Consider the following 70,328-nt stretch of genomic DNA (forward strand, 5'->3'; position numbering starts at 1 on the left):
TGTCACAGTCTGCAGGCCTGCGCCCAGGCCCCAGCCTCTGCTTCAGCGGCATCAGCAACCATAACCTAGACAGAGGCTACAAATCTACTCCCGTGCACTGGGAGTGGGTGCAGCCCAGACCCCTGCTTTCACCGCGAGCAGAGGCCTCTGTGTTGGAGTCTGGGGTGGTTCCCCTACCAGCCAGCCTCCTAGAACGATCTTCAAGTACTAGGGTTTGGCATTGCTCTGGGGGAGTTTAATGGAGGGGCTTCTGGGTCTGACCAGAGACCACGGAGCCTGCATCTCCACTCCACCCTGGAACCCACCCCCTCTGGCAGCGAGAAATAAGGGGAAGAAACATGACTTACCTTCCCGGGGGAGTGGGAAGAGGGGTACACGGCCCACTCTGAACAATTAGAGGATAGAGGAGGAAAAAAAAAATAGGAGGAAGAAAAATATCAACACGACCTTGAAGGCGACAGGTCCTTATGGAAATAAGTAAGTAAGTAAATAAATAAATAAGGATCCACTCCTCCCCCCCCTCCCCACCCTGCAAGGGGTGTGTGGGGGTGGGGCAAAGGAGCAGCAAAAGGGCTTTTTAGTGTAACCGAGCATTGGAGAAATACGCATGGCTTCTATGTGAATTTAGGAGTTTGAAACTTTTGGAGGTTATTTATGTGAATGGCCTGAAGGCAAGCCCGTGAGTGGCTCTTGGGGGACCACGTGATGTCATTAAACCAAGTTTTATGGTGTAGGGAGAGCTGACAAACCCACAATATATTTACATCATATATAATCTTAACTGTCCAGCCACGCAGCTGCTGGTGAGGTTTAATGCTAGGACAGAGGGCCTGGCAGTTAGAGGGGATTACGGCGCTGGGGATGATGGTGAGAGAGGTTACATCTTCGCAAATGAATCCCAGGCGAACGCTGTAAGTTAATTTTCTCTCTCTCTGACCCTTTCTCCCATTTACTTAATGTCCCCCCAACCCCGCTCCAGATAGGAGGCAGTTCCCACTCATTAAGGGGAGGGGAAGAAGGCCTCCCCAGGCCATGGTGGGAGAGAAAGAGAAGCCGCTGGGAGGTAGAAGGATGGGGGAGTTTGTCTCCTCAGACCAGCCCTCCCCACTCCCAGCCCCTTAGTTCCTCCAAATGCAAGTTAACTGGGGTAAAGAGAGACTTGGATTCTTTAGAGCTTCACTAGGTCTCCCTGACCCCCTTTCCCTTCTCAATTGGGAAGAAAGACAGCGGCAGACACAGGGATGTTTGGTGTTTGTAGGACTGTGTAAACTCTAGGCGCAAGCGCAAAGGGCCTCTGGGGCCTTTGTCCTGGGGAGGGGCCAGTTCAGCCTTGGCCAGTGGCCCAGAGTCCAGGCAGGGCGGGCAGCTGGGGAGGGGGCCAGGGAAGGAGAGTTTGAGACTACTGAGCCTGCGACCTGAAACGGCAGAAGCATTTTAAAGATAGAGGATGGAGCCCAGGAGGTCCCCAAACATTCTTTCTTTCTTCACCACCAGACCTAAATCGGCAGCTGTCCCAGTCTCCGCAGTCTGGGGGTCTTAGCCGGTCTGGGGCTAGTATGGTTTCATGCCTTCCTCTCCCTCTAGCTGTTGAGATCTTTCCTGGTGTCCCCAGCACTGGCCTGAGGTAAAACTAGGCCCGGGAGGCCAGGAGGCTCCTGCTGTGAGTGGAGTATAAATGGGTGTGGGAGTGGAGGTAACATCTTTATTAAGCCTGGCCAGGGAAGTCCCTCAGCTCTGAGGAGAGAGTGGCCTCTGGGGGAAGGAGCATTCAGGACCCAATATGGGTTTGCACCCTGGGGCCAGTCTCAGGCTTGGGCTCCCTTCAAGTTTCTAGGAACGTTCCTTCCTAGAGGTGTCGTGGGACATGGAGGCACGTGTCCTCCACACCTTCAAGTGTGTACCCTACCTGACAACCTAGGAACTCAGGTACTCTGAAGGGGCCAGGGATTCCGAAGCCGGGCCAAAAGGCGGGCCCTTCGAGGGTGTAGCCTCTTAAGTCCTGGGAAAGGGAAGGGGAGCGGATGGGGAGAGGGAGTGAGCCGCCTGGAGGGACTGACTGCCCTGGGGGCTAGCAGCTCTGGGTGCCTGCGGTGTGGAGAGGTGCGGTTGGGTGACTGGAAGAGGACACTGCTACTGAGCCCCTGCCGCCCAAGAGACTGAGGCAGAAGCAGGCAATCAAGCAGAGGCAGGGAGTCCAGGCAGACTCTGGCAGGGTGAGGGGGGACAGAGACCCAAAGACACTGGGCACTGGGCGTCAGAGCTGGAGCCGCATCCCTCAGGGGACTGTTGCCTGTGTGAGGAGCACAGGCACCCTGGTGGAAAAGTCCAGAAGCCTCCCCTCTGGGTCCTCAGTCCCTCACAACCCACCTGCCCCACCAGCCTCCCACACCTTTATGTTCCGGGAAAGTGGCAGGATCCCAACGGACTCCTTCCAGTGGCCCAGAGGAGAATTAACTTTCCTGTTCTTTATGGGCCCTCCTCCCTTCTCCTCCTCCCCACTAGTCCAATTTGGAGAGTTTCTGGAAACTTTCCATTCAAGCAGCAGGGAGATGGGAGTTTCCCTTGGTCTATAACTTGACTCTTCCCCTCCCTCTGGCCTCCCTAGTACTTCAGGGAGCAAATCTAATGGTCTTCAATAAAGAATTTAAGCAGGGCCAAAGTTCCACACCCAGGCAAGACTCACCACCTTCCCCCACTCCTGGCGAGATCGCAGGCCTAGTTCTCTCAGCTCTGTGTAGCAGGGTGAGCGTGTTTCTGTTTTACAGACTTACATAGCATTTCTTGGAGGGTTTCTATAACTTCCTCGTCTTCTTTTCCTGTTTCTTAGGCTCAAAAGTTCCATGTAAATATCACCCCTTAATAGACCCTCCTTCCTCTCAAATAATTTGCCAGAGCGGTTTTTTTTTCTTCTTTTGTTTTGTAGGACTAATATAAAGGGAAGTAGTAGTAGTACAACAGGTCTTGAAATTTTTGGTTCTCCCACCCCTCCCCCACACTGGAATTAGGTTTCTCTAGAGTAGGGGGATGGGCAGTCCATCAGGTGCCCCAACTAACCTGGAAAGCTTTTAATTTTGTTTCTAGGTCTTTAACCCTAGAAGAGGTCAAGCAACCAATCAGAAATGTGCTAAGCAGGGTCACATGGCCTCCACTAACCAATCAGCCAAAAAGGTCTCACCCTTCCCTGCTTTCTTCTTCCTCCTCCCTCCCCACCACCCTCTTTAGTTTCTGGGTCCTCCCTCTCTATGATGTGAAGGGAATAAGTGATGCTGAGAATATTCTAGCCCCTTCCCTCTGTCCCTTACCCAGCTCTCAGGAGTCTGCGGCTTTTGTCCTCTAGTTCTATCAAAGTTGTATTTCGAGGTCAATCTCAATTGTACTGGGACTGGAAGTTGTATGGGCATCCTCTGCATTACTCCATGTTCTCCTGTGTGATCTTACCCAATTCCCTGCACTTTACAGATATGCCCTTTCAATTAGGCTGTACAGTGGGTGTGGATGCAAACTCCAGCCCTGAATTCAAATTCTGTGATTATTCCCTATATACTTACTTTGCACACCTTTTCGTTTTTATTCTCTTCCGATCCTCTTGAGCACAGGTGGAGTGACTAGAAGCGATCTCTTTCAATTTTCTTCCTGGAAATGCTCCAGAAGTCACTAGCTTTATCAAAGCGCCTCTGGCATGGTTGGGGAAGGCAGCAAAAGTGGAGACTTTTTGAAAGTTGTGTTTGGTACCTTTAGTTTGTTGAGTAACTTCAAGTCTGGAAAAGGGAATCAGCACAGAAAACCAGGACCCTTGCCTCACTGCTCTCATATGAAACAGTTGATGGATTTAAGTCCCCTTCCTTTCCATTCTTTTAACAAGATATGCCACTGCTGCTGCTTTATCCTGGCCAATGGCTATCAAAGGACACAGCCACTGAAGATGTGGGTTTTAGTGTTTATATTTACATGGGTCAGGTCAGAATAAGCAATGGGTGATAAACTATTTCTGAGCAAAACAGCTGATGGTGCAGACAGTGTGCGTGTATGGCAGGAGTGCGTGTGTCTCCTGAACACTTGGACTGGGCCCTGAGCCAACTGACTTGCTTTTCAGGTCCAGACCCAGGCATTTCATCCCCCATCCCTCAGTCTCCAGGGCTTTGTTGCAGGGTTAATTTTCTGATTGAGTTCCACCCCACCCCAGCCACCCCCCCCAGCCCCCCCGCCCCCCCAGCAACCTCCCCTTCTCCCTGCTGATCTCCGGCCCTCTTTGAGCTGACTGAGCAGCAGGAGTTCTGATGGGTGGTGTCCCCAGACATCCAAGCCCTCCTCTGGGGGTGTCAAGGGATAGCCCAGTTTGAGCTGGGCTTTGTCAGCATCTCCGTGGTGGTAGTTTGCTTTCTAGGTGGGGCTGATTTGGGGACAATGCCACAGGCCAGGTGGGAAGGATTAGAATGAAAAGCCAGAGGGAGGGCAGCTCTTCTCAGAAACCACTGGGCCCTCACTTCCCAAGTTACCTTCAATCCCACCATTCTACTGACTTCTTTCATGAACTAGAATTAGAGCACACAAACTTATTTTTCCCTGGTAGATGGTATGGTAATCTTGTCTAAGACCAATCCTCACCTCTAGTGTGGATATCTCATGCTGGAGTTTCCAGATTCCATGAAACTAAGGCAAGAAGAGGGGAGAGGTGTGGCTGGCTCCTTCTAAGCAGGCACTGGAAGAGAGCTTTTATTGCCTCAGCCCCTCCTAATATCCAGGTCAACTTTATCTGTCTCTTTGCCTCTCCCTCTCTTTGTGTAATTACTTTGGGTTGAGTTTCTCAGCGGAAACATCATTGTCCAGGGCTTCAGTTCTGTGCTTTCTTTTCCTGAAGAGACAAGCACTGTTCTGAGCCTCCTCCTCAGTGGGATTGTAGACCCTGGAGCCCTTAGCTGTGGAGAAGGGAGAGAATCTGGATTCAAGACCCCCCAAGCTAGGGCTCTTTGGCTTTCTGAGATTCAATTTAAAGAAGAGGCTAGCTGTTAGAGAGCCAGGAATATCTCATCCTTTTTACTAGGTCTTTGTAAACCTCAATGGTGTACCTGTTCTAGTACTTCCCTTCACTGCTTTGATAGGGCCCCAGGAGCCCAAGGAGTCTGGACTGAGGAGCTGAAGTAATAGAGATCTCTTTGTCCTTGAGTCCTACAGAAGAACTCTGGGATCCATTTTCTTCTTCCACTGCTAGGAAGATCCACTGTGTGGGGAGTGGGAGGGAAATGAAATTTAGGACTTGGGAAAGTTGGGCTGTCTAGAACCTTGTTCAGCTTCTGATGACCAGGCCTTAGAAGCTACAATGAAAGGTTGACCAGAAGGCTCTGGGTATGCTGAGGAGCAAGTACAGGAAGGAGGCCACTTCTCTACAGCTGACTCAAACACAGAGAAAGCTCTGCCATGATGTGCAGCCCCATATTGGGGGATGGGATGGTGGAATGTGTGGGCTTAATTCCCTGGGATCTCTTTAGTTCTGCATGTGTCACAGCTCTGACAGAGTTAGAGGAGGCTAGGTTCTGCCCTTGAAAGATTCCCACTTCTCCCAGCCCCCAGCCCAGAACATCACACACAAAAGTATATGTATGTGGCCAAGTATGGTATTAAAGAGGTCAGAAGCCCAGGCGGGACACAGTAAACCAGCCTTAAACTAACTTCCCAGTCCTTGTCCTGCTCTATTCTTCCCATCAGCCCAGCCTGAAGACCATTTGTCCTCCCCCTCCACACTCATGCCCTCAAGCCCCAAGCAACTGTTGAGTTTCTTCCTTTCTGCTTCCCTGGAAAACCAAACCCCTGGAGCAGCCCCCACAGAGGGTGGCAGCCAGGCTCTCGGTGATCTTTAGTGTCCTGTTGGCCTGTTGAGTTGTAGGAGGGTTGGAAGGCAGTGTGGGACCATGAGGCCAGATCCTTATCTGATCAAATCCACTCTTCAGGCTCAAACTCCAAATATCTCAGGGCTGCTTCTTTGCTCAGATAGTAGAGAAAATTCTTGTCTATAAAATGCTTCTTTAAAAAGTTAATTTTCTGGCTGGAAAACCCAGCATGTGTGTGTGTGTGTGTGAATGAAGAGAGTAAGGGTCAGGTCCCTCATTTTGGATTGTGTCTCTCCCCCTCCTCTGGGTGGAGGATGGGGATGTGGGCTGAGGCTTTATTGAGGGTGCTTTTCCTGTTGGGAGTAGTGGTGGGTCATAAAACCTAGAGGAGGTTGTTTTGATCTGGTGACTTCTCAGGAAGTAGCATTTGAGCTTTTGCTTTGTAAATCACTCTCCTCCAAACTGGCCAACTAGATTGGATTGCACTTCCCCAAGCCCACCTGGGGCCCTTCTTACTTCTCTTTCCCCAGTAAACCAAAGCAGAAAAATCAAAGCAAGTCCAGGGGCCCCAGATCCTCTGCCTCCAATATGAAAAGGGCTCACTGGTGATTTGACCCCTCTAAATTCGGCATGTTCTGGGTGGTATGGCCATAGTTCTCCTTAAAATTCCAGATTTAAAAATCATACCATCTTTCATTTTCTTTTGCTCATGCAGACTTTGGTTCCCCCAACCCCTCAGTTAAAAAACAAGTAACATGGAAGGTAATCAGCTTCTGAGTCTGGTGGTAGATACAATGACTCCTGGGGGCACTACTCTCTTGTGGGGCTGCCGTCTCCCTGTGATGCATTTCCTGAGCCCCAAACCCCTTCTTGACAAGGTGGGACTTTGGGTGTGTAAGAGAGAGCTCATGAAGAGAGGGGATGGGACTGAGGCATCATCTAGCATTATATGAATGGAGGAAATTCTCTGCAGTCAGTGACTGGGATTTATGTAATTAAGATGCATGCTGGGGTGTGAGTGAAAGCCCACAGCCTCCTTACTAACTGAACTGTAGCAAAAAAAAAAAAAAAAAAAAAAAAGCATTTTACCTAAATGGCTCCATTTTGTAATGTTAATGACCCTTTCCCTCCTAAAGACACCCCTGCTTCTCAAGGGTCCCTCTGCCAGCTTTGGGCTAGGGAGCTAAAGGGAAAAGAAGTAAAGAGGCTTCTATCTCTGTCTCAGTTCAGGCTACAAGTTAGGATGCTTTCAGGCCCAGACATCAGGGCTCCTATCCATAGCCAGAGAAATGCCCCATATGCTGGAAATGACGCCATAGATTATATGAATTCCTGGGCCCTCTTAGCACTTACTTGCACAGGCTCCAGTTTACTCTCCTTCATTTCCCAGAGAAGTCTGGGTTGGGGCATCCCAAACCCACAACCATCAGAGAATCTCCCTCATTCCTAAGGCTTGATGCAAATACACTGCCTTTATAGAAAGCTGAGCACTTCCATAGCTGTATACGGGAAAATATATTTATAGATCGCTCCGTGTATAATAGGATGTATGTTTTCCATCTCTCTCTACTCCATATTTAAATGCAGATTTATAGATCTTTAGATTTATAGATCCACAGTGAACATAACAGTCCTCTGTCAGATTTCTGTGTGCACATTACCAATCTCTCTATAGTGCTGGATGTATAGGCTGGGATGTATTGGTACAGCACTCCCTAAATATCTGGATGAATATTTGGTGAGCTTTTTCTTTCCCCTTGGTTGGAAAAAGACTCTGAGTGTGTTGCTCAATCTCTATTTTGAAAAATTTATCTAGATTTATGCAAAAGCCCCAACTCATAAAATAGCTACATATTGAAGCTACATATTTGGAGATCTTTATAGTCTTTGCAGTTTTGCTGCAAACTTAAATATTTGAAAGTATGTTTAGAGATGGTTCCATAATACATGTATCTATATGTAGGGGCATAGATCTCCCTCCAGAAGGATATAAACTTAATTCATCTCTCTGTCTATCTCTGTGTCAATAAAGACGTCAGGTGAGTGTCTTTATTGGGGATAGGGAACAAATATCTTTCTGGCTGTTTTGCTTATTAAAGAGAGTGATTCTGTTGCTGTCTTCAAGGTTCCCACTAAAGAGAGTCCAAAGGAGTTAGTTGCCTCCTAAAAACCTGCTCTAGGGACCACAGCCCTCTCCAGGCTTTCCCTGTGACTTGAAATCCCAGCCCAGTCTCCCCAACCTGCAGGACCTCCCAGAACAGCTGCTAAGAAGGGAGAGAAGAGGGAAGAGTCCTAGGACTATGCTACTCTTGGCTCCCAGGGTGGAGAGGTTGAGGGAGGGAAGCATGAGTCTCCCCAACACAACTGGGCCTTTGAAATTTGGGGAAAGATGTTCAAGTCTCCCCCTATTTTTGGAGGGTGCCCAAATAGTGCGAGGGTCACTGCCCTACCCATAAATGCCTCCTCCCCAATTGTTCTTGGTGCCCAGGGCCCAATTAAGCGGCTGCCTCACTCCCGGCAGCCGAGCTCTTATCGGCCGGGGATTGATGCCTCCGCGGCTCCTGTATATCATTTCCAAGATTTTTTCTGTCCAACTCCTCGGCTCCTTCGGCTTCCGCGGCTTTGACTAATGATTGCTACAGATGCCAACGTCTCCAGAATCCTAATAGCCAGGCAGGCGGACTCTTATTTACCCGGCAACATTGCCGCGGGGGAAGGGGGGCTGGGGGAGCAAGGATTGGGATGTTGCAGGTTGTGGGGGACAGGGGAGAAGGTTATGATCAACTCAAGTTTCCCTGAACTTCTTCCCCAGTGAGAAAGACATTCCCAACTCCCTCCTCTGCCTGAGGGAAAAACAGAATCATAAAATAGGGCTAATAGTAACTCATAGTTTGCCTCGTTGGAAAAGATCAAAGAATGAACAGGACATGGGAGAATAATCAGAGAAGTGTTTATTACTTGTAAATAGATGAGAGATTAAGCAGGAGACCAGCAGTTTAGGGAGGAAAAAGGAGGGTTTCTTTTCTTTTTTTGTTCGGAGGAGGAGAGACAGGGAAAGTCAGCCACGGTGGGAGAAGGGGCTCCTTTTTAAGTTTTCGCGTCTTCCCCGTCCTCTCCCCACCCCAAATCTAGTCTTCCCATCCGTGAAAATGCCTCCCCTTTTTCCCTTTCTTCGCCTCACCTTCGGTCACTCCGGTGTAGGGATGACCCGCGTGTTGCCGACCCGGGTGCCTCCTCCCAGAGGCCGCTCGGGTGCCCGCTGGGGCTGCCGGAGTGCTGGGGCCTCTGTCTGGGGGTGGGGAGAAAATCAGACCCAACAGCCCACTGCGGGCTGGGGGTCGCCGGCCCTGCGGTTCCACGCGGGCCGAGTGGCGGAAAGTTGCAGCCGAATCCGCTTCTCCGGCGCTTCTGGGCCGCCAGCGGGGCCAGGTCTTTGGGGGGAGCGGCTGGAGTTCCCCGCCGAGCCTGCAGCCTGGGCATCGCGCTTCCTCGGGTCTCCATCCTGACCTTCCCAGACACACATACTTCATGTCGGTGAAGAGACAAAAAAGCTGAGCGGCCCGGCTCCGAGCCCAGGCGTGGAGTGCTCACTCCAACCCGGAATATTTTTCTATCAGAGAATAATGGAGCACAAAATAATTCAGCAGAGCGGATGGGCAGGAGCGCAGTGTGGGAGCCCCGCGCGGTGGCCCGGCTGCACAGCGGGCTGCGCCGCCCAGCCCCGGAAGACCATTTCGTTGGAGTGTAGAGCGAGGCCGCAGCCCAGCCCCGACCCAGCAGCCCGAGGGCCAGTCTCTAAATGACGGCCCTTCAAGAGGACTCGGAAATGCAAAAAGGGAGCCGAAAAATTTAAACAGTCTGAAGGTAGAGGCGTCCCGGCGCGGCCAAAGCGAAAATCAATCACGTAATTAAAACGGGGAGAGGGCGAGGCCAGAGGTTGGGGGTCCCGGGTTCCGAGGAGGCGGCCAAGGTATGGGCCGAGGCGGGTGAGTGGCCCGGGGATGGGGCTCGCCCGCCACGGCCCGGAGCGCGAGGGGCTGCGGGAAGGTTTATCACAGATCGCTATTGATTCCTGCTCGTCTGGGGAGAGCAGGCTGTGTGTCCTCCTCCAGGCCGGATCCTGAAACCGACCGATGGGCCTTTCCGGGCTCCCTCATTTTTTATGGGGTTGCGGCACGCAGTGAAAGACGGCTCCCCAGATCCCAGGAGTGCCCGAATCTGTCCAGGCAGGTTTGTCTGAGAGTGCAGGTGGCACCAAGACATGGCCTCCGGGTTTAAGGGGATAGAGGAAGGTGGTACCCTAGTTTCAGGCACTTACATGTTCCCCTTGGTCTGGATTCCCCCCGCCTGGGAATCCAGGCTTGCCTTTGCAATGACTCTTATCTAAGGAGGGAGGCTTGGAAGGGATGTGGGTAGGCTTATCAAGGGGAAACTTGGGCCTGAGCTAACTGGATCCCTTAGGGGCCCCAGGGACCCCAGAGAAGGAAAGGGAACAGTTTCTGGAGGAAGGAAAGAAGGCACACAGGGAGCTCTGTTTGTGAAGAAATGATGTTCTTGTTATTATTGAGGTTAATGATGGTAATGATTGGGTATGGCTGGGTCAGCCTGAAAGAAGAGCTCTCCACAGCCCTTTCTCACAGAGGCTTCTCTGGAGAAGTCACTGGCTCTCCGACCTAGCTGTAATTGGGGAGAATAAAATGAAGACCTTTCCTCCCTTTCCCTGCCCTTTCCTCCCCCACTCCTTAAGAACTCCAGGAAAAAAGGGGACACCTTGTAAAATCTTCATCACCCACCCCAATAATTTCCCCTCTGCTCTCTCCAGTAAAACGCATCATTTGGGGGCACTGGGCTTTTGCCAGGCACCCTTCTTATGAAGTTCAGCAAGCAGTTCCTGGGCCAAGTCCCCACTAATGAATTCTGTTTCTGACTCTGGAGGAGACCCAGGATTCTCTTGCCTGCTCCATGGAATTCTCCCTCTATCCTTGTCTCTGCCTTCCCTGGTCCAGGGTGCCTCAACCCATGAGTCCCTGGAAGCTCAGAGGCCAAGAACAGATTAGAGTATTTTGAGATGCCCTCATCAACCCCAAAAGGAATCCCACCTTCCTATCGGCTTCTTAATTCTGGGAGCACCAGGTCAGCTCTCTGGAAGCTACCCTAAGCCAGCCTAATTCCTAAATCTTTCAAAACCACATTTAGAGTGCTTTAAAAGTAAAAGTCCTTTCACCCCCCTCTAACAGGAAAGTTCAAGTTAGAAATACTCAGCAGCGCAAGCTTCTTGCAGCACTGTCAGAATTTTTCAATAACAACAACAAAAATAAGAATTAAAGCTTTCATCAAGGGGAGAAAGGGACACCCCCACCCTAGTTTTAAAGAGGATATAATCCTGCAGCCTTGGACGAGAGTGGGGAGCAGGGGTCAGTGAGGCCAGGATGAGCAAAGAAGAGGATGGGGAACCCAACCTCTAACTAACAATTTCTCCAGCATAAAAATGAAACATCAAATTCGTTAGCCCAGGGCCTTCATTTTTCCCCTTCCACATTATAACTAGTTATTGAACTCACTGGAAGATCTAAAGGCCATTTGCGAAGAGACAAATTTCAATGGAGTTTCCCCATCAATAACCCCATGGCAGTGACCTATTGGAACAAGTCAAACACCCGAGGTGAAATGCAGGTCACTCTGTCTAACCAATATTAAAATGCGGCCACTTTTTAAAAAGCCACTTTAAATGAGATTTGAGGAAAATTGAATTCCAAGGAAGGCAAAGCAAGGAGGGGGAAATTCACGAGAGGACCCTGCTTATGGTCTCCGAACAAACAGGAGAAATTCATCTTTAATATTTTAAAGGGGGGCAAATTAACATTCCATGATTGCTTTTTTTTTTTGAGACTATAAGCGATTCCAGGAGAAAAAAAAGGTTGAGTATTTTCTGGTGACACGTCTGGGTTATTAAAATCATTTTAGACCAATTCATTACTTTTACTGACAAGAGATTTAAGAAAAAATCAATTAAGCATTTGCATATTCTTTTGCATACATTAGCCCTGCCTGCTGGCATTAGAAGGGGACAAAACACATACATATATACATATACACACACAGCGGGGAAAATGGGAGCCTTCCTTTATTTTGGGGTTTGCAAGTTGCTTGGAGAAAAAAAATAAAAAATGGAATGAATTACTTGATGGTATACCATCTAAAAGTCAAATTTATTTGAGGAAGAGGAAAGAGACATGTTGCAATGTTTAATCTCTAAAACAACAACAAAAACCATATACACACGCGCGCGCGCACAGTCACATCCTGTCCTTCTGAGAGTGGGGAAAGGAATGACACCTTATTTTCCCTCTCTTTGCCCGCCAAATCCTGAGTTGGCTCTCACTATTTTTCTCCCTAGGAAAATCCAGGGAGTCTGAGAGGTGAGATTTTAATGCAGCAGAGAATCAGTGGAGTCGCTGAGGTCTCTCAGCCGGCAGCTTGTTACTGGGGAGGGGAGGAATATGGGTTATCCAACGGTCAGTATGGTAATGCGGGCACAATAAGGCCTCGCACACAATGGACACATATTTTTCTTCAGCGGTGTCAGAAGGGAAGCGCTTTGTACTAAAACACGTTTCCGAAAGAGAAACCAGATCGAGATTTAGAAAGAATATGGGGTGGGGGGGGGGCGGATGCGGGTAGCATTCAGAGAGTGATTGTTTGGAGGCTGGCAAAAGGTGATCAGAAAAAATAAAAAAAAATAAAATTGGGGCTGAGAGAGGTAGAGGGCAGAGCAGGGGTTGGAGATCCCTGGGCTGATGAGGCAGGAGGGCAAAACACAAAAGGAGATACAAGGATTCATCACGGACAAGAGCCGCTTTAGTGCCCCCCCAACCCATTAAGCTAACGCTAAGTACAGGAGCCCTCAGAAGGGATCTTATTTCTATGCTCGCAATAATATCCAGGTGAAAATGTTTGTATGTGTGTGTCTGTGTAGCGGACTCTGGCTTGCTGTTTTCTTCATGTGATAGGCGACTTTCTTGCTACTGAGATATAGGAGCCCAAAGAGAGTTTTTTTGGTAAATGATGTAGATGCATGTGGACAAATTTGGGGAAATCTCCCAGATTTTACTTTCTGGGTCCGAATGTCAAATTAGCTGTGCAAACCTGGAAAGAAAACTCCATGTATTTATGGCTGCATAAGGAGGCACTTAATACATCAATAAATATTAATAGTATGAATGCACATGGACTTGGCATTCAGTTGAGGGCATCTGAACTCTCTTGGATCTGACTACACGCACTGGCCCAAAGTGGGTTTCGTGCTCCCCTTCCCTCGACCCACCTGCAGGAGCTCAGAATCCTGGGGAGTGGGGGTGTAAGATGGGCCGTGCCTTGGAAAGTACTTCTTAGCAAGCCCAAGAGGGTGAAAAGAAGGAAGAAAAGCAAGTTGAGGCGGGGGCAGGGCTGGTAGAAGGTGACAGTGAGGGCTGGGAGGAGGGGAGCCAGGTGGAGGTGAGACTATTCCTGGCCAGCATAGGGTGGGGCAGCCTGATCCAGGTGCAGGCCTAGAAGGGAGGATGGGGGTGGGGCTGGAAGGCTTTCTCCTTCAGCAACCTTTCCCCCACCCTACCTGAGCTCTTGGAGTTCTGCCTCTCCCCAGGTGGGGGGCTGGGGCTGGGTTCAGAATTTTTCTGTAGGACAGCAGTCAGCATTGGTTTCCCTTTGGCACTTCTAACAACTTGTAATTAACCCACCCCCCAGCACCAATAATAAACCAACTAAGCAGCAGCCTTCACCTTCTCACAGTCTCAAGCTCCTCTTCCAACCAAACCAGCCAATCTTCACACGCAGAGGGTCCCGGATAAGAGTGGGCAGGAGTTCTCAACCAACTTTGGAAATTTGAGAATCGCCTCTAAGAGGTGGTCAGCCTCCAGGGAATTCCGGTTCTCTCACCCATCTAGTGGCAGCAAGTGGGCACTGACCTCTGGGCAAGAGGTTTCCAGGGACTCCCAAGCACTGGCTCTTGGTGAGCCTAGGGTGACGGTAGGGGGCTTGAACATGGCAGGAAGAAAGGTGGTCACGGGCCCAGGCAGAGGGAATCAGTCCTTTGGGGCATCTGCTGTGGCCCAGCTCTCCAGCCTCAAAGTGAGCCCTAATTTGGAAGTGAGAACCCTCTCTGGCATCCCAAAGGTGGTGAGAGACAGGTTGGGAATCTCCTGCCTTCAGCCTCCCTCTCGCAACGGTTTTATTTTTTTCCCTTTCCCCTCCTCATTCCCTTAATTGCAGATGTTCTAATTAAACCCTCAAATAGTTGTTATGCCGTTTTAAAAGGTACTTATTCAAGTGTCAACCAGGCTGGGCTGGGAGGAGGCAGCGTAGGGCGGCGAATTAAAGGTAGATTGACTAATCACAGCGGCGATCATAATAATAAAATCAGAGGGGAAAAAAATCACATTACGACTTTTCGTGGAAAGGAGGGAGCAGGCAGCCAGCGGCCGCCAGCCCTGCACCGCCGCCGACACAAAGAGTGCGGGCGATTCCGCGAGACTGATTTATGACGTTTTACAGCCCTATAAAAGCTGTAGCGACGAGGCAAGCGCTCCTACCACCGCTGGCAGATTTAGTCTAATAAATAAAACATAAACAGTTAACTTTATGTGTCACTTTTATTGTTATCAAGTAAAATATAGCCGAGCCCCGGCAAGCTATGATTTTAAACTATAATTGTTATCAAGTGCAACAAGGGGACCCAGCTCCCTCCCTGGGCTCTCCCTTCTGCCACCCCCACCAACTCTGAGTTATGGGATCAGTTAATTAGAATTGGTGGCATGACGTGGCCACCCCTAGCTGGGGGGGGGGGGTGTCAGAAAGCAGCTCTTCTTGCCCCCTCCCTCCTCCATGGCCCTGCCACCCCATCAAGGCTATTCCTGTGGGTGGGTGGCAAGAGAGAGGGGAGGGCGCAGGAATGGACTGGAGACCCCCAAGTCCCGCCCAGCCTCCCCAGCTTCGTGAGCTCACCCCTCAGCTTTTGGAAGGCAGCCTGGAGCTGACCCTTGGGGATGCGTGTTTACATGTAAACACATGTGTTACATGGATACAGTCCCTGGCCGGAAGCAGGCTCTACTCACGCAGGCCTTCCTCCTAGCTAGGTCTGCCCTCTGTGGGGATGGAGAAGGAAGAGCTCCCAGGGCCTTGGCTGGGCACCATCCCAGGGGACTGGCCCCTGGCAGAGTGCTCTCCTCCTTGCCCCAAGTCCTCGGGAACCGGCCTTGGAGGTAGTTGTCAGAAAGCGGCAGGCCAGGCAGAATGGAGAGCAGAAACAACTGCCAGCGGAAGAGATCCTCTGCTCTGGGCTGGGCAGGGAGGGTCAGTGGGCACTTGGGGAGGGCAAGGCTTCTGAACTATGCTTTTGCCAACCACTTCCTGTCTCTCTTCAGCGGGGGCTCAACCCCCAGACCTCCAGAAATGACGTCAGAATCATTTGCATCCCGCTGCCTCTACCTGCCTGGTCCAGCTGGGACCCTGCCTCGCCGGCCCCCTGGCCAGAGGGTTGGGTGAGTGTGTATGGAGAAGAGGGCTGGACTCTGGTCTCCTTGGATGAGGGGGTACCACAGGCTCACCAGCCTCCTGGGCTCAGCCTGGGCCCCTCCCCATCCAACCGCCACTCCAGTCCTCATTCAACTTCCTCTTCCTGCGAAAGAGGGGCGCTGCCCCGTGACCTACACAGATTGAGACAGGATCGCCATGAATGGGGATCTCTGGAAAAGCTCGGGAGCCGAGGCCCGAAGGGTACACCGGAGGTCCAACGGGAGACTCTGGGAGGGGGCTGAATCACAGCCTCCCAACAGCCTCCCAATGCCCAGGCTTTGGAAAGGAGCTGGGGGCTTCCCATCTCCTTTGGCAGGGGAGCGTTGTCAGTCGGAGGGGTGTGTACTGGGGGCACCCCAGCCCCTGCCAGCTAACCCCACATCATCACCACCACCACCCCCCAGCACCACCACCACCACCACACACAAAAAAAATTGGATACATTTTGAATAAAGCGATTCGGTTCCTTATCCGGGGACTGGGTTGCTCCGTGTGATTGGCCGGCGGAGTCACATGGTGAAAGTAACTTTACAGGGTCGCTAGCTAGTAGGAGGGCTTTATGGAGCAGAAAAACGACAAAGCGAGAAAAATTATTTTCCACTCCAGAAATTAATGATCATGAGCTCGTATTTGATGGACTCTAACTACATCGATCCGAAATTTCCTCCATGCGAAGAATATTCGCAAAATAGCTACATCCCTGAACACAGTCCGGAATATTACGGCCGGACCAGGGAATCGGGATTCCAGCATCACCACCAGGAGCTGTACCCACCACCGCCTCCGCGCCCTAGCTACCCTGAGCGCCAGTATAGCTGCACCAGTCTCCAGGGGCCAGGCAATTCGCGAGGCCACGGGCCAGCCCAGGCGGGCCACCACCACCCCGAGAAATCACAGCCGCTCTGCGAGCCGGCGCCTCTCTCAGGCGCCTCCGCCTCCCCGTCCCCAGCCCCGCCAGCCTGCAGCCAGCCAGCCCCTGACCATCCCTCCAGCGCCGCCAGCAAGCAACCCATAGTCTACCCATGGATGAAAAAAATCCACGTTAGCACGGGTAGGCAACTTTGCTTTTTGCTCTCCCCCTCCCCTCTTCCCCGGCGCTCCCCACCCTCCTCGGCCCCCGCCGGCCCCGTCCTCCTTTCTCTCCTTCCCCCTCTCTCTCCAGGAGCGACTCTGGGTTAGCACAATTGAACTGGATTTACGAGCGAGAATGGGTAATTACATCCCCCATAAATTTTATGGCTTAGCTACTCTGGGCAGTCCGAGCCATGTGCTACGATCTGTTATGTATGTGTGAAAACTATGCTCGCTTTCTAAGGGCGCATAAATAATTCAGTGTCGTTACAATGAGGATTCCCCTCTTATTACACTACAAAGTCTCCAGCTCCCTTCAACTTCTTTATAACCCATTTAGCTTGATGACTTTATTTCCATCACCCCCTCCTCCTGTTTCAACAGAGCTGAGGATGGGGTGAGGGTGGGGGGCGGGGAGCCTGCTGCCTTTGAACCCCACTATTTGCTTTCCCCCCTCCCCTCAGTGAACCCCAATTATAACGGAGGGGAACCCAAGCGCTCGAGGACAGCCTACACCCGGCAGCAAGTCCTGGAATTAGAGAAAGAGTTTCATTACAATCGCTACCTGACCCGAAGGAGAAGGATCGAGATCGCCCACTCGCTGTGCCTCTCTGAGAGGCAGATCAAAATCTGGTTCCAAAACCGTCGCATGAAATGGAAGAAGGACCACCGACTTCCCAACACCAAAGTCAGGTCAGCGCCCCCGGCCGGCGCTGCGCCCAGCACCCTCTCCGCAGCCACCCCGGGCACTTCTGAAGACCACTCCCAGAGCGCCACGCCGCCGGAGCAGCAACGGGCAGAGGACATTACCAGGTTATAAAACATAACTCACACCCTGCCCCTATCCCAGGCCCCCCATCCTCCCCTCACACACAAATTGACTCTTATTTATAGAATTTAATATATATATATATTTTGGTTCTTTTCTCTCTTCCTCCCACCTTCCCCCTTGTCAGTTCCAAACAGACAAAACAGATAAACAAGCCCCCTGCCCTTCTCATCTTTCCACTGTTAAGGACCCTTTTAAGCATGTGATGTTGTCTTAGCATGGTACCTGCTGGTTTTTTGTTATTGTTTTTTTTAAGGCCATTTTGGGGGGTTATTTATTTTTTAAGGGAAAAAAAACTGCAAAAATTATATATTGCAAGGTGTGATGGTCTGGTTTGGGTGCATTTCAGGGGAAATGAGGAAAAGAAAAAAGGAAAAAGATTTTTAAGCCAGTACTCCTCCTCCTCCTCCTTCCCCCCTCTTTCCTTAGGCCCTTTGCATTGAAAATGCACCAGGGGAGGTTAGTGAGGGGGAAGTCATTTTAAGGAGAACAAAGCTATGAAGTTCTTTTGTATTATTGTTGGGGGGAGCTGGGAGGAGAAGGGGGAAGACAGCAGACAAAGCTAAATGCATCTGGAGAGCCTCTCAGAGCTGTTCAGTTTGAGGAGCCAAAAGAAAATAAAAATGAACTTTCAGTTCAGAGAGGCAGTCTATAGGTAGAACACCCCACCCCACCCCCCATCGTGGTTATTGTGTTTTTGGACTGAATTTACTTGATTATTGTAAAACTTGCAATAAAGAATTTTAGTGTCGATGTGAAATGCCCCGTGATCAATAATAAACCAGTGGATGTGAATTAGTTTTACGTCAGTGTCTGATGGTTTCTTTTTCTCCCCCTTCTCCTTCTGGCCTGGTAACATCCCACCTTCTCTCTAGAGTTGCTGAAGTTTACTCTAAGCAAATACACAAATCTTAACTCTCAACTCCAGTTTCCCAAGGTCCTTAGAAGATCCAGCAATAGGTTTGAGGCAGAGGATGTCAGAAGAGGGGATGTGGAAGAGTAGGGCACTCCCTCCCTGAGTCTGTAGGGGCCAGACTCTCCTGGGGGGTCTCACTTTTCTAGAGTTAAGCTGGTGCCTTCTTTGTCTCTTCCTCTCTCCTCTCTTCTGCCTTCCCTCTGGTGAGTAGGCCTGCCTAATTTGCAGATTAGAAGGCAAGTTTAGGGAGTGGGGACGAAGAAGAGTTTTCATCTTTGGGGAGTTCTTTGGGGCTGAAGGATTAGGAAGATGCCTCTCAACATGCCTGTTCTCATAAAAGAAGAAACATTTTGAGCTGGTGATTCTAAAGCAGCAAAGTGACCTGTCAGGGTGGCTTTTCTGTTTGTTTAGACTTGGAAAGAAGGGTGAAGTGGAGGCCAGAGGCCTGGGAGGCCCTCTTGCATGGGTAGGCCTCAAAGCCTGATGCCTGGAGATAATGAAGCACTCTTATTCCCCGCTCCCCGCCACCCTCCCCCCCCCCCACCCCCCGCCCCAACTTTTATCATGGACCTGCTAGATGTTGAGAAAAGACACAGGGAGAGGCAGGGGGATCACCTTTCTTCCTACAACCTCCCAGGTCTCCATAGGACTTGAAGATTGGAGGAACAAGACTTCCTGCTTGTAAGAAAAATTTTTTAAAATTGCTTCCTTGGGGGCTAAAACAAACAAAAAACTGATTTGGATTGCCTGAATGATTACTTTAAGCCAGAGACTCCAAAGAATTCTAGTCCTGAAGACCAGGCTCTGAGCAAGGCCTGCTCGAATTTTTGCTTGCTTGTTGGGAGAAGGTAAAGGGGTAGTTGGTGAGCTTCTCCGACAGTTTATCCAAATATCAGGATGGAGGGCTGTCAGAAGTAGAAAAGAGAGGAATAAGAGATCTGGGATAAGTAGGGAAGCCATGGGTACTGCTGTCCTCTCGCCTCAAATTCTGGAGTGAAAGGCAACAGAGGAACCAAGTTATGAAAAGCTGTTTGATATGCTTTGGATTTATTTCCTCTTGAACCACTTGCTGGGTGTGTGTGTGTGTGTGTGTGTGTGTGTGCTGGGGTCCTGTAGGTCTACTTTCCCCTCCCTCAATGGTGCCCTGGGGACAGCAAAACATGCTGCCCACAGTGTGAGGAAGCAGGGCCAACAATTATCTGGAGTGATTTTATGTAATCAAGTGAATTAGGGGCCAAATCTGACTGTAGCTCCCATCATCTTGATGCAATTGGCTTTGGGGCAGGAAAAGGGGGTCTAGTTGCTCTTAGGAAAAGGGAAGGTGTGAGAGGGGGACCTGGAAGTCTTTCCAATCCCTTAAGGAAGTTAAGATGGAAAGACAGGGCAATGGAAATTAAGATTCATAATCTTTTCCTAACTTTGCTCACTTGGTTTCAGGGGAATATATTCTTTCTCCTCCCTAAAGTGGAAGGGATGAACACAGGGGAGGGAAATTCACTATCTTCTATATGTTAAGATGAACTTGCTAAAGGTACACACTCTTGTTCGAGAAAAGCAGTATAAAAGGATTGGGACAGTTCTTTTATTTTTCCTTCTTTAGGAGCTTCTGTTTTAAATTCCTCTTCCTTTTAAATTCCTCTTCTCACACATCCACATGTAGTCACTCTCTGTGTATCTCAGTCTGAAAAGCAGAAACATCAGACATCCATAGTTTGACAAATAAAACTAAACCCTCTTGTATTTGAGTTTTGGAAAAATTTGGCCTCTGGCCTTCCCTCCAGTGGGTTCCATTCTTTGCTCTTTCCCCAAAACTCTCCTTTGCCTTGGACCTGACCACCTGGAATGGGATCAGGCTCTCGGAGATGAGTGGGATGTCCAGTGTAGGGGGCCAACCTGAGCCCCTAGCTCTAGCTGTCTTGACCCACTGGACGCTGCTACAGCCTCACTGGGAAGCTGAGGGTCAGGGCTTTTATTGAAGTTGGATTGAACAGTGGGGAAAGCCTGGGGGAGGGTGGGGAAGACAGCCCAGGTTCATGGGGAGGACACAGCATTTTCTCTCCCATCGCCTTTATATTCGGCAGCGCCTCTGACCTCTCCCCCACCTCCAGCTCCGACCCTCCCAAGCCAGCCCTAGCTCAGCCCCCTGTCTCCAGACAGGATGCCACAGCTTCTGTGGGGCTGGGGATTTCTTGCCCCGAGTAATGGGAGAGGCAAGGCGCATGAATGCCTGCTAGCGTATTGTGTGTGTCTCTCCAATGGCTAAGTAAAAAGAAGACGGGGTGAAACCGGCAACACCAATCTTCCAAGGTCCTTCTCTCCAAGCACCAGGAGATCCCCACAGGTCAAAAATCCCCTTGACATGTAAGTAGTTAGCACTCATATGCTCTGGGGGCAAGGAGCACAGCAATTTCAACTCTATCTCTATTTGCCATTCAATTTTTATTTCAACGCCCCGTCTTGGGGAGGGAAGGCGGGAAATCCAATCAGGAGCGGTGAACTTCTGCTTGGGGAAAAAACTAGAGTATCTGAGCCGAGGAGAGTACCTGGGGAACGAAGAAACTTGTCTCCCAAAGGAGACAAGAGACTCTTTCTCTAAGAGTGGAGAAAGTGAGCCTGGGGGCGGGGGCGGGGGTGGGGGAAGGACTGAGGAACTTTGCTTGTCTGAGGGCCTCTCACTGCCGCTTGTGTGAAGTTTCCTACAAAGTTTTCTCTGCAATCTGTGCATTAGCTTTTTTTGAGCATAGACTTGGCGGATTGCAAACCAGGGACGCCTTCCCGCTGTTAGATGTATGTATCTGTGTGTATTTGGGGGACCACTAAGGAAGACAAACAGTTAAGGGTTTCTCCGGAGCTTGGGGTCAGGGTACCCTCTGCTAGGCACGGTTTGTCTGCTTTTCTAAGACTAGAGAGACTGATTCTGAAGGGGTGCTATGGTGGGGAGGAGAAGCCTGCTGGGGCAATTTTACCATCTTTTTCTCAGCTTTCTGCCCAGTCCTGGGGAAGTGTGGTTCACAAAGCCACTTCTCATGGTTTTCCACAGCTTCTATCTGCACCCCACCTTTGGAGAGCTAATTTTTATGAAAATGTTCCCCTTTCAAGAAATTCTTTTTAGGCTTGGAAAAAGAGATGGAGGAACCCCCAACTTCAGCGGCCATCAGCGCAGCGGGAATATTTATTACCTCTCTGGATATCATTACCTAAGAATACAATTTTATGAACTTCCTAATCTGTTAGCTTGATTTATCTGGGTGGGTAGGGGCCCAAAATAAACATTTAGGGGATTTAGTAGGAAAAAAAGTCTTTGCCTGTGACCAGTCTTTCTGATGGAACTGACCACCCCCCTTGCATGCTTTTTCTGCATCCCATCTCACTAGCCCCAGTTTAATTTTTCTCCTGCAGCATGTGGCAGCTTTGAGTATCCAAGTTTTAGTTGCTTCTTGAGAATTAAAAAGGGTAATGTGCACTGTTTGAACCAGACACCTGGAGGGCTCTCTCAGCCGCCTTAAAATCTGTGCAGTTCCCAGAACTCGGATCCCCTTTGGACTTGGGGAGCAGAGAGAAACCGAGGTCTGCTCACTGCCTCCCAGGTCCAGGAGCCTCTTCTCTGGCTTGGCTCTCCTCTACGCCTCAGGATTTTCCTGCTCTTCTCTCTGGTGTCAGCTCTGTAGTTTCTTTGAACAACAGGGTCCTTCCAGAAGCCAAGCCCACAACCACAACCATGCCTGCAGGCCCAGCTAACTGATGAATTAGGAGGCAGGGGAGACAAGGATGGGTAGGAAGAGTCTCAGAGGATGTTTGAGGAAGAGTAGGGCCACATAGTCTAATAAACCTAAAGGGACTGTTTTAACTTCCCAGTCCCCATCAGCAATTGCCAGATTCCCTGAGATGTAGGGTCCTGTAGGATCCACTCTGCAACCGTGATGGGAATGGGTCCAGTCCAAAGAACTGCCCCTCTACTCACTCCTTTCTGACCCTGTCTTTGCAGCATCAGAGTTTGGGAGAGGGAAGTATATTTGAACTTGGGGCGGAGAAACCCTAAATCACAGCATGTGGGAGGCTCTGCCAAACAGCTCAATCCTAGGTTCCTGCTCCCGGGGGTGCCTCTGGCTTCCCAGGAAGCTGGGCCTAAGAGAACAGGGCACAAAGCAGCTGCCTGCATTCGGGGGTCCTCGCTCCCCTCCTGGCAGCGGCCAGGGTCTGGAAGAAGCCGAAATGGGGCCAGCCCGACAAAGACCGCGAGAGGCCGACCGGCGGCCCGGCTTCTGCTCTGGGTTCCACGCCGAGTCTGCTGCGGGTGCGGTGTCGCCTTCAGCTGGGTCACGACCCCCAGCTCTCACGGAGGACAATAGGGCGCGGGGCGGGGGCCGGGGGCTGCGTGGCCGGCCAAGCGGGTTCACTGAGCAGTGAACTCCGCTCCACCTCCCGGGGCTCGTCCTTCAGAGCCCAAGCTCACTTTGCTTCCCCCATTCTACCTTCCATTTTTTCGTGGAAAATGGAGCGGGCCTCTCGGTTGCTCTTTGACCGATCAACTCCCCACCACCAAATAAGGAGACTTTATTTCCTTTGGAAAGGAAAGGATAGTTTTCTCTGACTCACAAGAGCAGGAAATGGGACCCTCTCACAAGATTTTTGTGGGGACCGATGGAGAGGAGAGATCTCAGTCAGTAGTAGAAACATTTCCAAACCCCGAAGAATCCCGGGTCATCAAACCAACAGTCTCTTCTGTGTCAGAGGAATTTCAGGCCCAGAATGGGTCCACTCCGCACCTCAGCCCAAATCCTGTGAAGAATTGCCTCCCTCCTCCCCTGGCCTTTGTCTCTGAATGCCAGGTTAGGATTAGGACTCTTACAAAACGGGAGGCACCTTCTCCAGTCCCATGGACAGGGGACAGGGCTGGGTTATCCATGGGGGTGTGGAAATGAGTCACTTGGGAGATGGCCCCCAACCAGTTTGTTCTTGTTCTGAGGTGTCACCCCACTCCCATGACTGCCTGGCTCCTGTTTTGACTCTGTCCCTTTGGGCAGGAATGCAGTGTTTGTAACTTTCTACATGTGGAGTTTTTCCACTCAGCTGGAACAGACCTTGGTAATTAAGGTTACAGAACAGGGCTTGAGTTCCAGCAGGAGGAGAGAAGAGCTGGGGAGAGGAGAAAATGGAGGAGGTATGGACTATTCCCCATGGGCGTTTGTTCCTGCTTTTACCGGCCCTTCTCCACACCCCACCTCATCCCTCTTCTGCCTGACTCCACTCAGAGGGGAGACGGGGAGATTTGAGCTTCCCAGCTGGAAACCTCTCTTCTTGGACTTGGTCTTTCTGATAATTTTGAACCATTTTGGGATGTGACTGCCTCCGTGTCTGTCTCTGCTCAGCATTTTCAAGGAAGCCTAGTGTCCCTGCTGCTTTCTATGTTCCGTATTTCCTCCGGTTGGTTCTTGCTCCTCTGCCCTCTCATCCCCCAATAATCCTCTGGGACAGCCCCCAGCTCCAGTGCTCCTCCTGGAACTCCCCTCCCTTGAGAATGCAGAAGAGGAACCAAAAGGTAGGGGGTGGCAATCTGGGAGGGACATTTGAGGTTCAAAGGTTCCTGGCTGAGCTTCCAGTCCAGGTCACCTCAGGGACCGATCTGACTGCTCCAGAGTGGCCCCTGGGCCAGCAGCAAATAGAACAAGATTTTATAGCCCCAGGGCAGATGTTGGCTTAGCCGTCTCACCCGGATTCCACCAAAGAGGCTCCAATCCCCACCACACCTTTGTTCTCTTTCCTTTTTCCCCTCCTCCCCCTCCTCTTCCTCCGTTTGATCCTGCCTTTCCCCCTCAAATTATTCCTTTAGATCTGGAAGCATCTGTTCCTGCCTGCCCCTCCCCCTCCCCTCTTTCCCTCCTTCCCCCTCCCTCCCTCTCTAGCAAAGAAGCCCCCAAATGGAGGGCCTCTGGCCTCTAGCCTGTTCTGTTACCTCAGAGCCCAGAGACCTTTGAGGCCAAACCTTGAGACCCCTCCCAACCCCCGGTCCCTTTCATTTCATTCTCTCAGCTGGAGAGGGTCCTGGAATTGCACAGTTTGAGTCTTGGCCCCCAGGGACCAGTCTCTTCTCTTACTGGGTCAGTTATCCATTAAATTCAGGCATAAGCACTGTAGTCGAAGGGTTTGGTGCTGAATTATTTAGATTATTGCCCCAATTCTCTGCTGGGCTTTTTTTGGACTCTGGATTTTGAACATATCTTCATATTCTGACCATAGAGGGGAGATGGCCTTTTCTAATCCTCTCTACCTGGTCATTCTTTATTACCTTCCCGTGCCCCTTCCCTTGATTGCAAAGTCATTTTCTGAGCAATTAGCATTTCCCTCAATACCCCTCAGAATTCTGTAATCTAACAGAGGAGGCCAAGGCATTGTTCATACTATACACACGGAAGGGTCTCTTTTCTCTGTCTTCCAAAAAATAAAAAAGAAGCCAAGAAATGACTGCCTCACATCCTCCTTGCCTCCACTCATATCCAGGAATATGTGGTCTCCAAAGCTTGATGGAGAGGGTGGTAAACTTAATCAAGGTGAACAATAGCTTGTCTTATCCTCTTAGTCAATCCAGTTGGATTTTAGTCTGGATAATGCCAGCCCAAGACTCTTGAACTCTGTCTGCTAGACCTGTCTGTAGCAAGAACACACGTTATATTCCAGAGCACCAGACTGGAATAATCCCAAGGTCCTTGCCCTAGTACCCACAGTTGAAAACCAGTAGAAAAGATTAAATCCTTCTCCGTCCCTTCCTTCCAGCTCTGTCTTGAGATTCAGCCCTGCTTGGGATTCTGCCCCTCTTCTCTCTTTGTAGATCGGTGGTTGGCCAAAAGCCCCAGATTCATGCTCCCGTTGCTCTGCCACTCGGTTACCATGACAATAAGAGGCAACTGAACTCGCCACCCACTCCAGGTGGTTGGATAGACCCAGACCAGCCAGGATGGTCTCTGGGGGAACCTGATCTAAGAAAGACACTGGAGATGAGAGCCTGTATTTTGTTATAGCATCTTTGCTAATTAGTCAGGATGGAAGAGGGAAAACTGGGGAGAGAGTCTCTCTCTGCACTCTATAATTTCATACAGTCCTTTCTCTCTGCATACGTGTTTGCCTAGAGGTACACCGTCAAAACAAGCATGAGGCAAGGACCTCAACACATTCATTTTTTCTGTTTATAAATGCATGGGAGGTGATTTTGCTGAAGGTCTGCATGTGTGTATGTGTGCGTGTGTGCGGAGAGGCTCTGAGTGATAGAGAAGAATAACGTCCCAAGTATAGCACCTGTGAAGTAGGTTTTTTGACTTATCACTGATGTTGCTGGTGACAGAGGTTTTTGCTGTCCTCTCTTCCTCATACACTGCTTTAAAAGGCCTGCCCCTTGGCCTGAAGGCCATGTGGCCTGAGGACTCACTCTTGATCCTACAACTTGGCTCCAGAGGCCTGGGGTGGTTATATAAGAAGAAGGCAGGAGTCAGAGACATCTGGAAGATCAGATTCCTCACTTAATGCTCTCACTTACATGTCAAAGTTAAATCAAAACCACAAACATTTATCTAACCCTTCAATCTACACTATTCTGCTCATAGGCAGGGCCTGGGAAACCACCACCACCACCAGGACAATAGCAGCAGCAACTGCACGGTAGCTGTCTCCTAGGGTTCTTAATTGCCTTGGGATTAAGTGGATAAATGTATGAAAAGCACTTAGATGAGTGCTTGGCATATAGTAAGGTTTCAGTAAGTGCTGCTGCTGCTAAGTCGCTTCAGTAAGTGCTAGCTGTTATTATTATTAACAATAATAGGCATTTTCTTAAGGGCTTACTATGTACCAGGCGGTATGCTAAATTTATTTCATTTGAATCTTATAATAACACTGCAAGGAAGTTGTGTCCCTATTTTACACAAGGGGAAGCTGAGTGAGGCCCAAGAGGCTGATGATATGCCCCATTGGCAGAACCAGGACTCCAATCAGACTTGCCTGACCCCAGAGTGGGCACTCTGAACCATTTCTCTGCTTCTGATGAACTTGGACACTGCTTTAGGCTGGGACTGAGTTTGGCAGGGAGCACTGATGAGGATGTGGGTACAGCAGCAGCCTGAGGGTGAGCAGAACCTAACCTGGGCTTTGCTACTTGCCTTGGTCTTGCCTTAGGTTCTTGTCCCTAGCAGCTATAGGCTCTGACGGTTGTTCACAAATTTTTGGTCTTAGAACCCCTTTATACTCTTAAATATTATTAGAATCTCCAAGAGCTCTTTTTATATGGGTCATACCTATCAATATTTACCTTACTAGAAACGAAAACTGGAACTTTAAAAAAAAAAGTCTTTTAAAACAATGATAATCTGTTGCATGTTGTCATAACTTCTTAAAAAAATTTTAATTGGATGTCATAACTTTTTTTGAAAAAACTATTTTAAAAAACAATTTAGTGAGAAAAATGTCATTGTTTTACATTGAAGCATATCTTTTAAATGTCTAGCTTAATAGAAAGTGATTGGATCCTCATATCTGTTTCTCCTTTCAATTTGTTATGATACAGTTTATGTTTGAAGTATATGAAGTACATAGCCTCATGCAGATATATATTGGAAAAGAAAGGAGTTCACAGAACTCTTGAAAGGATATCCAGGACCCCCAGGGATCCTTGGGCCGCACTTTAAGAACCACGGATCTAACCAACTGAGACAACCAGCAGAACTCACTTCATAATAACTATATCGAACATCTTTTTTGCTCTTGATTGTTGCTTCTAACTCCAAGACTCCGTCATTTCACTAGTTCAGGCTGTATTCGAATTGCGTTATCTTAGGCAATTACTCATTTTTTTCTATCCCATATTTTAAATTAGATAGATAAATAGATTGGCATGCATGCATACAAATATTTATATGTTATACATGTTATTGGTGGATATTCATTATTTTATTTTGAATATGTAGAGTAAAATATAGATTTATGGATAAAATAGTTTTTATGTTTAGCATAGTTTGACCTGGGCAGCTTAGCTATTCCTATCAATCTTGTTTTTCCAAAGCGGAAACTGAGCCAAAGAGGGGTGATGTGACTTGCTGAAGATGACATGCTCAGTGTGCAGTGGATAGGAGATCAGAACTCCTGTCCTCTGACTCCAGCACCTGTGCTCACTGTGCAGGAACCTTCCCTCCGAAGACATGGCTGCATAACACATGCATGAAGGTAGCTGGGTGCCATACACTGTTTATGGAAGTATATGTGATGGTTTTAGTTATCTGAACATATTTATGTATGAAAGGGAAAAAAATCTTGTATCCCTGGGTGTGAAGTTGCAGTTTTATTGAGAGGCACAAGGCACCAGCTTGCCAATGGTTTTCCTTCCTTACAAAACTCACTGTGTGTCTGTGGTCTTGGGCTTGATCTAATTTTAGGGACACTTACTCCTTTCAAATCCTCTGTTGGTACATTCTCACAAGGGGTATGCAGATAGCCCGGTTCTTCATATGAACACACTGAACAGGCACACCTGGAGATAACAATCTGATCCCCTTTTTTTTTTTTTTACCCTGGACATCATGCACAACCTCCTGTATTTTCAAAATAAGTGATCTACAAGGGTATAACCGAAAGACGCATAGCTGTGTGAACGGAGGTGTGTATGTGTCTCTGCGGATGCAAATGTGGAACCCTTGGGTGTCCATATACTTGTCTAGGTAAGCACCATGCAAATGTACAAGCAACTGGAGCCTCAGTAATTTCATTAATCTGATAGGGATTTATTCACAAATTCTATATTTTATGACTGCATGAGGTTCATGTTTATGCACAGTCCAATGAGAAGAACCCTAGGTGGGAAGCAGGCTGTTGGAATTCTAGTCAGGGCTTTCTGCTCCCAGTTGCCTTAAACAAATCACTTACCTGGTGAGGGCCTTCCACCTCCTCATCCACATAATGGGGGAATAATGAGAGTTTCAGCTACATCTCCAGATGGAGAGTGCAGTGGGGAAAGAATAGGAGATGTCTGTGAGAATGTGATTCTTTCATACTATGGAAAAATCCAAACAAAATCAAGAGAGAATAATATAATCAAACATTCACATACCCATCACCTCACTTTAACAGGGATCAACCCATGGTCAATCTAATTTCACCTAGTTTGAGCCCAACACTTCCTCATCCACTTTTAAGCAAACCCCAGACATCACATTGTTTCTTATGTGAACAATTCAATAAATATCTCTAAAAGATAAAAATCATTTTTAACAACCTAACTACAATATGATTATCATACTGACCTGAAAAATGTCAGCCATTTTTTTTAGCTTTTAAAGTGTGAGAAAGGTCTAAAAATGCAGAGCAGCTGCCTTCCCTATGCCTCATGCTCAGGGTTGATTAATGTTAATAAGGGAAAATGAGGAAAATGGGAAGGAAAGGATGAAGTTTCCTTTTTTATTTCTTTCTTAAAATCCCAGTTCACCTCCAGAAACTCCCCTCTCCTCATTAGGGCCATTAAAAATGGACTGAGAGGGGACCGTGGAGGTCTAGATTGCTAGAGGCAGCCAGAAGGGGCCCTTGGAAGACTGCAGACTTCATCTTGGAAGAAAATAGTTGTTGAGCCAGAGGGAGTCTGAGCAGAGGGCCTGCCCAACCATTTCCAGCATCAGATTTCACCTTTGGCTTGCCAGGCATTTGAGAGATGTCTGAAGTCTCATTGGAGTTACTGATCTCTAAAGACATGCAGATACATGTAATAGCATCCTTATACAGAAACCCAAAGGAGATATGCGCAGAGGCACAGGCAAATCTACCTGTTCATACACAGGTCATGTACAAACACATGCAAGCATTCAGAGACAGATGTAAATGTACGAGTAGATGTACACCCAGGTGTGTGGGAAAACACAGAGACATAACCCAAACACTCAGACATATGTGAGTATGCAGGGATACAAAAACATGCAAGTCATGGAAAAAAATATACAAAAAGCCAAATACAAAAGCCCAGAGACATGCAAATGCATTTGGGGCCATTTTTACATATGAGCAGTTAATGTAGCCAAGCCCCATTCTAGCTGGCTCCTTCCCTCTCAGCCTATAAATTGACCAAATATTGGCCAAAGCTACACCCTGAGTCACATTCATGCAAATGTGCACCTAAGAGAAATTGTCCCAAGGGCTTCCCATTGCTCCTGCTAGCACAAGTTTTCTCTCTCTCAATCCTCTGTCTCCCAGAAAGACAAAGACTAAGGGTAGTATGGCATGGTATGTATGTGTGTATGTGTCCATATGAACATGTGTTTCTTTGTTCTAATGAGTCAGCTTGATGAGAACAGAAGGGCGCTAGCCACATACAGACTGCAAGTCACTGCAGGCTGATGAGAGAACGTTGCTTTGCCTACTCTGTGCTGCAGCTATAGGTTAGACTGATATTTTGGGGGAATTGATTGACCCAAGTGGGTATTTTGGCATCTTATAGACATGACTGAGAGTGCTTTCTTTGAGCCTGAGTGAGGCTGTCAGTTGTCTGGGTTTGATTTTTTTGAGTGAACTTACCAATCAATTCAAAGAATAATGGTGATGGAACTGAGTTGATCAGGTGGTTGACTAGGCCTCACATGGCCACAGAGTGATTCTGAGTCAAAAACGATGGGCAGAATCTGACAGTTTAAAAACAGGATCCATCAATTAAACAGAAAGAAACCAGTGGGGCTGTTTGGCACTCTGTTCACCCAAACCAGTCAACTGATTAAAATGTTCTCATTTCAACCAATTTGTGCAAGATGCACCCACAGCACCTGAGGGTCAGGGAACCCAAAAGGCTTTGCATCGAAAGCTGGATGTACACCAAGATCTAAAAGAGGAAAGGGCTGTATTCGTGGCTGTACACTTGGAAGAAAAAAGTTCTGATGCAAGGCTGTGTGTGATTGCATGAGTGCTTGTATCTGGACCTGTGTCTACTTATAACTAATAACACTGGCAAGACAGTAAAAGCTGTGTATCATAACTGGTGCTTTCTTTTCATGTGGAATCACAGAATGTTAGGTATTGAAGGAACCTTTAGAGTTCATGTAGAAACTGAGACTTGGAGAGCTTTAGGTTTTTGTTTTTTTGTTTCGTTATTTATTTTTTGGCCATACCCTACAGCAGGTGGGATCTTAGTGCCCTGACCAGGGATCAAACATGCGCCACCTGCATTGGAAGTTCGGAGTCTTAACTAGTGGACCACTAGGGAAGTCCTAAGGTGTGGAGAGTTTTAAATGACTTGTCCAAGGTCACACAGTGAATGAACAGCTGAGACACATCTAGACACCATATTTGTTAAGGCTGTCATAACAAACTACCCACAGAGTAGGTGGCTAAAACAATAGAAATTTATTTTTTTCACATTTCTGGAGGCTAGAAGTCCAAGACCAAAGTGTTGGTATGGTTGAATCCTTTAGAAGCCTCTCTCGTGATCTTTTTCACATGGTCTTGGGGTCCACCTGGTTTTTCTGTGTCCTAATCTCTTCCTTGGACATCAGCCAAGTTGAATTAAGTTCCGCCACTATGTCCTCATTTTGTCTTGATTATCTCTTTAAAGGCCCCATATCTAAATACAGTCACATTCTCCAGTACTGGGGGGTTAAGACTTCAACATAGGAATTTGGGGTGACACAAAGCCTAAAACAAACATCAAGTCCCGAGACCCCATGCTGCTAAGTCGCTTCAGTCATGTCCGACTCTGTGCGACCCAAAAGACAGAAGCCCACAGGCTCCCCAGTCCCTGGGATTCTCGAGGCAAGAACACTGGAGTGGGTTGCCATTTCCTTCTCCAATACATGAAAGTGAAAAGTGAAAGTGAAGTTGCTCAGTCGTATCCGACTCTTAGCGACCTCATGGACTGCAGCCCACCAGGCTCCTCTGTCCATGGGATTTTCCAGGCAAGAGTGCTGGAGTGGGGTGCCATTGCCTTCTCTCTAGACCCCCCCTAGTCCAGTGCTATTGTGCCCACATCAAACTGATAAGTGATCTGGTGAATTTTGTTCCTGAATTGATTTAATTTTGTTTGGTTCCTTAGAGATGGGAAAGTTGGTTGGGGCCAACACAAGATTTAAAAATGTATTCCGGAGCCAAAGCCCAGTGGTAAACTGAGTAAGCATTGTCTGAGGACTCTGGAATTAGACAGACCACCAAACACTGGGAAAAGGAAGTTTCCAACCAGAATCTGTGGACTAGAAGGAACCATGTGAGGTTAACTTGACCGTCTCAGGGGGGTGAGAATTACCTGATATGTTCAGAGAACACAGGTGTCTAACAATGTTCATGACTGGCAAATTCTTCTTATATATCATCAGCATTCTTTGTGCTAAGTTCAACCCTCTTCCCTTTCCTCCAGTCCCCAAAATTGGACAATAAGAGTTTTTCCTTGGGAGCTTGAGGAAGGCTTGATGATATATTAAGGAAAAACTTTCTATTCAAGATAGCCTTTTTTCTTTATCTTATTTTCCCGGAGGTAGGATGTCAGAGGCAAAAAAAAAAAAAAAAATGTGCACTCATCCCTTTGTTCTTTGCCCCGAGACCTTCAGCCCCTCTCCAGGTCTTGAGCAGCTCTAGAGAGTGGATTGAGGGGAACTGATACATAATGTGGCACAGAAACAAGGGTCTTCCCCTGTTTATTAGAGAATCCCTCTAATTTCACAGGGCTTCCCTGGTGGCTTAGATAGTAAAGAATCCACCTTTAATGCAGGAAACCCAGGTTCAATCCCTGGGTCAGGAAGATCCCCTGGAGAAGGCAATGGCTACCCACTCCAGTATTCTTGCCTGGAGAAGTCCATGGACAGAGGAGCCTGGCAGGCCATAGTCCGTGGGGTCACAAAGAGTCAGATATGACTGAGTGACTAACACTTTCTAATTTCACAGAAATCACAGATGGGCTCCAATGGGATTGTGGAGTGTGGTGTGGGTATGATAAGGCATGTGCCAAAAAAGTGGCCATAACCAAGCAAGAAAGTCCACATTATCATGATGGTTGGTATCTCTGTTCTCTGCCATGGGAATCAAGCTCAAATTCTGGGTTTTGGAGGAAGAACTTACAAAAGTATCTAGCTGAAACGCAAAGACAGCCAGGTGCAGTGTGGTATACTGGGAAGGATGGCTTGAGGATCAGAATGCTTGGGTTCTGGTCTCTGTCTGAGCCTCAGTTTCCCTTCCTTTACAATGAAGTGGTTCGATTAGGTTATCACTCAGATCCTTCCAGCTCTGAAACTAAGCAAAAACTAGAGGATGCTGGGGGGCAGGGAAGGAATACTCTTTGTAGCAAATCAAATGATGGACTATGTGTCTCTGTGAACCAAACCAGGCACAGAAAACTCTCCATCTTCATTCCAGAGTTGGTGGGGGTTGGAGGAGTGGGGGTGTTAGCTGTGGTGTCTCCTCATTTGACAACTCAACCTTCCGCACAGGGCCCCTGCAGACACACCATGGGGAGCTGTCTCCCTTGAGGATTCTGCCCCTGAGGGGAGGGAGGCAAAGACAAGATGGGGCAGGACAATGGGGAGGGTGTCTGGAGGATGCCAGCAGCCAGGTGAAAACAGGGATATCAGCCCACTCTCTGCTTAGCTTCAAAAATCAGAATAAAGGGATCCAATTTTATAGCTTTCATCTGAAGTTAATGGATAATGAGATGCAGGATCAGCCTTATGCAGTGATGCAGTATAAAGCCCCTGGGAAAGCTCTGTTTTCCCCCTCCCCAATTATCCCGCCACTGAAATGCCTTAAGTTCCACCGTTAGAGCACATGGTGTTAAGTGCAGTCCTCTGCACATCACATCCTTTAAAATACAAAAGCACCGCTGGGATACTTTATCAAACAAGGCTAGAACCAGAAAAGTAGTGTTTAGCGGGGATGCTCAGGGAGACGAGGGGCTCTGAAGATTAATCTCTAGATGCTTCTCAGTTTCACGTTGACTGAGCCTTACAAGAAAGCTAGACTCTGCCTGGGGAAGTGGGAACTCAAGAACTCCACTAGAGATGAGGTGCCTCAACTCTGGCTCTATCTCCAGTCTTGGGAAAGGGTTGGACTGTAAGTGGTAAGGCTAGTCATCATGCTGAAAGAAAAAATCACAGACTGCCAATAAAGTAGAACTCAGGGAGATGGAAATTTTGAGTTATGTGCATTTGGATCTACCACTGCAGAAGCCAGTATAGAAGTTCCTCACAGGGCCGCCTCTGCACGTCCAGAGGATGTCAAACTATTAAAAAAAATTTTTTTTTCCTTTACCTGGTTATATTCTTTTTTTTTTTTTTTTTTTAAACCCAGGAGGCATGACTTGGAACTATGAAAACCTAGCAGATGGGGAAACACACAGCCAGGGTTCAAACCTGGCTAAGCGACCTTGGGCAGATGACTTAACCTTTCTGAGACTACATTTCCTCATCAAATTCAGTATAAAGCACCTGACATATAGTAATCCTCTATAAATGGAAGCTATTATAGTTATGAGTATTGAGAGGGCTTCAGGACACTACCCATGAATTGGAACTGAGTCATGGAATGAAAAATTACCATATTCGGAACAAATCAGAAGCCCCGACCCTGATAATTCATGCATAATCTTCTCACTGCATGGAATCCAGTCTTTCCCCAACTTAATTTGACCTCTCAAAAATGGGCGATAAAAGAGGAAGAATGCATTCTGGACTCTTCTAAGCAGCCTGGAAACCTTAGGTTTAGGGCAAAGATGGTCTTCCCCAGAGACAGGATGGGTGGCTGTCTTCATGATATGGTTTTAAGAAAAATTGTACACCACCCTCACACAAATCTGTATTATGCCACCTGCCATGGATCTGAAATTCCATCATCATAGCTACTTCTTTCCACCTGGGCAATGGCTCCTGCAGACCCCTACCTAAAAGCACACAATTTCCTGGGAGGATGTACATGTGCACACATTGGTTAAGGTTTCCTAATCTGGCAATCCGGCTTTTACCCCATGGATACTGAGCTGGAACTCAGGATAAGTAAGCTTTGATAGGACTGGGGATATAGAAAGGCTAGAGGCGTACAGTGGAAAGTATGGGCAGCAGAAAGACATGAGGACCAGAAAAAGAAGAAAAGACACCCAAAGAGCTAGGGGACCTGCTAAGAAGGGCCACTATATCACCTAGGGTTTAAAGAGGCAAAAAGTAAATGCAATTCTAACTTTTCCAGTTTGCCTTGATACTGACTTTATCTGAGTCTTGCACCCTCCACCCTGGACTGGCTTCTTTCCAGGAGCAATTGTGTACTTGGGTGGAGGGAGAGGTGGAGGGCTGCCCTCAGCGTTCCGGCTGTCTAAGTAGCAACACCCAGGATCTCAATGACTGGCCAAGCAGCTTTGTCTCTGACCAAGGCTACCATGACAGCCACGTCAGTTCTCCACCCAGGGTTGGGGCTGAGCACTGAGTAACTAGGAGTGTGCTCTGCACATTACTGGGATTCCTGGGGGCCTTTTAGAATCTGTCATCCAAAAACATGTGTCTGGTTTGTGTTTTAATTATAATCTGTGAAAAGATGAAAAAAAAATTGTTAGTCACTCAGTCATATTTGACTCTTTGCAACCCTATGGATTGTAGTCTGTCAGTCTCCTCTGTCCATGGAATTCTCCAGGCAAGAATACTAGAATGGATTGCCATTCCTTTCTCCAGGGGATCTTCCCAACCCAGGGATCGAACCTAGGCCTCCTGCATTGACGGCAGATTCTTTACCATCTGAGCCACCAGGGAAGCCCCTGTGGCTTCTATTGCCAAAAAAGCCAATAGACATGTGGGGCCTGGCACCTCCGAGATCTGGTCTAAACAGGTCTGAAGGCCCCTGATGTTGCTATGTTTGCAGGACGGGCGATCCTCCTACACTTGATTCAGATGTTCTGGCATCATGGCAGCACAAGTTCTCTCTTTAACCTGATCTGCCTAGAAACTGTGCAGGCAGTTTCTGCCCCCAAAAAGGGCAATTAGAGAAGTAAGAATTGGATTCCTCCCACATTATCCTAAATATCACTGTGATGTCAGGGAGACAATATTAATACTTACAACTCTTCTCCTCCCAACTTCCCAACTCTCTCCTCCAACTTCCCAAACAGGAATGGAAAAGGCTGGGAACAGGAGAGAAGAATTGGGACTGGAGAGACTGTTAAGCAGGTGTAAAACACTGGGGGAGGGGTTCTGTAAACACTCCATCTCAGAGAGGGTGACTTTGTGGATGGGAGGAGGAGAGGGAGCTGAAGGGTGGTAATTAGCTTATTATTGTCTCCCCTGGGTGTTGTGAGAATTCCTTAGGAGACACTTGTAAAAAAGCAGAGGGAAGACAGTAAATACACATCTAATGATATGCTAAATAAATTATTATTGTTATTATTATGACTATTATTATAGCCATTGCAACTTGCTCCTTGCATCCAAGTTTCCACTAGAGATGGGAATTGGTCCCCTTATAGCCAGGCCTCCACTCTGCCAAGATGCCCCCAGACTCTCCCACCCTCAGGAATTACTGGAATAATTGGGCAGAGGAGACCAGGCTTCAGTTAACAGCCAGTTGCCTGGTTTCTGCAGGAGAGCAGATAAGGAGCTTGCAGAAACGTGCAAGGCCTCAGCCTGGTGCCTGTGATCCAGCAGGAAAGCAGGAAAAGGGATTTGCCTAGAAAGGCAGGGCTTGTACCTGGAGAGGAACTTTCTGACTCCCAAGCAAGGGGACTCAGAGAGGACAACAAGCAGACAACTGGGGATGGGTCACAGAAAGAAAGGGTAAATAAATATATCAATTAGGGATGCCCAACCCAGAGATCCTGGTCTTCCCAGCTCCCTATCATCCTGGCGACCGTCCACACTGTGTATGTGCCTTTGCTGGGGACAGAGCAGATTGTTTTTATCAGCTTTTCAAGGGGGTCTGGGACCCAGAAACAGCTAAGAGTCATTCCAGCCCAGGTAAAGGGACCCAACCTCTCCAGGCTCAACAATGTACAGTTGACTGCCTGGGTCTCTTCGTTTCCTGCCTTTTGGCCAAAGACGGTTGTTATTTGAACCCTGCAGGTTCTGAGGTTTATAGCAAACCGTCCCCACCTCCTGGCCTGAGCCTAGAGACACCTGCCCAGAGTCCAGCTTAGGCAAACATATGTAAATGTCAGCCCCTCAACTCTCTCTCTGCATTTCCGTAAAGAAAGTAGCCACAATCCATCGGTGGGCATTAGGTGTTGGAGGGTGGGGGTACAGATTGTCTGCAGAGGAAACTGTCAAAAACTGGGGGACTAGAAATGAGATTCCAGATTTAACTTAGCCCACTCTCCAGACTTCAGTCCCTTATCCAGACCCCAGGCAGATTGCCTCTAAGTGTTCTGAGAGGAAATAGAAACCAAAGCAGGGGCCTCCCTGCTTCAAGCCTTGATGGGATCCTGCAGACCTGAATCCTCACTAGATGGGGATCTCTGAACCTGACTATCTCACCCCATGCCAGTGACTGCCTGCCCCCAACTCCCAGAAGGAATTATTCTACAGGGACCGAAGCAGGGGGATTATGACAATTAAGAAATAACTATATGAAACAACCTAAATGTTACTGCAGCAGAAAATATGAACCTTTTTAAAGTTAAAAAAATTTTTTGGATAACTTTATTTATTTATATTCTTGGCTGTGCTGGGTCTTTGTCGTTGCATAGGCTTTTCTCTGGTTGTAGCAAGTGGGGGCTACTCTCTAGTGGTGATGTGCCGGCTTCTCATTGCTGTGGCTTCTCTTGTTGCAGAGCACAGGCTCTAGGGCGTGGGGGCTTCAGTAGTCGTGGCACTTGGGCTCAGTAATTGGGCTCCCGGGCTCTAGAGCACAGGCTTGATCATTTGTGGTGCATGGGCTTAGTTGCTCTGTGGCATGTGGAATCTTCCCAGACCAGGGATTGAACCCATGTCTCCCACATTTGCAGGTGGATTCTTTACCACTGAGCCACCTAGGAAGCCCCATCTCAAATTTTTTTAAACATTAATTCTGATCAGTTTGGTAGCATCCACAGAGCAGGCCTGAGGCATCTGGCATTTCCTCAGCCAGGCTAACTGCCTCCAGCTGATTTATGTTTATTTCATTTGTATATTTCTTAATGGATCAGGTGGTGTTTCCTCTTTGGACCTCTCAGGCCCACTAGCAGCTCTAGCCCAGCCCAGGTCTTGACTCTGGTTTAGTTTTAATATATTTGGGATTCTGGAAAATCAGGAGACTGAGGGCAGAGGGCAGAGCCTGACTTGCCCCCTCCCCTATTTCCTGGCTCCAGGTGCCTCGCTCCAGTCCCTAACCTCCCATCTTAGGGCTGGAGCTACTCTCTTGCCCTGGCACTAACCACTGGCCCCAGCAGAGCTCACTGTGGCCAGCGACCATGTGATCCCCCAGCCAGGCTCCAGTCCATGCACCCAGATGCCCTAGCCTGTGGTGGCCAGTGGCTGGGAAAGGTGAGACTCCCTCTGCCAAAAGCCTTTGAATTGGTTGCCATTCAGTTTACTACAAGTACCTATTGGGCAACTCCTCTGTGCCAGGCGTCAGAGAAAGTCCATGCTCTGGAGCTCCAATCTAGTGGGTAGGGGTGTGTGGAAGCTGGTGCTTGGCTTTTAACCCCAGCTGAGGGATCTCCACTCCCTTCCAGCATCCTAAAGATCTTGGAAGCCCTGCTGGCTGCTGAAACTAAGAGCCAGGAAACTCCTTCATGCAAACCATTCAGCAAACATGCCTGCAACTCCCAGGTTTTCAAAAAATAACGAAATGAGGTTGACGGTGTCTTTTTTCCCAGGGGATGGTTGGTGCAGAAGAACTGTGGAGCCTGGGCTCAGTGGCATCTGGAAGGGGCTGCTGGGAGAGCCGTGTGGATGAGTAGAAGTGAGGGACAGAGGTTCAGTTCCATGTTCCCTCCTCATTAAGGTCATATTCTCCCCATAAAGGCTCAAGGCAGGGCTATTAGGGGGCTAAAGAGGCCTCTAAGAATCCCAATTTGGGGACCAACAGATCAGAAGTGGCCCAAAGGAGGAGAATTTGGCCCAAAAGCCCAGGCCTCAGAGAAGGAGGGTGGGGAGGACCTCCCCAAACTCCTATCAGAATAGGCCCAATACTGAAAAATTCACCCCTCCATCCACCAGACTCCTCAGGAGCACAGGAGGCCCAGGCTAAAACAAGCTTTATGGGGTCACATTACCTTGGTTTCCTGGCTGTATTACCGGAGAGCAGCAGGGACAAAAGTGTACCCCACTTCCTGCTCCATCCCTCCTAAATGTCTTCATCTCTAAAGCCTACTCCTTAGAGACCCCAAAATTAGGGTTCAAGAGAAAGGCACCAGGCATATGAGAGGGGCTGAATGGTAGCCAATCTTTGGTTCATCAAAAGCCAAACCTAAGGCCCTTCAAGATCTGTTCCCTGCCTCCATTAGTGGTGATGGTAGGATATCCTACCTCCATCTGGGTGGTAGGACAGTTCACTGCCTCCCCTTCTGTGCCACCTATGCCAGCCCGTCACAAAACTGGTTCCACTTTCAGTGGGTGCCCGCTGTTTACCTCTTTCCTCCCTGACTATCCGTGCTGAGCCCCAATGTCCCTCCTTTTGCCTCCATTCCCGGAGACTTCCCCTGCTCTGTTTACCCTCCTGTAACTCCATCCCTCCATAAGTAAAGAACTCCGCTAGCTGGTTTCCTAGTTGGCCAGATACAGCTGCTCTGTTGGCCCTCTGAAAACATTTCCTGAACAAGTCTCTCCCAGCCCCTGCGTATAAATATGCCTGAACAGAGATAGACTGACCTAAGCCCAAATACACACACATCATGAGATAATTACACCCTTATATACATACAGATATCTCTATAGAGTTATATTCGCAAGTGTCTATAACTCTTGCGAGATAGCAGCATGTACATATAGGACTATAATTACTTATGTCTATTTTTATAACTATGTAGTTATAAATAGATATGCCTATATATAGTGATAATAATATAGAAATATCTCCAGAGCCATATATGGCTCTAAGTGAGTGCTCTAACTACTCTATATCACAATCAATAAGTATATATCTCCTGATACATAATTCCAACGATATACATTTATCTATATAGCTGCTCAGAGCTGTAAATCTGTCAGGATATCAAATGTCCATAAAGCTGGATGGCTAGAAGAGAGTCGTATATTTTCCTATATATAAATCTGCTCTTACAACTCCTGTATATGCACAAATACAATGGAAATAATTATATTTTCCTCAAGCATAAATCTGTAAACACAACCACAGCACATTTAGGTATGGTTCGAGATAGAGCAATATTTTCTAGACATCAGTCTGTCAATAGAGCCACCATGCCTCCAAACAGAGAGAGTTATAGTGGGAGGTATAAATAAACTCTCCAGCCGCCAAGGGATGTGTAGACCGAGATGTAAACAGGACTCTAAGCCGCCTTTCTTCTTCTTCGTAAGTTTCCTGCTGAGAATACAGTGCAGAGGTGTCTGGGTGGTGCTATTTCCCCCCTAAAGAGGACTGGAGATCGCTGGACTTTGGGAAATCAGGCAGGAGTTGGTGGGAGCAGCCCAGAAGCCCCTTCTAAGTCAGCCGACCGGTGGCTGAGAGCTCGGGCAAGTGGAGAGGCCTGGGGGAGAAAAAATGAAGCAGAGTCTGGCTTGAGTCACTGTCCCCAGTTTTAGGCCCCAAATCCTCGCATCAAGGAAGCCCCCCGACCGACCGGGCATCCAAGCCGAGAGAGCCAGGAGAGCCGCGGAGGCTTGGGAGAAGAGGGCTGCAGGCCGACCCGGGGAGGCTGAGACCCAGCGGGGTCGCCTGCTGGTGCCGGCCCGCGCCGCGCCCCGTCGCCCGGGGCAGCTGCCTCGGCGGGCGGCTGCCTGGAACCCAGACCTGGGCCCTCTCTGCGCGCTCCGCGCTCAGTGCTTCCACCGACCGCAGTTGTTTCCTCTTACTGTTATTTTGCCGGGTTGGTTATGGCAGTGTCCTCCACTCCGCATGGTTCTCAAATACTAGGACGCCCAAGGGTCTCTTTCGGATCTTTGTATGTCTACACTGGTTTTAAAGAAGTGACTCAGTGAAAAGTGTTTCTCCGTCTCTTTTCCGACCAGATGGGTCACCGGCTGTTAAAAAAGAATCCAAACCCCTTAAAAGGTTTGTGACTTAAAATTTTTTTAAGTTTTCACGCTCACTTGTTATGATCATTTTATCTTATTTCTCTTTTTAAAGTTGGCTAATTTGTTTTTGTATTCCTTTTTTGATTTTCTTTCTCTTTTTTTTTGCATACGATTATTTTTAAAGGGGATTTCGTTAGACCCGAAACTGTGGGACGGCTTCCTCCCCCGAGAGAGCGTAGGTCGCATCTCTACCCCTCTGATTTCATCCTCCCCTCAATACATAAATTCATAAGATGACCAGAAAATTGTACCTGCATAGAATGAGGCGGTCGTGGACGTATCCGGGACCCTGCGCTTCTCTTCCTTTATGGAAATCCTCTCCGCTCCAAGCCCGCGAAGGAAAATTCTGCGTGCCTCAAACCCTCCTTTCTTTCTCTCTCACTGTCCCCCCTCTCTCACTCTCTTTTTTTAAGACCCCAGGAAGGCAACTTCCCTGGTCTTGCCTCGAGCTCTCCCTTCTCTCCGACAAGGCCATAAATGTTTTTCAGCGTCGATCTCTGCCCGCGGCTGGTCCTCCCGGACAACTCCAACTCGGGCACCTCGGCAGCTCACTCGCTGGGCCTGGACCCTGGCTGTGATCATCCCCTCTTCCCTTTCTGCTCCTGTAGGCCCTGACCCTATATGCTTTAATTCCTCTTTAAAACAGGGTTTCCAAAGAATCCCCAGAGCTACTAACCCTCCTCTTACGTGGGGTTCCTCCCCGATCAGACAAAGCAAAAGCCGAGAAAGAGAAACAAGAGAGAGCGGCCTGCAGGCTCGCCTTCTCCTCCTCTGGAGGAGAACCTTATCTGGGGAGGGGGTTCCCAAACCCAGCCCCACAAGGGCATAGAAAGAAGCTCACTTCCTTCCTTCCTTTCTCCCTGGGTTGCTGTGATCATGACTCCTCCTGTCCCCTCCTCAAAATATCTCCTCTTGCATTTTATTGTTATCCTGCTAGGGAGGGACTGTTAACTACTGTTTTTATTGTTATTATTTATTGTTATTATGATTGTTGTTAGAGATTTGTTCACCGGGTTTGGGGGTGGGGGGAGCAGCAGCCTGGCCCAGAGGGAGGCCTGCTTGTCACACGTGCACATGTACACACACACACACACACACACACACCCCCCTAGCGTGGTGCACACACAGGTATATATCCACAAATGCCTGTTATAGTCAGGCCCTGGAACAGCAATTCACAGTAGGCTGGCATGCTCTTACCCTAGCGCACAAACAAAACATTGCCCATGCACACCAGCATTCAGTCGCAAACACCACCCCCACACCAGTTTCAAAACCCACACAGCAAGCTTGCAAGGAAAGGAAAATAGGTAAGAATCCACTTGCAGAGATCACTTCTCTCCCAGAATCTGGAGGGGTGAGTCAGGCCTCTGTCTCTTCACCCCCAGTCTCTCTCTCTTTCTCTTTTTTTCCTCCTTGTTTACAGCTTCAGAGAGCTCAAGGCCCATAAATCTTGAGGGGCCTACAGAGGCAGAGCACATTTGTATGCATCGTTAGGACTCGCTAATACCTAAGCCCATTAACGAGCGTGTTTGCTCGTGGTTTCCGGTGTGTATTAACTTATAGTTAAATTCTGGAGGAAAGGGCATTGTGAATTAACATATACCAAATCCATCACGGGGCTTTTGTCATATCAGATTAGTCAGCGACGGGTTTTGGGGAGCGGAATGCCAGAGTCGGGGTGTACCTACCCACCCTCTTAACTTTCTGGTGCAACATGAGGGTCTAGGGTAAGAGGATACTCCTGTCCCAGCCCTAGCATTCAGATCCCCCAAGCCTGCGGCTGCACACCTGCGGGACGGTGGATGGCCCAGGGACCGGGGTCTCGGAGATCGGCGCCGGTGAAGGGAGGCAGGCCAGGGGAGGCCCAGCAGGCTGGGCCGGTGGTTGTGCTGGGACCGCTCGGCCCGCGGCTGCTGGGCTGTCTGGTTTCGGCTTTCTGAGAGGAGAGGCAAGTGGAGTCGCTGAACTTTAATTAAACAGAGGAGAAGACAGTGGGGGAAGGACCAAACGAATGGAGGAGGAGGAGGAGGCAGCCGAAAGGCCGAGGAAAGGAAGCAAGTCTGACTTGGGGAGATCTGTCTGCAAAGGGCCGCAAGCTGGGCCCTGGTGATGGTCTTCCCTTTCCTCACCCCAGCTTCTCCGCCCTAGTCAAGGACGGTCATTCCAGCCCTCTTTTAAAAAGAAAGAAAGAAACGGTAAAGAAAAAATCCTTTCTAATTACAAGGCATGTTTCAGCCAGGTGTTCTCGGTTCCAATGACTCAGACCCTGTTGGAACTCCAAGGATCTGTATAATTGGCTTGGACAGACAGAGATGAAGGATGCCACTTCTGGAGGGAGAACGGGAGTGGAAGTTCTTTCTCTTGGGGTCCTGCAGAAAATGCCAAAGACAAAACCAGCTGAATTATCGTGTCCGTGTGGATCTAGTTGCCTGTTTAAATAAAGCAAGCAGGGAGGGACGAGGGTGGATTGAGTTGGGGGGGGGGGCAGGGTACGGAGATCCACGGCCGGCCGGCATGGAGCGGGCTGACGGGAGGGAAAACGCCTCTTCTCCCCTTGCGAGAGCAACTCAGGGGCCTCCCTGGCGGGGCTGGGGCGGCCGCGCGCGGGCCGGGCCGGGGCGGGCCGGGGCCGGCGGGAGGAGGGGAGGCGGGGGCGGGCCCTCCCCGGGCGCTGTGAACTTTAGCTGGGCCGCCGCCTGTCAGCCCCAGAAAGCGTTAAAGGTGCAGCAGCCCGCGCCAGCCTCCGCAGCCGCCTTTGTACGCGTGATTTATGACTTCAATCTTGGTTCACCGAGAGTTCACACGGCTTTCGCTGCTGTTGAAGGTTAAAAGATGGTCTTCGCTTGACAAGTGGGACTATTGAAAATTCCTTCTTCTTCTTTTTTTTTTTTAAAGAAGCGAAGAGAGAAAAAAAAAAATTGGGGAGGGGGAGGGGACAGGGTTGCAGGTGGGGAAAATGGTAAATCAGGAAAGTTTGTCCCTCTAGGATTTTTTTTTTCCGGAACTAGGATTTGGGGGTATAAGCTGGGGAGGTGCATGGAAAGTAGGAGGAGCTAGGGAACAGATTTTTTTTTGGCCTCTTTGGAGGCCAAAGGAGTGGCATTAAAACACACACACACACACAAACTCGTGCTTCCACAGTTAATTATCTGGATAACTTGAATCACACCTAACTAATCCTCCTCTTGAGACCAAAACTGGGACCAGGGAAGGAGAGAGCTTGAGGTGGGTGTGTGATGCCCACCCAGTGTGTTTGGCTGACCGTCCACCTTGCCTGTAGCAGTTTTTCAAGGGCACCCTTGTACCACAGATTTGGAAAAGGGTGGTTTTAGGTTCCAGTTGTCCCAACTCCCTTCAACCTGTAGATTTAGCCTGATGTGCACACTTGAGGTACATGGTGAACTGATGGGAACACTCTAGAACTGGGATTGGAAACCCTTTCTAATACCAGATCTCCTTGTGCACCTCCACCATCTTCTCATTCCTTCTTCCAGTACTTTGAAGGTGGTTCCCCATCAGAGATGGTGGTCAAGGATCACCTAAGGACCAAAAGATAAGGCCCCTTTGTGGTCTAAGGCGGTGAATGCTTAAAAGAACCAATCTCTCCTTTTCAGATTCCCTGAGAGAGAGAAGATTCCCTGGAGCTGAGAGTTTCTGAGCAGCTCTTTGAGGTTCCTTTAAGGTTTTTTTTTAATCCCACAAAGTGGGAATTTGGGGTTGTAGGTGTTGGGAAGAGGAGCAGCAGAGAGCTGGGTCTGGGTGCTGGGTATGCCTCCCTAGCCCTGTTTAGACCCCACTACTGTAACTGGGCTTCCTGGTGGCTCAGATGGTAAACAAGCCTCCTGCAATGCAGATAAACCTGGGTTCGATCCCTGGGTAGAGAAGATACTCTGGAGAAGGGAATGGCTACCCACTCCAGTATTCTTGCCTGGAGAATTCCATGGACAGAGGAGCCTGGGCTACAGTCCATGGGGTTGCACAGAGTGGGACTCGATTGAGCGACTAAGACTTTCACCATAATTGATGCCATGTAGAAGTGACTTAGCAGCAGCAGCAGCAGATGTCTTCTCAGGAGGTCAGCCTCTCTAATTCAGAAGCTGGAACTAAGGGCATCCACACTAGAAGGGGTGCTTCCTGTTTCCTTTCCTGCATAGAGTTGGAGAGGTCTTCTGCCACCCTCTGAGGGCTCCTACGGCAATCTGCAAGAGAATGGAAGGAAGAAGGAGGAGAGCCAGAAAATAGCCACATCCGTCCCTCCCACACCCCATATATAAACAGTAGAACAGGCAGCAGGGAACAGAGGGACTCCAGAAGTCCAAAATCCCAGTTCTCAGGTCTCCCTGGCATGGATGGTCCTCTGGCCTTGGAAGAGCTGGAGGCAGTGTGGTACTATGTTTAGTGGCTTGGGGAGGGAGAGGGGATAGTTGTTGGGAGGAACCAGCCAAGGAAGCTAATGAATGCCTTCCATGTTTGGCTAGGGAAGCAAAGGAAGGAACTTAAGGGCCTCTAGGGAAGTGATGGCTGTACTGAAGTCCCCCTCCCATCCCCTCCAACTATGTTCCTCCCTGGGAAATCATTTCAATGGGCTTGTGCTTATCTGCAAGTGGGGAATAATTATAAATTATTAATTCATAATTAAGACTGTTGGTGCTGACCATTGCCCTCCAGTGGGCTCCTTGATTTTCTTCTCCCCTGTGAAGCACAGGGCAGCCTCTGTTAGCCCCTGCCCTCAGAACAAGCAAACTGAGGCCAGCCCCTTGAACTCAGCCTCTATGTGGAATGGTCGCCTCACGGTGCACCGCATAGAGTGTTTGTATTCAATAAACCACCTCCCAGGAACTTCAGATTTCAAAGTGCTTTGTAGGCTTGGCTCCTAGAAAGACAGAGTGGGACTGGACGCGAGACCCCAACAAGAAAAGCATCTTGGCCAACCTTGTGTGGAGAGAGGAACTAAGATTTGCCGGCAGGACTCCCAGGCGCAATGTTCAAGTGATCTGGGATCAGGGATGGGTGGTCTGCCTCCCCTGCCCTGAGGGGATGATGGCTTCTGTCAGCCCTCTGGGGACCCCTGAAGACACATTGGGCTCCTTTTCCTGACTCCCCTTTCCCCCCACCTCACTCCCCTGTAGGAGGCACCACACCCTGGGATGGTTGGGGTGGGGAAGTAGAATCCATCAGTTGTTTCACATCTGTAATGGCCTAGAGAGAAAACTGTCCTGAGGGATAATTTCCCTTTAATTCCCTGCCTGCAGTTCACCTCCCTCTGCACTGAGATAGTTCTCTTCATCCCCTCTTCCTGCCTTTCCCGTCCTCCGGAAATGCGGAAATGCGATGGGGAGGGCGAGGCAGCTCCCCCAGCTGCACCTAGAGACAGACAGAAGTAGGAAATGAGGAGAGGGGTTCAGACCTCCTACTTCCCATGACTTGTCCCTCTGTTCCTCAAACCCAGCTTGACACCTTGATAGCAGGGCCCTCCCACCTCCCTCCCCCAACTCTCTCTCAGGGAAAAGAAGCCCTCTCTTCCTCCCTGAGACAAGGGCTGCTGTAAGAACACCACCATTGGGGACCCGGCCCCCATGCATCTCTCCATGCTGTCTGGTCCCAGGTAAGCCGGTGGCCCAGCCAGCGCACATCACCGCTTCCTGCCCCAGTGGAGCTGGTCCACGGAGTCATCTCAGCCACCACCCCAAAGTTCACTCGCTCTTCCTTCAGGCCACCCCAGCGTCTCTGGGTCTCTCTCAAACCAGGAGGCAGGTAGGAAGCCCATCCAGAGAGTCCTCTGGAGCTGGCAAGTATATTTTAATTTACTGTTTGATGGCAAATAAAGAGACCTTGGGAAAAAAGAGAAGGAGCAACTGTGCCCGGCATCGTCCCCACTGGCCCCCCCTCTGGACATTGGCTTTCTCCACGAAACAGTACATTGTTGTTCTTGGACAACCATTCCCCACCATCTCTGTTCGAAGGGTTTGAGTTTCACCCTCCGTTCACCCCCATTAATCACCCCAGCAGCTAAACATCACCCAGCCCCCTCTGGCCCTTTCTCTTCTTCTTGCCCTTAGTATTCATGGCGGGCATTCCTCACTGCTTCAGGCCTCACAAAGACCCCTCCTCTGACACAAGTTCCCTCCCCGTCCCAGCCACCGGGTCCTGATGATGGGCTCTGCTCAGCGGTCCTGGTCCTGCTGTTCTCCGACTGCCAGCTCCTTCCCACACCCTCCTTCAGGTACCTCAGCCCTTCCCCACAGACCCTGTCCAGCCTCTCCCACCCACCACCACTCTTTCCTTCATGCCTCATCCACGTGTAGCCCCTCTCTACCCTTTTCCCTTCCTTTTCTCTAGGACCTTCAGATACCAGTTAGGAAGCACTTCCCTTCCAGCCTTGAGAAACTGAGTAGCTAAAAGCATGGGTTTTGGATTCAAGTCCCAACTCTGTCACTGGCTGGTTGTACGACCTTAGGCAGACTGCTTAACCTGTCTTAGACATCCATAAAATGGACATACCCACTGACCTTATGGAACAGTTGTGTGGATCAGATTAAATTTTATTTGCATGGATCCAAGCATTCAGCAGGAGCTTGATAAATGGTGGTTATTAATATCAAGCTTCTTGTAAGGAGGGAAAAGGATGCTCTTCAGATTCCAATAAAAGTGAAGGAATTGCCTCCTCCAGCATCTAAAAGGGAGGGATCACAATGATGGTGTCGTGCAGATAAGCAGCGCCCTACACCAGCAGCCACTCTCTTGTGTTAGCTCTCTAGGACCACGATTTGCCACACATGGAACTGCCTCGGGAGCTTTAAGAAATACTGATGTCTGGGTCCCACTTCCTGAGATTCTAATTTGGTTGATTTGGAGTAGTGCCCAGGCTTCTGTATTGTTAAGAACCCCTCGGGTGATGCTAATTTGTAGCCAGGGATTAGGTACAGGCCCTGGGAGAAGAGAGGTGCTAGAAGGCTGCCATGCTGCCCTTTTCCTGGGTGTTAACGGGATGTACAGCAGGAAGGGTACTCAGCCTAGAACTTCTTCTCAACTTGGGGCCCCCTCAGCAGCCACATTGCTTCAGGTGGGATTGGCGGGGGGCTGTCACTCAGGATCGACTTGAGATTGCAGACTTTGATCCTTTTCATTTCTTACAACTATTGGGATTTAGAAACGGGCCACGCCAAGAGAAAACAGGGGAATGGACAAATGGACCCTTCCCAAGGTTCCCCCCTCATCAGAAAAGTATATGATCCCCAGACCACCAGTGACAGAGGTAGAAGCAGCTAGCGGGGAAAATCTGTAATTACATAGTAAATGGAGTTTCTACCTGGTTGCTACAATAATAGGCCAAGCAATTAGGATACAAGTTTCCAGGATCTTTTCCTATATTTCCAAAAAGACAAATCACCCCCAGGAACAGAATCTGCATATTGTAATTAACTGATAAATATTTCATGCCTGGCTCAAACTTTCTCCTCTTCTATTTAATGGCCACAAACTTGAGCACAGAGGAAACTGGGGAAGACAGAGGGAGGGGAGGGCCGGAAGGCCCCACATTGGCTTTGAGGGAGGGAGAAGCTGTCTCAGCTGCTGCTTTACTTTCCTCCTGTTCTTTTAAGGAAACATTGCTCACCTGAGAAAATCAGGTCCCAGGTGGCAGAAGATGTAACTTGGGCTTCTTGGCCTCAGCCCTGACCTCCCCCAGAAGAGGCCAGTCTCTGGTGACCCTGGGGCGCTGGGAGCTGCCTGCTTTGGAGTCCAAGGGCCCAATGTTTGAATATAAGCTCAGTTCTGCCATTTATTAACCAGTTGGTTTTTAAGAAATTTACTCAATTTATCTGAAACTCAGTTTCTTCATCTGTAAAACAGGCATAGCAATCTTTTCCTTGTAGGGTTGCCTGTGCCCAGGAGCATTACACCTGATAACTGTTGTTATCAACAGTGACAGTGTATAATGATTAGTCACCCCATTGCATCACATTGCATTGTATCTCTTCCCTTGCCCAACCCCACCCCAATGTTTATGGCACTTAATCGAATGCTTCCTGTGAATGGGGTGAAGACCTTACCTCATTTAATCAACACAACATCTCTGTGAAGGGAGTATAGTATTACCTCCATTTATTATCTGTATTATGCAAATAAGGGAACTGGTACCTGTAGCAGTTGAGTTTCTAGCCCAGGGTCACCCCAGGATGGGCTTAAGAGCACAAGCTTTGTGGTGTTTGATAGTTTCAAAGCTGGGCTCTGCTGTTTCATAATAGCTATAGGATGCTGCGGAGTAAGCTACTTAACCTAAGTCTCAGTTTCTTCATCTGTAAATTGGGACTATTCATGGTACCTATCTATGCTCAGTCCCTCAGTTGTGTCCAACTCTTTGCAACCCTATGGACTGTGGTCTGCCAGGATCCTCTGTCCATGGGATTTTCCAGGCAGGAATGCTGGAGTGGGTTGCCATTTCCTTCTCCAGGGATTCATGGTACTTACCTGGAAGATAACTGTGGTACTTAAGTGTGAAATTTACGGGCAGTGCCTGACTTGGTACTGGCACTGCCAGGTGCCCAACAAGTATTAGCCATCCTCATTTTGATCCCCATTAGACCAGAAGTGGCCTTCGGCAGCTCAGCCCTGGTGTCTCCTGCTGTTTGGTGGTGCTTGGAGGTTAAGTGTGTGAGGTTCTCCACAAGCCACAGAGCTGCTCTCTCATTAACTCCCCCTCTCTCCCCACACACACTTCAGTACTCAGGACTTGGGAAAAAGGACACTAAACAGATTATGACTCCATTTCGGGAATTAAATCAAAACTCAAGACTAACTCAATTTGGCTTCCTACGAGAGGGAAAGGTTAAAAGGGAGTGAGGAGGCGTCTGGGTGCGCTCTCAGAATGGTAATGGGTTCTGGGTCCTTGCCCCCAGCTCTCAAAAGGGCCCTTGCCTGAGGGGGATACCCTGGGGTGGGGGAGCAGAGGAGCCTTAGAGCTCTAGGTCACCTGGAGTGGCAAGGGGTTGGAAGATGGCCCAGGAACATTTCCCCAAGCAGGATCTTCTCCTCACGGCCCTCAGTCAGCCCAGCCCTTGGCTGAAGGGGATCCCAGGACTGGACAGGACTGGGGCTTAAATGGGTAGATGGGCCTTGAGGTGGTCACCTCAGAAGGAATATCTGTGCTGACCTGCTTCTTAAGACCTCGAAGCAACACTGATACTATAGTGTTTTACGTTTAGATACACTTGTTAGACAGCCCTAAGCACTGTGACCTGTGTTCTTGTATGAACATACAGTCTACATGTGAATATCTGCCCAACTCTCATTCAGCTTCCTGCATTAACCCAGATGATTCTGAGCAACATGAAATAAAAAGTAAAAATCGATTTCTACTTCCGGAAAAGTGATAATTTCCCACAGCATTTCCTCCTTTGCTGCTAACACTCTCCTTCCAGTCTTATAAGGACCATATTTCCCCTTACACAGAAGGGGAAACTGAGGCTCAAGGAGATGGGTAGGTTGAATCACAGAAGCAGTAGATCCAAGGATGAACCCCGAACAGAAACCAGTGCCTTTAGGAGGAGACAGGGCAGGGAAAGCCGCTTTGGGTTTCACTTGGAGGTCCCAGGCCTCCCCAAAGTCCAGTGGGATGGGGACAGCGCCTGGGAGGCCGTCGCTGCGGAGGGAGGGACTCAAGGGCTCGCCGAACAGCGGGGCCTCGGGCGAGAGCGTCGCCAGCGCGTCCTCATTCCGCGATTACTGTCAGGGGACCATCCATCAGCGCCGCCCTGGACGCTCGGCCAGACTGCCCGCCGCCCGCCCGGGTCTCTCCAGATCGCATTAGCGTGGGGTGAGGGCGCGCAGCGGCACCGGCTGCTGGGAGAGGGGCAGGCTGGCCACGCTGGGGGGTTGGGGACCTGGGCTCCCGCAGTGGAGCCGCTGCAGGGGCAAGGCGGAGGCTGCTTTAGGGGGTCTTCCTTCCAGTCTCCCGGCTCTGGCGTCTTAAGGTCGAGGAAGGGGGCACTAGAACACGGGAGCGGTGGGGGAGGGGAACCCAGGGCTCCAGGGAGGGGGCAAGGTAGTTTGGGAGACCTCTCTCACTCTTTACGGGTAAAGAGGAAAACGGGAAAGAGTTGGTTGGGGAGGGGAGAGATTGAGATAGGGAAGGGAGTGGATTAAGTGGGAGTTGTTTATTCTTTGCTCAGTGTCTGACTCTTAAGTGACCCCATGGACTGTCGCCCGTCAGGCTCCTCTGTCCATGGGATTTTCCAGGCAAGAATACTGGAGTGGGTTGCCAATTCCTTCTCCAGGGATCTTCCCAACCCAGGGATGGAACTCAAGTCTCCTGCATTGGTAGGTGGATTCTTTACCACTGAGCTACCTGGGAAGCCTGGTTAAGTGGAAGACAGGGACTTAAAAGGGGAGAAAATCGAGGAAGTAGAGAGAATGGACTACGAACAGATACGCAGGGGTGAAAAAAACCTTAGAAATAATCTAGTGCAGCCCCCTCATTCTACAGAGGGAGAAAGTGAGGCCAAGAGTTTGGCCAGCTCTCCGATAGCCTTCCCTGCTCAGTTTGTCCTCTGGGGACGGGCAAACCTCACTAATTGCCATAAGATCAAAACCAGCGGGCTTGAGGTTGGATATGAAGAAGTACTTCCTGGTCCCACAGTCTGGAACCACTTTTTTTGGCTGAGACTCTAAAGCAGCTGTCCTTCCCTGAGTGTGAAGTTGGCACCATCTGCCAGGGAAAGACTTGTCCACTGCAGTCAGATTCCCTGGTCTGCCTGTATAAGCCTTGGTGCTGACATACTGGGGGTCTCCAGAGAGCCTGGTTCCTATCCATGGGGCTTGTGCTCTAGACATGGATGAACTCCCATGTCTCTGGCCTCCTCTCCCGTCCCTGCCAGCTCTGCAATATCATGGAATCCCTGAATCCTTGGCAGCCCTCAGATCATCTCATCCTTCCTCCTGCCTCTGGACTGTATCTGAGTGGTTCCTGCTAACCCACCCCAGCCTCTCTCCTTCAACCTGTTTCCTGACAATCAGAAGTCCCCCCTTATGTCTCAACTTGATCCCTCCACCCCTGTGGTCCTTCATCATCACTTTGGTGGGATTTTGTCATGACCAGGACTGAAACAGAACATTCTTTCTACAAGCAAACGCTCCTCCTTTCCAGGGGTACCCAACCCTTTTGAGAACTCTGGAAACTTCTCTTTCCTCTCACTGAAACCAGCTCCTATATGTGCTGAGGTAGGGATTGTCTTCTGAGAAGAGTTCATCTTTCTCCACAGCCCAGGTTACACTCAGAGGAAGGAAAATGTGAGGGAGTTTCCAATCCCAGCCTCTGCCTCTGAGTCCGGCCCCTAAAGAGGCCTGGGGCTCAGTAGAGGTGATAAATGAACAGAGCTGGGACAGGGGCAGATTCTCTGTACCCCCTTTCCAGGCCCAGCTCCCAGCGACAGGGCCCCTATGGGAACAAGAGAGATATTCCTGACACTCCAGTCTAAAGGCCATAGATAAATTTCAGCATTACTCCTTCTTGTGGACAAAGGGATGCCCTCAGGACTTGTTTAGTTGCTATGTTGTATCTGACTCTTCCAAGTGGAAAAGCCTGGGAAAGAGGTTGTTTTTGCAGCCGCTGATGCTTTATCCAGAGGAGGATGTCAGCCTCACCCCCGGAGCAGTGCTGGAAGCTGAGAGGTTGGGAGTATAGAGTGAATTCTTCCAAGGGCATGCTAGTCAAGGGGGTTGAAACGCCCAGGCCAGAAAACCATCCAAGGAAGGAAGCCATGGCAATAACTCTGTCTCTGTGCTAACTCCACATACATTGTCTCATGTGATCCTCAGTGCCGGGTGCAGCGCCTGGCACGGAAAATATGCTTGTTGTACAAATGGATTCATGAAGAGCCCTGGGAGGAAGGTCACGATCCTCAATTATAGATGAAGAAACAGAGGCACACAAAGGTTAAATGACTTGCTCAAGGTCATGTGTCTCATTGGGGCAGGGCCAGATTTCAGGGGAGAGCTACTTTTGTGGTCGAGGGTGCTGGAGAAGAGGAAGGCAGGAAGGGAGGGATAAACGATCAGACACCAGACTGGGTGGGGAACAGAGGAGAGCTGCATAAAGAGATGACTCCCTGGACAAAGATGACATTTCAGACCATGCAGCTTTAGAATTATCTCACTGAAGGCTGACTGGTAGCATACACACAGTGCTGCGCATAACATGGAGAGGTCGAGGGGGAGACTGGGCCATTAAAGACCAAGAAAGGGAGTTGACACTGACAGTCTGGACGCATGACCCCTTAATGCCCCTCAGTGCTTTCGCAGTCTCACTTCCCTGGATCTGTTCTTGTTATTGTTATTATTGTTGTCATTGCTTCTGTCTGATTTTAATTATCTTATTTTTTTCAAATAGGAAATACATATACATGGTTGAGAACTCAAAAGGCATCAAAAGTTATACAGTGACAAGTAAGTCTCCCTCCCACATGCTCAGGACCGCCAGGCCACCCAGGTCCTCTCTCCATTCTAACCACAGCAACCACTGGCTTGTAGAACCCTCCAAATATATTTTCTCCTTCTCCTGGCTTGTACCCTAAAGTCGCCACAAAGCTGAGTTGAGCACAGCGGTTTGGGAGAAAGGGGTAAAGGGACACACCTGGATTGGTGGGTCTGGGAGGACCAAGTACCTTCACTTCCCCCCACCCCACCCTGCTGAGATGACTGCATGCCTTGGGAGCTCGGAAGCCTTGCAGGTGAGAGGGAGGGGTTAGGGGTCCCAGCCGAGGCAGGAGCCCTTTCCAGGGCTCTAAGTCCCCACTCCGCCATCCCAGGAGCCTCAGTGTTCACCTGGCTGAGGCATCACCCAGTTGGGTCCTGCTCAGGTTCTCCAGAGAACCAGTCTCCATACCTTCCCTCTACTACCCGTTGCTCTGTTGGGAAGTCTTCCTGGATGTCTAACTCCAATTCCTTTTACTTTTGGTGCAGCTCATGGTTTTGGCTTCTGCCCTCAGTGGAGATGGAACGTCCTCTTTGAGATGATGACTCGATTCCCTCCCTCCATGAACATACACAATAACATACACCCTCCCCCACCTTGAAGACCTCTGAATTCCCATCCACCCATCATTTCCAATCACTTCGTTCTTGCCTGGCACATCCCTTTGGTATTATTATCCCAAAGTGCTTCTTGGTCACTGAGGTGATGAAATTCCAACATAAAGTCAAGTCTTCCACCAGATTCAGGGGGTAGATCCAGGCTAGTCTTTTTGCCAACAGAACCCCCCAGCTTTAGTGATGGCCCAGCACAACTCTTGCACTTGTGTGCATCACCTTGACCCTCCCTTCCCGCTCTGGGCCTCATTCATGGCCTGCAGTGTGATGAGGCATAAATGGACCCCATCCTAGGGTGGCTTCTCCTGCCTTCCCTCCAAATCTCATCTTTTGTGTTTACTCATTAAGCAGTTATTATTACTGAGCACTAGTCTAGGTTCTTGGGATACACTGGTGACCCAAACAGAGAAAGACACCTATCCAGGCCAAGTTTACATTTTAGAGGGTGAGACAGATAATAAACAATACATTTATTAGATAAGTATATTCTATTATATATTAGGTGGGAGTTATTACCGAAAAAAATAAATCAGAGAAAGAGGGATCAAGATGAAGGGGAAGTCTGCAATTTTAAATATTTTAGTCAGGGATGTCTCACTGAGAATATAGTATTTGAATAAAGACCTAGAGATGAGGATGTAAGTTAGTCCTGCAACTATGTTGGGGAACAGAATTCCAAGCAGAGGGAACAGCTGATGCAAAGGCCCTGGGGCAGGTATGTGCCAGGCAAGTTTCTGGAAACTGGAGGCCAGTGAACAAGGAGAAGAGGGGGAAAGGATGATATCAGAGAGGTAATGAGGGGGCCTGGTGACATAGAGCCTTGAAGGCTATCTTAAGGAGTTTGATTTTTATTCTGAATGGAAAGGACAGATATGACTGAACTGACATTTTAAATACGCCTTCTGTCTTTTGTGTTGAGAATGGATTGCAGGGGTGGAGGGTGGGTCAAGATGCAGGGAGACCTGTTGAAAGGTTTTGGCACTAATCCAGGTGTGAGATGAGTGGCTCGGACAAGGGTGGCAGCAGCCAACGTGGTGAGAAGGGCCCAGATTCTGAATCTGGTGACAGTTTTCCCTTCCTCGACCGCCATCCTCTGCTCTCTTCATGTTCTCTCTTCTTTTCTAGGTTGTATGTTTTCTTTTGCCTTGAAGACTGAGAGCTCCTTGGGGGCGGAGCTCAGTGCCCGTCCCCGGATCTGCCCAGCATCTAGGTGTGAAGGTCAGCAGGCCCCAGGGCTGCCCAGGAAGAGGCTGGTGAGCAGGGCAGTCCGGCAGCCCTCCTCGGTCCCAGGCTCCCTGAGCCGAGGGGAGGAGGCTGCTGACTCTAAAGAGGATGTGATGGACAGTTATTGAAGGCACTCAGCTGGGGGCTCCACTCCAGTCTTAATCTGAGCCGCCCTCGAGGAAATCATAACCAGCTCTTAAAAACATGTTAAGACCAAAGCTAGTGTGTGTGTTTGAGCAGCGCTTCAGACAGCTGCTTAATACTGGGGCCCTCTGGGCCTTTGATTTCTCCACCCTTCGCCTGGCCCTCTCCCCCCATCTGGCTGGTGTTTATCGGCCAAGACATTGTTTAAATCACACTCATTTCCTATAAACATTTCACTTGAAATGCCATCCACTGCTCCAGAAATTCATCTATCACCAGCTCAGGACTGTACTCGAGGAGCCTCGGGGTGATGGCTCCCCACCTCTTCCTCCTGTCCCCCATCATCCCTCCTCCCCCGACCCATATTCTCAGGTTTCACGCCCTAAGAACAACTTCCCCTCAGTGTAACCGTGCACTTAGTGCCAGGATTATTTATAACAGTTGAGATGGCAACAGGCTACAGGGAACAGCCCAGCCCATGGACACTGTCTCTTACAAAGCTCAATAAATGGACTTGGATCGCTATTTACCACCTGGTGTCTCAGTCTCCTCTGTGTTCCCCGCTGGCTTCAGGGGGATATGGGGGGATGGGGGAACAGGGGCCTGGGCCAGGTCAAGGCTGTCCTCAGAGTTTAAGGTTCTTATAAGCCAGGCCCCAAAAAAGCGAACCCTTGTTCTCTCTCTGTCCCCTACCTCTCATTTCTGGCCTCAGGTGAGTTCTCCTCTCGGAACTGAGCCACTCTTAAGGGTGTGTTCTCCAGCAGGGAGCCCATTGTCTGCCCAGGAGTTAAACTTGTTTTTATTGTTCAGTCGCTAAGTCGTGTCCAACTCACTGCAACCCCATGGACTGCAGCACTCCAGGTTCCCCTGTCAAACTGGGGAAGGCATCTAATCTTGACTGGAATGGGGTGTGGGAGATTCTGGGGTCTCCTTCCAAGGAAAACTTTGAATTGGCTCAACTCGAGCTAGAGTGGAGGCAGGGGGATGGATGAATTCACTTCCTAAAGACGGAAAGCTTCCTGACTGAATTCCTCCCCCTCAGCCGTGACAATTCACTAGTTGCCCTAATTTGAAGGCACTCGTGTTAGGGCTGGAGGACCCTAACCCATTGAATGGCTCCTCTCCCAATCTCATTCATTTGGTTAGAGTCACCTGAAGGAAAAACGTCATCAGCTTTCCTAGTCCTTCCTGAAGGCCTGATCCAATCCCTCCCCAGACACTGGGGTACCTCCAACTCTTTCCCTTCACACCTGTGACCACTTGCTGTGCTGGGGAGGCTCCCAGCTGAGTTCCAGGGAGAGCCCAGGTGAGAAATTTCTAGAAGGTAGGGAGGGATTCAGGGTTAAACCCAAGGTGGGGCAGGCAGGGGAGCAACCCTCGTCTTTGGGGGTCAAGTAACACCCCTTTACAAGCCAAATGAAGAAAAAAGGTTCTAAAGGGAACACATGACTCCATAAAATAAAGGGACATAATTGGGAGCGATATCTAATTTATCTATTGAATGCCTCCTACGTACTCTTTTATCACTTAGATGGACAGAATATAATTGGTGTGCTGAACGCCATCAATCTCAGGGCCTGGGCTTCCTGTGCTGGCTACACCTATTACTGTCAGATTATGACACTGTAATACCAAGATCAATGACATTTTAAATGTGCTCCAGTTATGGGCAATTGCTGACAATAAAAACAGTGACAAATTGATGAAACTTGGGCAGCGATGATCTGGTGTCAAAAATAAACCATAAATAATCTGCTTTCCAAACTGGGAGAGGTGCCTGGGACACCAGCTTAAGGGGGAAAGGCCCAGGGAGAGCAGAGCCCCCCTCCACAGCATCTTGGCCACTCAGGAAGCCACACCTGCTTTGGCAAACTCCCTGAAGACCAGACTGTGAGGGCCTGATGGGGAGATTCAAAGGATGCAAAGGTGGTCTTGGGTTGAAGCCTGGGGTCCCTTCAGAAAGAGTCCCCATCACTTGGACTTTGGGAAGTGCCCCTGTGTGGCTGCCAAGTCGGGGATCCCCTTTAACGGGAGTCAAGACATCCTTGAGTGGTCTTGTGGGATCCTGCCCACACTAAGGGATTGTTGGTCAAATCACAGAGTCAGACTTAGTCAATGTTAAACCTGGTGGAGACTTTGAGAATCTCTCTTGGCAGACAGTCTGGCTTTGTCCTGCAGGCTGGCTGGCAGAGGGAGGTTCAGTGTCTTTCCTCAGAGAGGCCCGCATGCGGGTGTGTTCTGGGCGCCTGGCACCAGTGTGGCAGGAATGAGTTAGAGGCATGTTCCTTTTGGGATCATGGAGTAGACATGGAAAAAGAATGTGGTAAAAACAGACCAAGCCCCCCTGCTCAAAACCATGATGTGTCTCCTTCTCTGCTTTTGACTAATGTTAAAGGTGTCTCAGTGAAAGGCAGCTCTAGGCATGCAACCAGCAGAGCTATTCAAGGGCGCGTTAAGGCAGACCCTTCTCCAGTTCCTTATTTTTAAGGGATTTATCTTTTGTTTTATTGTTTTGCTCTCACATTTCCCCCTCATTTTAATAATCACAATTTCTTAGTATGGATACTACCACTGATACTATGACAAGGTTTAATATTGGAGAGCATTTATTGAGCAACTACTGCATGCCAAACTCTGTCCCGAGTTTTTTACAGATATGGTTTTTAAGCCCCATAGCAGTCCTTTGAGGTGAAAGACATTTTCCACATTTAGAGGCTTAGAGATTTGGTGTCTTCCAGAGAGTCACCAAAGGAAGAAAGGAGCAAGAAAGGAATCTAAGATACAGACTCCAAGACTCACCTTTGTTTTTTTTTCACTGTCCTTTTCACAAACCATTTCATCCCATTTTATAGATGAGGACCCCAAAGCTAAGAGGATCCCTCAAGAACCTAGCTAGTCAGGGCAGAGCTGGACCTAAACCTGGCTTTCCTGACTCCTGTACTAAACCTCTGCTCTTCCCGGTGCCCCACAGCTGTCTCCTTCCTCAGAAGACTGCTGCTCACTTGGCCAGGTGCTGCAGCCTGAAGGCGGCAAGCGGCCACAGTCTGCTCGATTCCAAGCAAGCAGTGGTTGAATCTTCACTCTGCCACTTGACAGCTCTGTGGCCTTAGACAAGTCACTTCACCTCTCTGAGTTTCAGGTGGTTTGAGAATGTAAATGGCGTAATCCATATAAAGCATTTGGCACCAGGGCCTGGTGCGTAGTAAGTGCTCACTAAATGTAGTCGTTAGAGCTATAACCTGGGACAGTGGCAGGGAGTGTGACAAATGAAAAATCAAATCGAGAAGGGACTTCCTGGGGGAGCAGGGCACACACGGAAGCATTTCTCACCTGGGGTATAGAAGCCACTTGGTGGGAGTATCACAGGATACATGAGAAGCCTCTCTGAGGGCCACAGAGGTTATTTGATGGCAAATATCATTTTTATATGAAAACATAAAGACATAAAAAGTATACTATGAAGAAACATATATATACTCTGTAATAGAATGCAAAATTTGCATAATTTTAAAGCTAAAATTTAAAGCATCAAAAGAATTTGGTCCTTGGTGAGGGCCCTTCAAGCTGAGCCCCCAGGCCATGCGTGTGTGCTAAGATGCTTCAGTCATACCTCTTTTCTACCCCATGGACTGTAGCACTCCAGGCTCCTCTGTCCATGGGATTCTCCAGGTAAGAATACTGGAGTGGGTTGCCATGCGTTCCTCCAGAGGATCTTCCTGACACAGGGATGGAACCCGTATCTCCTTCAGTTCTTGCATTGCAGATGGATTCTTTTACCGCTGAGCCACCAGGGAAGCCTGAGCTCCCAGATCACTGGGGTCCAATTCATTCTTGTCTAATATCAAAAGGACTTTGGCAGAAAAGCTTGAGAATCCTCATGTCAGGGACAGAGCCTGGACAAGAGACAGGATTTCTGATTTAGTCACTCTTTAAAAGAGTAAAACAAACACAATTGTTTCCACAGCTTAACCTTCAAGTTTAGCATTAAGAACATGAAGTATTCAATTTAAATTTATGACAACTTATTTCTGATTCCTTCCTGTTTAATAATTACAAGCCAAATCACTAACCATAAACCCTGTGAAAAGTCACACTTTATAGAAGGTGGCAAAGCAGAATACTTAACATTGCTTGGATTCTTAAGGAAAAACCCAGGGGCTGCCAAACACTTAGATACTTTTAAGTTTTATGACCACGGGAGGGATTTGCCCCTCCAGGTCTCATGGACTCTTTCCTCTCTTGACCCCTACTCTAGTCCTCTGCGGGTGCCCTCTGTTGGCCCAGCCTTGGGGCTGCCCAGGGTTCAGGGCTTTCATATTCCCAAAAGGCCTTGGAGTGTCCCTTGACCAATTATAGAACACCCACAGGACACACCTACCTAGGGCTCTGTAACCAACCCAGCAGCTGCTGCCGCCATGGCCAACTTCTGCTCTTTCTAAAATCCTACCTTCTTCTCTCTACTTTTTAAAATTTATATGTATTTATTTTTCACTGGAGGATAATTGCTTTGCAACACTGTTGGTTTCTGCCATGTAGTGTAAGTAATACATGTTGATTGTAGAGAAATGTTAAGAGTCCAGGTGAAAAAGAGGAGAGAAAAAAGTCCCCAGAGTTTCCCCACTAAGGAAGATCCTCACTTCACTGGGCAAGTCAAAGGACTCTGGGAGTGGTACTGAGTCTCCTCCTGCTTAAGGTGGAAGTCCGCATAGTGTGACTCTGTTCAGAGTGGCAACATGGTATTCTATAGGGTCGCAAAGAGTTGGACATGACTGAGCGACTAAAAAACAACTTTGGTAGGGAGTATTGTTCTGATAAAAATCAGAAGCCTTGGTTTCCCTGGTGACTCAGTGGTAAAGAATCTGCCTGCCAATGCCAGGGACAAGGGTTGGATCCCTGGTTGGGGAAGATCCCACATGTCTTGAGCAACTAAGCCTGTGTGCCATGACTATTGAGCCTGTGCTCTAGAGCCAGGAAACTGCAACCACTGAGCCCAGGGGCTGCAACTACTGAAGCCCGTGCGCCCAAGAGCCCGAGTTCTGCAACAAAAGAAGCCACCACAATGAGAAGCCCAAGCACCACAACTAGAGAAAAACTTGAGCAGCAACAAAGACCCAGCACAGCCAAAAATAAATGATAAATAAATAAAACTTTTTTTAAAAAAGAAAAAAAGTATCAGAAGCCTGCCCAAGTTTAAGGTGGAAGGGGACTGGCCACAGCCCAGTTTGAGGATCCTTAGATTGGTCCTTGGGTGACTCTAAGGATTGGATCCAGGGGACAGCAGGCCTTTCCAGTGGATCCCACCACCCCATAAAATGACAGGCTCTTAGAGAACTGGGCTGACCAGGGTCAATATTTTTCCCTCACCTACTCCACTACTTCATGACATTAAAAGTACTTTGAATAAAGAACAAGTCTAAATTGCAAATACTCTCAGGAAAGAGAGTTGAGTGACTTAGCTCCATTTCTGAGAGGAGGAAATGCCTTACTCTGCCAGACCAGACAAAACTAAAGTGAACTTCTGGTCCCCCCCACCCCACCCCAAGAAGGGCAGTGGGAATGGTAAAAGTATTTCTGCCCCCCAAACCCAGGGATGATGTGAAGAAAGGCCACTTAGCCATACCCAGGTCCCAAAGAACTCTGAGGCAAGGTGAGGGTCTAAAAAGAGGATCTGAGACAGATAAGCATGAAGCCGTGAGCTGGCAGAGTCAGTTCAGGAAACTGGTGCTGGGGGCAGAGAAAGGGCGGGCAGGGAAGGCTTCCAGGGGAAGGTAGTGAGTCAGAGGAGGAGAAAAATGAGACTGAGCAGGTCTCTGTGTAGAGATGGAATTGGCAGCAGAGGGTGGGTAACGGCTGGGATGGGGCAGGGGGTGGGGAGGTGAGGAAGGGGAGGGGTGGCAGTGGCTTTGGGGGGGGCTCTCTGCAGAGGGTAGCCTTTCGAGGCGATGGCCAGAACTCTGGGTCTTAAGAGCAGGAAAGCAGGTTATATTTCACATCCTTCTCTGAATTAGAGAGATTGGATTTGGTCAAGAATAAGTCCCTAGGAAGCAATTGTGAGCACCCCGCCCGTCCATCTTGTTGATGAATATGGAGTGGGAGCAAAGTTAGGAGTGTGGGCGTCTGACAGGTCTTTATGATTCTAGAATCACTTATTACACCTTCTTCCTCCTCCTCTGCCTTGGCTAATGGGCTGTGGGTACCCACCATGCAGAGGGCAGCAAAACTCTCATTGTGGGTAGTGCAGAAGCTGGGTCCTGCAATCCTGGCCTTTTGAGGAAACTATTTTTTTGAATTGTTTGTTTTTTCAGCCCTTGAAGGACTGAACCTTTCCCCCTCCAACTTCTGGGTCCCTCCAAATCCTTCATAGCCAGCAATCCTGAGAACCGGAAGTCTGGTCTGTTCCCTAACATCAGCCTTCCTGTGTATGGCTGTCTCATTGCCTCTTGCCCAGAAAGACGGTTTCTGGATGTACCTTTCTCAGCAATCCAGGTTCACCCCCTGGGACCCTCATCTTGGAGGCTGGCACCATCATCAGGTCAGTCATGTTGGGCCGGGAATCTGGGAGTCATCCTGGATTCCTCCATCCCATCAACCTCTCTGAGCCAATACTTACTGAGCATCTTCAGTGAGGCAGGCCCTGTTCATGGTGCTGAAGACCACCAGGTACAAAACAAATCCCTGCCCTTATCAGCTTGAGAATCAGTGACCTGATGTGTGGGTTCCACTTTCAGAATGCGTTACCCTCTTTCCCGCTGTTACTGTCCTCAGTATTCCCCATCACCTGGAACCTTCTGGTTAATCGCCAGGATGGTCTTACAAACCCAAGTCTACCCTTGTTGGTGCTTTGCCAAAACCTCAAATGAAGACTTAACTTTTAAAAATTCAGAGTTAAAAAATCAAGTTGTAAATTATGTCATAACAATTGGATGGTTTTTTAAGAAGCACTGAAGCAATATAGTATGCTATTCATGGATCTATGTATGTGGTTAAAAAAAACAGAACAAGGAATTCATGATGGTGGGACCTTGGGTAGGAAGGAGAATGGTACTAGGAGGGGAAAAAGGAGCTTCAATTTTATGTCATGACCTGTTTATTTTTAAAAACTCCAGAGCAAAGTTGATGAAATATCAGTAGTAGCTTAATAAAACCTGAAGTCTTTTGGTGGATACAAGAGTGTGATAGTATTATATTTTCTTGAACTATAGAAAAACTTTTCAAAATTTAAACCATAAAATCCTCAGAAGTCCTTCACTGTCCCCACCCCTTTAAAAGACTACTATCTTGGGCCTTCATAAACTTGTTTCAACCTACTCTTTACAATGAAGGACTGGCCGTTTCCCAAAGATGCCACAGGTGCCCTGGCCCCCGGGCCTTCATCAAGGCTGCTCTCTTCTCCCGAATACCCTTTCTTGATTGCCACTTCACCCCTGCCCCCTGGTTAGTATAGCAAGCTGGTTAGGACTGGGAAGGTAGAAACATTATGGGAAAGACAACTCTTAATTGACCTGGTTTGTATTTCACTGCAGCTAGCGAGACAGATCACCTGTTTCTTTTTATTTAAAATCTGGTTTGTTTCAAAACTGCTATCAGTGAGAAGGAAGTGGAAAGATTAAGACCCTCCACAGAGCCTTCCTGCCCTCCCCTCTCCCCCAAATAACCCAGCCCTGAGGCAGAAGCTTCCCAGCAGAAAAAGGAAAACTGATAACCTCATTCCCTGGTCTGGCTTTGTTAGGATTATCATCTGGTGTTCCCTGCTGCTGCTGGAATAGCTGCTTTAGTGCAGACCAGTGCCATCCCCTGCCTAGAGGGAAGCAACTTGACTGGAGCCTGATTTGACCACAGCTCTTGGTGGGATGCTGAACAGGCATGCAGACTGGCCCAGAACACCCTGCCATGCTGAGCTGATCTGTCCCTGATTTCCACGCACCCTTTGGGATAGCGTTGGTGTTGCTTCCCTACATCCTCCTTGCATGCCCCCTCACAGACCAGAGTAGGTGCCCCTTATATGCCTTCAATGGCAACTGTCCCTTCCCCTTCATAGCGCACATCACCCTGAATTCTAACTGCCTATTATGAACCTGCCTCCTGTATCAAGTCTTGCTCTCCAAGAAGACAAGGACCAAGTCTGTTTTCTGTTGCATCTTTAGTGCCTGCAACTTTACCTGGTTCATAGTGGATGCTCAAGACTTTTTTTTTAATGAATGAGTGGTCTCTGTTACTAGACTGTGAGTATCTTGTTGACAAGGACTATGCCCTGATTATCTCTGGATCTTCAGTGCCTTGTATAGTGCTTGGCACATAGTACGTGCTCAATAAAAGCTCCCCCATTTGAGTGACTGGAACTTGGTTTCTCCCCTTACAAGCTGGGTAGAAGAGAGAATCTTTGCATCTCTCTCTCTTCTCCCCGCTGTGTTAGGGCTGGTGGTTGAAGCTGTGGGACCCTTCCTGCCTTCAATGACCATAGATTCAAACATTCTAATGGGACAACAGAAAGTGCTAGTCAAATTTCTGGGTCCTGATATCTCTCCTACTGACCACCCCAAATGTGGGTGAACTCCTTCAGAGAAGGCGCTTCAGGGCCCCTCCCCATTCACTTCAATCTCTAGCATCATCAAAGAGTCCAGGGAAATTTAATTTTCACCCCTTCTTTCTAATCCCAGTAGCATCTGTAGTTTGTACTTGTTCCCCCATAACTGTTTGTGTTAGTTCTGTCTCTAACCATACTGCACCATCATGCACTATTTTAAGCAGGTTTAATAGATGATCCTTGCAAATTGACAAGAAGAAAACAACACATACCAAGAGAAAGCAGAAGAGGATGTTTTCTTTTTTTGTTTTAACCTAGAATTTGTCATCTGATGCTTGCTAGCTCCTTAGTACAATGAGAAGTGCACTTGATTTCTGCAAAACATCTGAGGCGGCATAAAGTACTCACTCCAATATTCTGGCCTGGGAAAGTCCGTATACAATTTTGTTGTTGTTGTTTAGTCACTAACTCGTGTCCCACTCTTCTGCCACCCCATGGACAGAGGGTCACATGGACACAGCCCATGGGGCCGCAAAAGAATTGGACACAACTTAAAGACTAAACAACAACGATAACAACAACAAAAGTACCCTGGAATAAAGACCATGTCTTTTATTTGTATTATTTTTCTAATTCCTCCACTCTAAAAAGTTTGCCAAAGTCCTCGGTTTAAGCCCTGAGTGTTAATTGGTTGATTTAGCTTTGGTTGTGGTCCACTGAGATCCCTGGATCCTTTTAAGCCAAAGAGTTATGCCCTCCGATGGGGAAACATAAGGTAGGGGAAGGGCCTTTAAATGTGACCCGTGAGAGGTGGTTCTCCTGGGCCTCAGCCCCCAGGCTCCAAGTGTAAGGTGGGAGGGGAGTGAGGAGAGACGACATAGGTACTCATAGAAACTGAGCTGGCAGTTCCGGGTAGGGTTGGGGGAGTGGGGAGAGGGGAAGAGAGGAGTCTGGGCGAAGGCCAGAGGTGGCTCCCAGGAGAGTCCTCAGAGCGGGCAGCCGGACGTCGCTCCATCCTTCCCGCCTGACGGATGGGTCTGCTGCTCAGGCACAAGCTGTCAGGCCAGGCCGCTGCCAAGGCAGAACAGTGGCGCTTCTGTGAACGCTACTCCGCGCCTGGAGAATGGGGCCCTCCAGGAGAGTGATGGAGAAAGCAGACGTCCCCAGGCAGGAGCCGTGAGGGGCGGGGCCCCGGAGCCGATGGGTCACAGGAAGCGTGTCCGCCTCCCCGAAACGAGGGCCACAGGAGGCCAGCAGAGGTGGGGCGGTGGGCAACCGTGGGGGCAGGCGGGCGGGGACAGGCTGGGGGTGGGGATACAATTTGGGATTGCTGTAGTCGGGGGTTGCTGTTGGCCCGAAGAAGAGAGGCAGAAGGAAGGACGCCGAGGGCTGGGCCCCCGCCCCTTTAATAACACGAGCCATTTGCCTTCAGTTGCACGGTGTTTGTTTCCGGTCAGACGCCCCAAAACCTTCCCATCTCTTCCCGGACCCCTTCGCCTCCGTTAGCTCTGCCGGCATCTCCCGCCGGGCCCTCCACGCGGGCGGGATCCCTACTGCTCTCGCTCGGACCTGGGGATCCACGAGGCTCCGCGATCCGCTCATGGCCCGGCTCCGACCCCGCCCGGCAGCCGCCTCCCCCTCAGCGTTAATTAAAACTTGCGAGATGGAGAGGCTGGCGCGGGCGGCTCCGTTTTATTTGCAGCATCTTTCATGCTGCTGACGATCGTAAAGGGCTTTAATATTGAAATATGGGCCATTTTCCCAGCTCCAGCCCTCGCCGCGCGCTCCCTACACCCCCCACACCCAGCCACCCCGCGCTTGATGAAAGAGCCCCTGCAAATCCATTAAGAAGAGATAATTGAAAACTCCGGGGTAATATTTAAGGCCTCGCGCCGACGCGGGGCGGAAGGCCCGGCTGCGCCCGCCGTGCCCATGAGTGCCGGTGTGCATAGGTCCCCCGCGCTCCAGACCGCCAAGGCCCTGCGGCCTTTGCCTCCACGAGGCCTCATCCCGGTACTCACCTCCCTCCCAGCTCTCAACGGGTCTGCTCTGCGCTTCCTTGGCTCTGAAGAAGACTTGCCTCGAGAGACTCCTAGTTCCATAAAGTGACAAGTCACACTTGCGAAAGATGGCTCAGGGGCACGTGTGCTACGACACAGCTCTGGCCCCAGTGGTCCAGCCTGAATTTGATGCATAGGTCTGAGGAATTGCTTAGTGGCTCTGGGCATTGCATTCCCTTCTGTCTGCAGTGTTCCTCCTGCACTTGGCTGTTCCTCCATCAAAAGGAGCCCAGCAAGATCCAAAGTAATGGTGCCCCCGGGGTGTGGAGGGGGCAGGAGAATAGTTACCCCATGATCTGAAAGAGATGGGAATACCAGACCACCTGACCTGCCTCTGGAGAAACCTGTATACCGGTCAGGAAGCAACAGTTAGAACTGAACATGGAACAACAGACTGGTTCCAAATAGGAAAAGAAGTACGTCAAGGCTGTATATTGTCACCCTGCTTATTTAACTTCTATGCAGAGTACATCATGAGAAATGCTGGGCTGGAAGAAGCACAAGCTGGAATCAAGATTGCCAGGAGAAATATCAATAACCTCAGATATGCAGATGACACCACCCTTATGGCAGAAAGTGAAGAGGAACTAAAGAGCCTCTTGATGAAAGTGAAAGAAGAGAGTGAAAAAGTTGACTTAAAGCTCAACATTCAGAAAACTAAGATCATGGCATCTGGTCCCATCACTTCATGGCAAATAGATGGGGAAACAGTGGAAACAGTGGCTGACTTTATTTTTCTGGGCTTCAAAATCACTGTGGATGGTGATTGCAGCCATGAAATTAAAAGACACTTGATCCTTGGAAGGAAAGTTATGACCAACCTAGACAGCATATTAAAAAGCAGAGACATTACTTTGCCAACAAAGGTCCGTCTAGTCAAGGCTATGGTTTTTTCAGTGGTAATGTATGGATGTGAGAGTTGGACTATAAAGAAAGCTGAGCGCAGAAGAATTGATGCTTTTGAACTGTGGTGTTGGAGGAGACTCTTGAGAGTCCTTTGGACTGCAAGGAGATCAGTCCTGGGTGTTCATTGGAGGGACTGATGTTGAAGCTGAAACTCCAATACTTTGGCCACCTGATGCGGCGAGCTGACTCATTGGAAAAGACCCTGCTGCTGGGAAAGATTGAGGGCAGGAGGAGAAGGGGACAACAGAGGATAAGATGGTTGGATGGCATCACCAACACAATGGACATGGGTTTGGGTGGACTCCTGGAGTTGGTGATGGACAGGGAGGCCTGGCGTGCTGCGATTCATGGGGTCGCAAAGAGTTGGACACGACTGAGCGACTGAACCGAACTGAACTGAACTGGACTGGACTGAACTGGACTGAACTGGAAGTGACCCTTCCTGCACCTAGTGATGAGGATACAGTGGCTTCCCATAGTGTTCCACTTTTGTAAATGTTCTCAAATCTTCCATAACAAACATTTTTACAAAATAGCTCAAATATCTTCCTTTCACTTCACCCTTTCTCTCAAGGCTGGGTTGGCTACCTGTTGTCCTGTATGTACATTACTATCCCTTAGCACTTTGTGTTCCCATTACTGTTGAAAATCTGTCCTCCACTAGGCTATGGCAACTTGAGGAAAGGGATCAGGTCTAAATTCTTTCCTCAGTCCTTGCTCCTGGCCGAGGCCCAAGTATATAATATGTGCTCAGTAAACAGCATTGAGTTGACAGCTGTCTCTGTCCTAGAGGTCTCCAAGGATTGCAGATCAGGATGTGAACACTTGGGGAAGGGGCCAGAGGATGGAAGAGAGGCAGGGTCTGCAAGTCTGGGTCAGTGTTAATGTCTGTTTCCCACAGTGCCTGGCTCCAGGCTGTTCCCAGTGTGGGATGAAGGGATAGGGGAAGGTCTGAGGACCCTGCTGTGCACTGTGGTATAGGAATCCATAGGTTTCTACCCCTGTTGTTTGGGCGGTGGGGGTTCTCTACCCCATTTGGTCAGACTCTGTGTGAGACTAGTTCTGCTAGGAGTTAGGGTCTGCTGTGACTGTGAGTGCCCTCTGTGTCTTGGGTGGGGAGGAGATGAGAAGAGAAGAAGGGAGGAGGCTATTTTGTGCAAAAGGCACAAGTGGTTTAGGCATTTCCATCCATCCCCACCTGGCCTCCTACCCTCCGCTCGGCCTTTCACCCCTCTTGCTCCAGACCTCCCCACTACAGTACCCAGCACCGTACACACTGGAAGGCGGCATGAGGCGGGTGCTGTTTCTGCTCGGCTCCCACCCCCACCTTGGTCCCTGAGGCCACAGTGGCAGATTCTCCATATGGCCAGGATGAGGCATAGCCTTCCAGCTCTCCAACTCAAAAAGTCCTTGTTAATACCACAAAACATCAAAGCTGGAAGGTGTGAACAGACATTGGATCTAGACCTTTCTTAATATCTCTGGGACAGCTGAAACCCAGAAAGGGTATGTGTGTGTGTGTGAGGACTCAGGACAGAACCAATGCTGGATGGAACCCCAGCAAGTTAGTGGCTGAGCTCGAAACCCAATTTCTTGATCTACGATTAGTGTTTAGGGTTTTTTTGTTTTGTTTTGTTCTTATTTTTTTGCCTTTCCACAAGGTATGTGGGATCTTAGTTCCCCAACCAGGATTTGAACCCTTGCCCCCTGCATTGGAAGTGTGGAGACTTAACCGGTGACTGCCAGGGAAGCTCCTGCAAACATTATCTCACTGGATTCTCACAAACCTATGGAATTGTATTATAATTCTCACCTACACATGGGGAAAATGAGGCTCAGGGAGACTAGCCACTTGTCTAAGTGACACACTGCTAAACAACAGAGCCAGGATCTGCAACTTAGCTTAACAGGCGCAAATTCCAGTGCACATTTCTCCAGTGACCCCCTCCTCCATCCGCCCCCCCGCAACACACACACACACACACACACACACACACACACACACACACAGCCATGCTGGGCTGGTTTCCCAGACACTCACTCTTCATCCCTGGAACATCCTCAGTCAGAGATCATTTCACCTCCCCTGCCCAGCACAGGGCTCTTTGCCCCAAATGAAGTAGCTGGTGGTGTTCCCACTATGGTCTTGGGCATGGGACTCCATGAGCTGAATCCATGCAGAGCCTGGTCTCCTGCACACAGCCCTGCTCCTGTCTGTGGCCACTGAGGCCTCTGCCATAAATCCCCAGGTCTCAGCTCATAACCATTAGCAAGCGATTGGACTCATCAGTATGTGCTTATGAGACTCAGGTCAGATAAATGGATTGCCGGAGGTCAGGAACAAGGGATCTCTTCACCCTGCCTTACGCCAGAGGTGTCCCCGCCCCCATCCAGAGGCTGGAAAATTCCTCTTGACTTACAGCTTCAGTACGAAGAGGGGGTGTTATAAAGATGTATCCCCAGTAATCCACATTCGTGGGAAGAAAATGGCCTGGAGATAGAAAACCTCAGTTGTCTCATGGTCATTGAGGCTGGAGTTACCTACACACTCACACACACACGGCACACCCACAAACATGTACACTCTCACACTCCATCTCAGATCAAATCCAGATTCTTCAGCAACTGCCCCCAGCCCTGCCCACACCAGGGCTGGCCTCACACTGTCCCACCTTTGAGGTGTTCTCTGGATCAGCACTGCTTCAACACCCCTGTGCCTACTATGCATGACTAGGGGTCTTGTTCAAATACAGATTCTGACTCAGTAGATCTAGACTGGAACCTGAGATTGTTTTTCTAGCCAGTTCCCAAGTGAGGCCACTTCTCCAAGGATGTTAAACAATGGTCCTCCCCTATTGAACGAGTAGGAGGGGGGGGAAATGAGGGTGTATAGTTTGGAAAAGCTCCCCACCCCCACTCCCTGGAGATGCACACTCAGGCATTGAGCCAGCTCTAGAATGCTGTTCTCTCGCTCTTCACGTGGCTCCTTCTTCCCCCTCAAATATCAGCCTAAATTCTCTGCTTCCCCAAAGAAACCTCTGACCCCCCTCAGTGTAATGGGGCCCCATTCCACCAACTTACCCTACACTCTTCTTAGCAGGTATCACAACTTGCATTTATGTATTTACTTAACTTATGTTGGGGGGCGGTCAGTCTCATCCCCTGAAATGTAAGGTCTCAGAGTTCAGGGATCATGCCTGCCTTGTTCACACATGAGTGCTCAGCACCTGATGCCTAGCATGGAGTAGGCACTCATTAAATCTTAACAAATGAATGAATGAATGAAGCACTTTCCTGATGATAAGTGGTGTGGGAAAGAGTATCTGAATGAGGGGCTGATGTCATAGACAATTAGAGAAAGCTTCTTGAAGGAAAATGAGAAGCATGGTATGAAAGACTTGGTATATACGACACAAGGAAAGGGGAGAGGCAAGTGCATCTGGGTAACAAGTTGGGCTTGTTGGTCACACCTGGCATGACAAGGGTGGGGGAGGGTCCTGAAAGAAAGGTCATCAAAGCCGGGGCAGGTGCTGCAGGGTCTTGACAACCGTGGTTGTCAACCATGGGCAGCAGGAAGGCTACAGTCCTCTCCACACCTCATGGACAGGGACCTACACTTATTCTTTCCTGTACTTGACAAATTCTTCCTGAGCCTGTGTCACATGCCAGACACTGCTGGGTGCACATCCAGGGATAAACACAATGGCTCTGATTCCTGCCCTTATGGGGCTGACAGTCTATCAGGAGAGACTGAGGTTAAACTAAATCATTCGAGTTGGGCAAGTCCACAAAGAAGTACATGATGAGGGACGTGATGGTCAGAAGAGGAGCTTCCCTAGGGGATGACAGTCAGCAGAGTCTGAGGGGTGGGGTTTGTCTTCCCCAGCCCCCAGTCTGCCTCAGCGCACTTGCCCTGGACTTCCCGCATTCCACTGCACTGCCCCTTTAAGAGGCGCGCCTCTTTCCTGAGCAAAGGAGGTTCCGGGCACACAGCCGCCTGCCAAGGTTGTGGGTTATAAATCAATGCTGGCACT

At 49.1% G+C, this 70,328-nt stretch overlaps 1 protein-coding gene and 3 long non-coding RNA genes across 6 annotated transcripts; 2 read left to right on the plus strand and 2 right to left on the minus strand.

Annotated features, from left to right (window-relative positions):
* Positions 1–819: 819 nt before the first annotated feature.
* HOXC4 (homeobox C4) lies at positions 820–18,090 on the plus strand. Its single transcript, XM_055584682.1, has 3 exons — positions 820–911; positions 15,245–16,446; positions 16,931–18,090. Exons 2-3 carry the CDS (start codon positions 16,008–16,010, stop codon positions 17,284–17,286), a joined length of 795 nt encoding a protein of 264 aa, XP_055440657.1. The 5' UTR covers positions 820–911; positions 15,245–16,007; the 3' UTR covers positions 17,287–18,090.
* Positions 18,091–39,073: 20,983 nt separating this feature from the next.
* LOC129654987 (uncharacterized) lies at positions 39,074–42,590 on the minus strand. The gene is made up of 3 exons (XR_008715697.1): positions 40,602–42,590; positions 40,129–40,296; positions 39,074–39,803 (listed from the first exon to the last, which is right to left on the minus strand). It is a non-coding gene; the product is annotated as an uncharacterized LOC129654987 (long non-coding RNA).
* On the minus strand, positions 42,590–48,379 carry LOC129654973 (uncharacterized). 3 transcript variants are annotated; one of them, XR_008715689.1, is made up of 4 exons: positions 46,863–47,656; positions 45,611–45,717; positions 43,802–44,552; positions 42,590–42,722 (listed from the first exon to the last, which is right to left on the minus strand). It is a non-coding gene; the product is annotated as an uncharacterized LOC129654973 (long non-coding RNA). The 3 variants fall into 3 exon arrangements; XR_008715688.1 differs by lacking the exon at positions 42,590–42,722 and adding an exon at positions 47,663–48,379 and having other exon boundaries at positions 43,596–44,552; positions 46,863–47,026; XR_008715687.1 differs by lacking the exon at positions 42,590–42,722 and having other exon boundaries at positions 43,596–44,552; positions 46,863–47,653.
* Positions 45,736–55,461, plus strand: LOC129654980 (uncharacterized). The gene is made up of 4 exons (XR_008715692.1): positions 45,736–45,958; positions 50,564–50,670; positions 52,739–52,794; positions 54,562–55,461. It is a non-coding gene; the product is annotated as an uncharacterized LOC129654980 (long non-coding RNA).
* The last annotated feature ends 14,867 nt before the right edge of the window (positions 55,462–70,328 follow it).

Source organism: Bubalus kerabau, chromosome 1 (genome assembly GCF_029407905.1).
Source record: "Bubalus kerabau isolate K-KA32 ecotype Philippines breed swamp buffalo chromosome 1, PCC_UOA_SB_1v2, whole genome shotgun sequence".
In the NCBI taxonomy this organism is placed as follows: domain Eukaryota; kingdom Metazoa; phylum Chordata; class Mammalia; order Artiodactyla; family Bovidae; genus Bubalus; species Bubalus kerabau.

What these genes read in the sequence shown, in the direction of transcription:
- HOXC4 (XM_055584682.1), top strand. Translation starts at nt 16,008, where the DNA reads ATGATCATGAGCTCGTATTTGATGGACTCTAACTACATCGATCCGAAA. An exon ending in AAAAATCCACGTTAGCACGG is followed by an intron (nt 16,447 to 16,930) that starts GTAGGCAACTTT and finishes CCCTCCCCTCAG; the next exon opens with TGAACCCCAATTATAACGGA.